Here is a 60,948-nt window from a genome sequence, read left to right as displayed (position 1 = left end):
TTAAATCCCCTTTCTTCCCCATTCTTATGCTCGGTTTGAACTGCAGCAGATTGTCTTGACCATGTCTACATGCATGAATGCATTGGGTTGCTGCCATATGATTGGCAGATTAGAAATTTGAGTTACAAATAGTTGGACCGGTGTACCTAATGAAGTGGCCAGTAAGTGCAAGTGCTTTCACAAAAAAAAAAAAAAAAAAAAACACTATACAAACAACACTAATAAAAATAAAATCAGGGTGGTCATGCATGAATTTGTAAGTTATTTGTAAAAGCAAAGTTATTTTGCATCATCCTGAAAGCGAATCATTAAAAAAAAAATAATAATAAATGCATTAAATTATTATGAAATTATACAAATATAAAAAACAACAACAGTGTTGTAAGAAATCATATATCCAATTACATGGTATACTAGTCATATCATAAATTAGCGATATTTAACAGAATGCTGCAACAAAAACAGAGTCAAGTATATAAAAAGCCATATAAACAAACATAAGCATTTCATTTACGTTTAATAAATGCGAGCGTTCCAAACTTCAAGTCCTAGAATCCATTTGACATTCAGAAGGAACGCATATTACAGCAAACTAGCACTAGCGAATCAGATTAAACAAATCAAAAGTGTATCCATTCCTGAAGGCTTTTCGAATGCTTCATTACAAACGAACAATGATATAAATACTCCACTGTCCATTAAAAAGCTGTTAGATGACAGAGAGAGCGAGAGAAAGAAAGAAACAGGGGAATCGCCATACAAGGATCGGAAACAGACTCAGGTTGATCTGAGTCATAACACACACACACACACACACACACACACACACACACACACACACAGGCACACACAATCTCTCACAGTAGTGCACAAAAGCAAGTCTTCAAGAAGTGTCTGTCAATAAATAAGGCTATTCACAAAATTCAAGTGTCATAAAACAGGGGCTAACACCACCTCTATGCTACGCAAACAATATATTACAACGGAATTTTAAAGCTAACTTATAAATGGCTTCACTACCCAAAAAAACATCAATAAGGCATAACCTTTCAGCCAATAACAACTAGCAAAACAATTAAAAATCATGAAACTTCAGTGTCTGTAAATTCTACATCACATAACATAGGACAGTGTCATGTGGTACGTTATGATTAAAGAGGCAGTGAAATTCCTTCAGCATGGAAACCTGAGAACAGACAGCACTGCTCTGAAGCTGAATTCGATTAGAATAACCAGTGGAAATGACTTTAAAAGTTCCTCTAAAAGTGTTGCAGAGCCCAGTAAACATACACAGGAGGTATCAGGAGTGTATTATGGCTCTATGTCGTCATCTTCCTCCAGGGGCGTGGCTTCTCCTCTGCGTGGGAGGGGCATTGCGTCAGTTCCCAGAAGCCCTCTGCGCAGGACATACGGACAGGCTGGCCCACTGGGAATGTCGGCAAATCCTTTTAGGAGATAAAAAGGTGAGAAATAAATGTGTCGACTGAAATAACAGCTCTTTTATTAATTCTACAACTACACACCACTATTATTGGTTTAAGCACCACCATTAAGGGTGTTTTGGGGTGCTTGAAACAGTGGTTCCCCAAACCTTTTTATTACTGAGAACCAGTTAACGCTTGACAATATTAACGTGACACAGCAACATACCTGCCAACATTCGGATCCCGGGGTGCGCGCAAAGTAAAAACCTGGGGTGGAGGCGAGTGGGTTTTGGTTGTGGTGGTGCGTGCAAATTTACGAGCGGGGGGGAAGGTACACATGTACCTTAAGAGTAGTGAGTGGGTATGAAGATGGTTGTGTGTTTGGCTCAGTGCGCATGGGGACTGAACCTAAAGGCTAGCCGGACTGTACCAAAAAGGTGAGTAGCGGGGGGTTGTAGGGTTGGTGTAATTCCGGGAGACAGAACAATATGGGAGATGGGTCCGAAATACAGGAAAAAAAAATGGAAGTGTTAGCAATCTACGTACAACCTGCTGGGCATACCTGCTAAGTATACGTTTTCTCAGAGGATGACAAGCTGACACAACATTACTGCAAATCTGATACAAGTTTTATTTATGGAGAACATTACAAAGCACTGAAGTTTGAGATTTGTGTATATTCCATACAAAATATGAAGCTGATTGGTCAGTTCTTGTCACATGACTCACAGTGTGCTCGTGGCATTCTGAAGATGTTTTCAACTGGATTCGCCTGGAAGGTGCAAGCATCAAGCTCAAGTGATTTACATGCCAAATCAATGCAAAGGCGCGAATAGACATCAGGGTTCAACGATAAGGAGTTTTTCTACTGGTTCGATCAGGCCAGTGGTTCAGATTTTTACTTGCCCTGCCAAAATTTTACTGGCTAATAGCTATTTTTTAAGCCACATATTTTAAACAATGTGTCAACAAAGTCTGTGACTCTAGAATTTCAATACCTAACAAATGTCAAAACTGTTTTGCAAACAAAAAGAGCAGAGGAAAATGAGGTGTTTTATTGCGGTTCGAAATTATTTAACAAAAGGTGGCTGACTTATCAAACTGATGGCAAACTGTGCAAAACATCACTTCATTTTTTAGTTGCGTTGTTCACATGTAAATGTCTGCTTCCAGGACGTCAGAAACAGACTTTTTCTTTTAGCCTTATAATTTGATGTTGCTGCCATGTTGCCGTTTCATCGCTGTACTGGTTGTCACCAGGTTACGGAAAAAAATAGGATGGTCGAAACATCAAATCAAATAAGAGGACCTGGAAAGCAATATGGTGATTACGACATCACAGAGAAGGTAGTGTTTAAAGACTTATAAGCACAAACTTAAAATGTACGCAATTGACAAATTGTCGCAGACAAATTAAATGTTAATGACAAGGCAGCACTGTCCCGATCGGGCCAGTAATGATCCTGTCTACTGTCCCAAACGTCTCTCACGCTAGCCCTGGGCCACCAGGCAGTCCTTATTGTTGAACCCTGGACATCCTGTGAATGACTTGATTCGCATAAATGAGGTAGGTGAATTGTTCAAGTTGAACTTTCTCTTGTAGGGGCGATTATGGCGTAGTGCCTGTTGTAGGTGTCCCGAGGGGAAATCCTCTTGCCGACACTAGACATCAGCTCATCAAACTGGGCTCTGCTCAGTCTGAAGCATCACTCCATCATCCAGGTATCGTTTCTGGAGGAGTTGATGGACTCACAGAGCTGGGTTCACCTCTGAAGGGATCTAGTGAACTCAGACACTGCATCTAAGCTGTTTTTCAGCCTTTCTAAAGCACAAAGCACAGCTACTCTCTCAGTAAAATCCTTGTTAGCCATTTAGTAACAAAGCTAGAGTCACCGAGCGGAGAGAAGCTCTGCCCATGGCGCAAATCCGTGTCTATTGTGAAGTGAATATGACGCACGAGTTAAACAAATTTAACGCACAAAAGAAGTAAAACTGCTCGTGCATCTATTTCCATACGAATAGCGTGATTTATCTGCGTGTGCCATGTCTAGTGTGAACACAGCATCAGGCTAAACAGTACATATCATTACCAATAATTTTAGGAACCATAAAAAGTTCCTCCAGTGTGAAAAACCCATGGGATATGCATTTATATGCAATTGACCCCACGTTATCAAAAATTTACTTGAAGAGGAAAAGGAAGTTTTTTTGATTGAAGATTACTAGGCCACATTATTAAAAAAATCCTAAAGGACACACTTATAATGGGTACTGCAATATTCAATTAACTTAAAGGTGCAGTAGGTGATTGTCTTCAGAAGCATTTTTTGTTGAGCTGGTTGAAAGTCTCTTCACAGTCTAATAATAATGATTAAAGTAAATGATCTAAATGTGTTTATATGTATTTTTATATTCTGGGTAAGGCATAAAACTAAAAAATGTTCATCCAATTAAATATTGTCCAGATAAGTACCTCAATCTGTCTGTCAACAAATGCAGATTTGGGCTTTTGCTCTTCTCTGTTCACGCATATCCGGCATTAGCGTGTGCACGTCTGCATGAGCATTACGTGTGCACGCCTAGATGAGTGTCGCGTGTCTACATGCACACGAGAGTAACAGTCGCGGCAAAATCAAATGCTGAATTGAAACTTTTTAAACTGCTTAATCAATATTGGAGTTACTTTTGCACGCTGGAGGAAAGATGACACCATGGCTGAAGTATTTCTGTTAGGTAATGCTCAGTTTTACAACTATTTTAGCTCCACGCAGAGCTGATGTGGAGTGTGTTGTGTTATGAATGGGTTATGTGGACAGAAGTGTTGTTCAGCCCCTGAAATCTCCCGTTGAAAGATTGATGTGACTATTTTCAGTTTCATGAGGGCCTTTTACCGCATTGATAATGGAGATTTTTATTTAGTTCAACAACAAAACATCAGTAAATAGCGCTATTCTGCCTAACCTGCTTCACTGAGCTGAAGTTGGTTTTATATTCACATTCGGTCATTTTTGAGCAATGACAGCCTGTGACGCACTCCCGATATTGTTTACTGCTACTCTACATATTCGCTATGACATATCATGTAAGTGTGACTTAGTAAGTATGTAATGTAATGTAATGTGTATTTATATAGCGCATTTATTGTGTATGGCCATACACCCAAAGCGCTTTACAATCATGAGGGGGGTCTCTCCACACCACCACCAGTGTGCAGCATCCACTTAGATGATGCGATGGCAGCCACAGGACAACGGCGCCAGTGCACTTACCACACACCAGCTATTAGTGGAGAGACAGTGATAGAGCCAATTCGGTGGAAGGGGATGATTGGGAGGCCATGATCGTAAGGGCCGATAGAGGGACTTTGGCCAGGACACCAGGGTTACACCCCTGCTCTTTCACGAGAAGTGCCATGGGATTTTTAATGACCACAGAGAGTCTGGACCTCGGTTTAACGTCTCATCCGAAAGACGGCGCCCACTGACAGTGTAGTGTCCCCTTCACTTTTACTGGGGCATTAGGACTCACACAGACCACAGGTTGAGCGCCCCCTGCTGGCCTCACTAACACCACTTCCAACAGCAACCTAGTGTTCCCTAGCGGTCTCCCATCCAGGTACTAACCAGGCTCAGCCCTGCTTAGCTTCAGTGAGTAACCGGTCTTGGGCTGCAGGGTGACATGGCTGTGGGTATATATTTCCTGCACGCCGCCGGCCAACCACAACATACACATCTAACTGGCGAATGACAACTAATGGGTTGTCTGCTGTCGTGTCGCAGTGCGCGCATTTGCAATTTCAGGAGGCGTGGCTTTGAAACACAGTCCCTCCCCTGCCATCTAAAGAATTTAGGTATGTGACCTTAAAAGGGTCGCACACCAGATGCGCCATGCCACGCAGCGCCATGCATTTTAAAATTGTAATCATAGATGTCTGTCAGATTATGCAAATTCCCACCACAAGTCAGTGGCGCTCAGCTACGACTTAGGACACTGTTCATATTTCTGCTGCGCCACAGAGCGCCATCTGAATAGTTTCATAATAAATAACATGCGAATGTGTCCGGTGTGCGTTACTTCCAATTGTGTTATGCGCTGCGTGGCGCTGCATGGTGCATGGGGTGTGCAACCCCTTTATAATAGTTCTCTTACCTTTCATTACAACCTCTGGCAGGCCGTATGGTTCATATTCGGTCTCATCATAAGCAGCAGACATGCGGTTGCGGTTTTGCCGGATGCGTTCAGCGAGGTGTGCTGGGTCACTCATAGGGAACACGCTGGATAGCAGCAGTTGGTTTGTAACAGTGTGTGGGGTCGGGGAGAGGGCCGGTGAGTCTACAGACGCTTTATCACCTTCATCTTGCTCCGTCTGCAGCTGTTCTCCATCTGTCTGAGTGCAGGCGTGGACGGGCGGCTGTTTGACTGCTAAATGCATCTCTCGACTCTCCTCCGTCTGCGTGGACACACTTATGACCCCTGTTCTCTTATAAACTCCACTGACCTCTGCTTTTTGACCCTGAGCTGATTCGTTTCTGATTGTGTTTTCCACAGCAGTGTAATGTTTGTTCTGTTTATCTGTTGCATCTCCACGATGTTTATCCAAAGCAACAGTTCCCATAGTTTCAGAATTGTGGAAATCAGCGTTCCCATAGGACTCAGTGATTGCATTTGTGTTGATTACCTCGGCCTGATATTTGGTTGAGATGGAAACACTGATTAAGGCATCTTCCTGGCTGTTAGCACTGGCATCTGTCACTTTGGGCTGACCCTCAGGAGACAATGAGGCAACCGGCTGAGACTCTGAATGACTGTAATCTGTTGGTTTGGTCAGTAGCGGTGACAGCTTGTCACGAGTGTTACTAGTCATTATATCTGAGATGCAGACAGGAGGACTTTTATGGCAGTAGTGGTTAGCAGAGCTGTTCTCACACTTGTGTTGAGCATTATCCTTGGTTAGCAGCTTCTTATTTCTAGCCATAATGTCCTGAAAACAATTAAAGAAACAAGTCTGTGAACATTTTGAAGTTTTTTTTATAATACACAAAAAAGAAAGATCTATCAATATTTACTCAGTGTTGTGTCCAAATACAACATTTTTCAGAAACCAAGTTTTGCACACATTTATTTTTATCTGTAATAAACTGGATAATGTACTTTATAGCAGGCTGTAATTAGAAAAAAATATATTTGTGTAGTGTATTTCCCTGCCCAGTTAGTTTTTTTGTATATTTTCCCAATACAAAAGTGTGACTGCTACTTGAAATGCAATTAGAAAAAGGTAACAACATCAATATTACATATCAACACAAACATCAAACACCAAAACTGATTATCATCAAAATGATTAGTACCAAATATAAAAATATACACATATACACAAGGTGGGCCATTTATATACATACACCTTGATAAAATGGGAATGGTTGGTGATATTAACGTCCTGTTTGTTGCACATTAGTATATGTGAGGGGGCAAACTTTTCAAGATGGGTGGTGACCATGGTGGCCATTTTGAAGTTGGCCAACTTGGATCCAACTTTAGTTTTTTCAAAAGGAAAAGGGTCATTTGACACATCGAACTTATTAGGAATTTCACAAGAAAAACAATGGTGTGCTTGGTTTAAACGTACCTTTATTCTTTCATGAGTTATTTATAAGTTTATGTCCACTTAAAAAATGTGTTTAATCTGCTGCCCATTGTGTTGGATTGTCAATGCAACCCTCTTCTCCCACTCTTCACACACTGATAGCAATACCGCGGTAGAAATGCCAGCACAGGCTTCCAGTATCCGTAGTTTCAGGTGCTGCACATCTTGTATCTTCACACCATAGACAATTGCCTTCAGATGACCCCAAAGATAGTAATCTAAGGGGGTCAGATCAGGAGACCTTGGAGGCCATTCAACTGGCCCACGACGACCAATCCACTTTTCAGGAAACTGTTCATCTAGGAATGCTCGGACCTTACACCCATAATGTGGTGGTGCACCATCTTGCTGGAAACACTCAGGGAACGTGCCAGCTTCAGTGCATAAAGAGGGAAACACATCATCATATAGCCATTTCAAATATCCAGTGGCCTTAAGCTTTCCATAGATGAAGAATGGCCCCACTATCTTTGCTGTCTATGGTGTGAAGATACAAGAAGTAACTACGGATACTGGAAGCCTGTGCTGGCATTTCTCCTGCGGTGTTGCTATCAGTGTGTGAAGAGTGGGAGAAGAAGGTTGCATTGACAATCCAACATAATAGACAGCACATTGAACACATTTTATAAATGGTCAGAAATTTGTAAATAACTCATGAAAGAATAAAGTTAAGTTAAAACCAAGCACACCATTGCTTTTCTTGTGAAATTCCCAATAAGTTCGATGTGTCCTATTGAAAAAAAAAGACTGGGCATCTGTGCCAGAGTGTGTCTTATTACGTCTTACAGTATGTTGCATTAATGCATGAGTAAGGCTTGGTTCAAACCAATCAGCGCGCTCTATTGTGCAACTTCATTAATATTCATTACTATCACCGTGTTTTCAGGACAGAGACGCCATGTTGTGTTGGCAAAACAAGCGTGAAGTGTTGCTTTTATAGTTTGCTGCCGTTAAGTTTCGTTTTCATTTTCTCTCTGTGAGAGCGCAGCTGGAGTCACGTGTGGATTAACAGTGTACGCGACGCTCGACAACAATAACTTACGTGTTTAAGGAGGATTATTGTTTACCTGAGAGCTGTTCTCATCTGCAAACACTGAGATCTGGAATCGCTTGTAGTATTCTCTTCATAAAGACGCGGCTCTAGTTGCTGGTGATTGTCCTGTCTCTACAGATTTGGTAAGTGAGCGACCAGTGCTCTTTGTTTATTCAGTTTGTTCGTATCGAACTAAGTTAACTATTGCACCGTAACATGTTAGGACCACAACCAAACTTTAACCTCGTGTAGGGTTTTTAACCGCATTTTGTGACCGGAATAACACACGCGGCTTTCTGACGCTACCTGCTGTGTGCATCTAAGTTTCCGGAAAATGCTGAGGTTATTTTTTCTCTCATTCGCCGTGCGGTATCAAACATTGCATGAAAAATACACGCTTAGAGCAGATCCTCGAATCAAATATCGCGTTTGTCGCGAGGGGCATGAATGAATTCACTGAATGAAAGAGCCAAACTGCAGTTAAAGTCCACCATTTAATAATTTGGCAAATAATTCCACTACAGATGTCCATGTAGGTTAAACACCATCACTTTCTCATGTGTGTGTATTTTGACTGAAACTCGCGCGTGCCCAAATAGACACTCCCACACCATCCCACTTTAGTTCCTCCGACACTCCCCCCTAAACAGAGCTGGACACGCCCACTTTTCTGACTTTTTTCAAAGTAGAGGTGTGAAAACACCCTGCTGAAACGAGGGGGTTTCATGGCCCTTTAAGGTGTATCCATATAAATGGCCCACCCTGTATATTATTCGAGATTCACTCCTCTACAAAATCCCCCAATCAATACAAATAATCCTGTTAAACCATCTGGTGAAATTGTATTCACACCGCAATATCCATCACAGAAATACAAAATATCGTATTGTCTGATTTTTCCAATACCGCACAGTCCTAATTCAGGTATACAGTTATTTGAAAACTAATTTGAAACTAATTGCCATGACTTTTCCAAAACTTTGTGGGTTTTTCTGTTTTTCCAAAACTTTTCCAGACCTGGAAAAAGGCATGCAAAAATTCCATGACTTTTCCAGGTTTTCCTGGTTTCCAGGTTCGGATTTGCAAATCTATTCTTTAAAAACCCAGTTAAACACTTTTCCAATAGTAAATTTTGACATTATTAAATTATCATTTACCTCTGCAGGTCCTTGCGAATTTTCCACATCAATTGTTATTTGGGTTTCAGACGACACTTTCTCGTCACTGTTGGTCAGATTTGAGTCATCTAATCCAGAGTGATAAGTCACATCTCTGACATCGCACTGGTGCATCATGGTCCTACAGCAGACAGAGCACAGACTGAAGGGTCTTGCATTAAAGGTCCTACATAAACATCGCTCATTCACTGAATCTGTGTTTACCTTCCCAACCTCAAGAACAACATTCCCATAATTCACATTAAGTACCTAACATGACCTTTCAAATTATTTCAAATAATCACAATTTACTTTACTATGTCGCTTATAGCAATGGATGTTAATGGATGATACCTGGTTTGGGAGTGTGTGTGCAGTTTTCTAGAACCGCAGGGAAGGAACAGCTCAAACTCTTTTAGCACAATAGAGGGTGAGTTGTTGCCCGCTGTTTCTTCCACAGTTGACAGCTTCCAGAGCTCCAGCTGTTCAGCCTGAGTCCTGTTTTGTTCAGAGAGGTCCCGGATTTGGTCCTGCAACTTTTGGATCTGAAGTAAATACAGAATATTCATCGAAAAAAAAAAAAAAGAATGAAATGAATATAAAAACAGAATGACAATTTCCCAATTAGTTACACTTTCAGTTTAATGCTAATAATGGCTTGTTTTTGTTTAATAGTAATTAATTATAAGAATTAATAGTGGTGCAGCATTACTAAATTCATATGAAGGTTTTTCCATCTAGTTACATTTATGCCATCCTTAAATATGAAGGATGCCAAAAAATAGAAGAATTGCCATCGCTTCATGGAAGTTTTATAGTTTCAGATATACATTGCGCAGCATATTTGTGCACACCTCTCACAAATCTATTTTTGAATCAACATTTATTATTGGGTGCTATACAATATTGTATTTGTGCACATACATTAGTTCAGTCGCTACTGAAGACAAATCTAGAGCTTCACAAAATAATACCAAAATAATTCACGATAATTGTCCAAAAATTAGTAAACCAAAATTTATGTTAAAAAATGTATTAAAAAATTAAAAGAAATTAAACAAAAATGTGTAGTTTCTGATCTCGCTTAAATTTAATAGTATTATCTTTCCATTTTAAAGATGTTCAGTGATTAAAATATTATTTGAATAAATTTATTGATTTAATAAATTTTATTTGTTTTAAAAATTTAATTAAAAAACTTCAGATAGGAAAGCAGCATATTCTGTGCCACGAAATAGCTCCAGTTTAAGAAAGTGAAAACAAAAACGAGGCCCAGACCCTTGCGTGTGCTCTAGTAGCTTAACTAGTTGTGGGCTGTATTACCAAAAAGATAATATTTTTAGTGTAAACAGAACGAAGCGAGTGCATCAATGCCCATTCTGGCCAATCACAGACATTTCCGTTGAGCTCCTGAACAGCCCATGCTGATATGCTCTCTCATTGGCTGCAGCTAGTCACTACATCTGACCGCAGATGGGGTCGAGTCAGCCGACTGGTCTGGAATATTTAGCATGCTAGATAATGGATTTTCATCTACGAGGTGTCAGCAACGCATCAGCAAGCTTTTATGATGCGTTGTTCAGTAGTTCACACAAAGCCTGCCAGCCACCTCAGATTTTTCCCTGATCACAGTCTGATCTGTTAGAAAGCTTGTTAACTTCCAAATCGGGCTCAAATCAGGCTTAAAATCCTGTATTGTGAACTGGGCTTTGGCTTAAATGAAATTAGCTTGAAGCGGAAAAACATCCCATAAGTAAACTAGAGTGAGTGATGTAGTGAACCCAGCATTAGACCCATTCAAAATGAACTGATTGGTTGAGACAAGTGATGACATCTATTTTTTAGTTCTCTAAAATGTACCTGCTCCTGAAGAGACTGAACCTCCGCTTCAGAGTTTCCATGCTGAACGACCAATTTCTCTTTCCCTAATGGGGAGATGCTTTGCAATCCTTCATTTGAACTCAACAACGATTTGTTTTTAGAGTTCGCTAAATTTAAGGCACCATCTTGTTTAGCACCAGTGTCTTCACACAAGTGTTTCAGAGTTGATTTCAACTCTTGATTCTCTTGCTGAACATTCAGTAGCTTATCTTTTATCATGTCTCTCTGTAGAGCTAGCTCTGAATTCTGAGCCTTCATCACATTTAGCTCGAGTTGAGCTGCTTGTAATTCCTTTGTAACTCGTTCGAGCTCCTTGATATCATGAATTGAATGTTCTGGAATGTCATTTTGGCAGTTAACAACATTCAACTGTTCATCCTGCAAGACAGAACTTGATTTCTCTTCAGTTACATCAGAAATTATTGGTGCATCTGAAGCTGTGCTAGAATTTGAAGTGTCTAGAGACTGTTGTTTAAAATTTTCAGTCGCTTGTAGCTTATCAGAAATCTCACTAGTGTTTGTTTGATCAATGTTCTGACTAACAGAGGCTTCAACAGGAAGCTGTACAGTAAGTTCTGAGACCTTCTCCTTCAAAACCGGTGGTGTATCATCACTAAACATTTCATGGTCACTTATACTCGTGTTGCTGAAGACTGAATCACAGCTCAGTTCTCTTGAGATCTCTGTAGATAGTTCAGGAGGTACAGAGAGATCATTCGTCCTAGTTTGTTTTTCTTCAAGAAAACAGATTTTCTCCTGGCATTTTTGCAGTTCCTCTGCCTGCTTCTGGAGAGCACACTCTTTATCCTCTAACTCGCTTAACAAGTTGTCAATGTGCTTGCTCTGGCTTTCGAAAGCTTGGGTGAGTTGCTTGGTCTGAGTGGTCACTTGCTTCTGTAGCTCCTCCAGCTTTCTTTGAGATACTTTTGCCTTCTCAGACTCTCTGTCTCGCGCAGCTCTCAAGCGTTCCACCTCCAAAACTAAAACCGTAGAGTTGTCCAAATCTGAAGCTTCTGTACTCAATGCTCGAGCCCTATTCATATCTGAAGGAGAGGTCTTCGGTTTAGTTTGTGCTTCAAGGTCCATAATCAGCTCAATTGTTTTAGCTTCATTGCGGACTATTGTGTTCTGAAGATTCACAGAAAACTCTTGAACTCCTGGAGAAGGAATCAAGTCTTTGTTTTCGGTAAGATCAGCTTTCTGATCAGTGTTTTGGTGGTGTTCTAGATGTAAATACGTGAGGGGAAGATTGTCTTTTGATATCTTCACCTCCAAACTCGTAGACTTTCGAAGAATGTCCAGCTCTTCCTGAAGCTGTGCAATCTTTAGTCCTTCCTCTCTTCTGATCAGCTTCCTTTCCTCCAATCTCTCCTGCTCCCTCTCCTCCCGTTCCTGTGCAAGCTTTAGTTGAAGGTCTTGCAGTTCCTTTTTGATTCCCATCATTTCTTCTTCCATGATGGTCTCCTTTTGCTCCATTTCAGCCAAGGCCTTCTTCAGCTGTGAATCTTCTTCCTGGTCATTCACCTTCCTGTTCTCAGCTTCACTTTGTAGAGCATGAAGTGTTTCCTTTAATTTTGAGCTCTCCTTCTTCTCTTGTTCCAGCTGAGTTTCCAATTTCACCAGGCTATCCTTGAGCTCCAGAGCTTTGGCACGTTGCTGCTCTGTCTGGGTTGAGTGTTTGCGACTCAATTGCTTCAATTTGGTCCTGGCCTCAGTTTCTGCTCTCCTCTGGGTTTCAAGATCCTCAAGTCGCTTCTGAAGGTCATATTTCACATCTCTAAGCTCATCTTGAAGCTCTGCATTCTGCTTCTTCAGATCTTTCAGAGTTGTAGAGTCATATTTTTCTGTTTTACCTGATGTATTGTCTAACTTTAGGCTGCGACTGATGTCTGATTCACTTTTAGGCATCGTGCCCCTGGTTGAGTCGGACGTGAAGGAGTCCGTATCCACATCTTCAATACCCGTGTCTTGTTCCATCACTGAGGTGTCTAAATCAAACTCAGTCAGTTTCAGAGAGCCAATTGGAAGTGTTTGGACTCCTTTACGCTTTTGGGATTTCTCCTCGGACTCAAATTTCTCAATGTGCTCTGAGTCGATGCCCTCTCCAGGCTCTCTACCGGAGGGATACTTCATTCTCTCCTCTTCCCTTGTTCTCCCTGTATTAGGGGCTCTTTTTCTCTGAGAGGAGTTGTTGAAAGGGGAAGAGCGGTCGTGATGGAGGGAAACACAGGGAGAGAAGGAGTCTCCAGCTGAGCTAAAGTTAGGGGCAGCAACAGGTGGAGGAGGAGCGGCCAGCTGAGCTGTAGAAAAGATATATAAAAAATATAAGAATAATATAAGAAAAAAGGGTAAATGCTATTATTTGGCAAGTACAGCGCCAATAAAAAAATCATCATACCCCTTTGAAATGATTACTTTATTTGTCATACAGCCTGAAATCAAATCACAATCCAAATAACTTTTCCAGCATTTAAAATGTTTTGTAGCCTTCTCCTAACCTGGGCCTTTTTAACTAATCTCGAAGGTCTTAAAAACAGAAGGGTGTAATGAGAGTAGAAGTATAGATTTTCACAGGTTATGATTATTTTCAATAGGATTTTCTTTAGGTAATTATAAGGCAAAAAGAAAAGTTCCTGTAACCCCTTTTAGTGGGGTAACAGCATTTGTAAAGCATACACTCAAAACTGCATTTTTTCATTATAGTAGCAATAAGAATACAATTAAAGTTTGCAATATGCAGACCCCCCAGTTTTTTGCGATTTTACAATCGCTGAATCCAATGCAAAAATCAACAAAAAGTCGCAAATGTTTACCCTTTTTGATTAATCGCAAATCAAATCATATGTTTTCAATGTAGCAGCGCGCTGATACAGCTGCTTTTATGCAGAGACTTATTCCGCCTTCGATTTTTAAAGACGGAGATTGATGAACTGGATGAGCCTTTCCGACTGTCAGTGAACGGCAAATGAAAACGTGCCTTACCTCAAAACTCTGTGCATTATAAGAAAAAGACAACACAATATGCAGTCAGAAGTGTAGCATGCATTCATAACGTGTTTTTGAGCATCAACGCTACTTTGAATGGGTCCGATTAACTATACAATAAACGGCAACTGTGTTTCACGAAAGAAAGAGTTAAGATGTCATTCTTTTAGCCCACGTGGAAGTATGGTCAGAATGAATGAATGAATGACAGCATCTAAAAATGTCTGAGAGACGTCCCTTTTTGCCCAGTAGGTCTACCTTGTGTTTTATTTGCTAATTTAAGCTATTTTTATAAGATAAATATAATGTATAAAACTATACATTTATATTAGCCTACTTCATTAAACCTATACATCTGATAAGCTTTTGGACAATGGACAATGCACAGATATTGATATTTCACAATGTTTTTACACTACATTATTTGCATCTACCAAGCTTGGTTTACAATGTGTGCAATGTTTACATTGTTCTACTTGAATAAAATCTAAATCCTAAACATCAGAAATGACAACGGATTGTTAAGATTTAATTAATGTCAGTTTTAATGTTATTGATTAGTGCACTTATTTTACAGATTTCATTCATTCCATTTTCTTCTGCTTTTTCCCTGGTTTACCACAGCGGAATGAACCACCACTTACTTAACCGATTAATCTATTTTAAATTTCAGGTGGTTTGTGTAATGTGTTTTATGTTTGGTAAAATAATTTCTAATGGAATCCTAATTTTTAACTAATTACACTATCTTGTTCCATTAGGTGGATTTAAAGGGTTTTGCATAAAAAGCAGACGTGGATTTAGCTGGTTTTGATGCAAAAGAAAATTTACAATGTTAAAAAACAAAAAATTGTCTAAAGTGACATTTTGGGGGAAAAAAAGGTATTTTATTTACAAGCTAATAACACCATCTTCACCTATAAAACGAAACTTCTGGACCTTATCAGAGGAGCATGATAGAAAATGCTCATTTACAAGACAAGAGGTCTGATGGATTGAGGTTTTTGCATCTGAACTCTTCATATGTAAAGTGCAAGTTAATGCATTCATCTATATTGAACATGTATGGTCTTACGACTTATGTTCTACTGCTTTGGCTTTAAATAAACTATTTTATGATGAAACACTGTCAAAGTCTGGACAGAAGAGGGAGGCAGACACATGAGATTGTGTGTAAAAGGGGAAGGCCAACATATCCAAACACCGTTCTCTTTGCAGATGATATTCTTTACTAGCGTACCTTGCAGTTCTTTAATAAGCTTGAGCGCCTCAGCAAGCTCTTCAGTCAAGCGCTTCACTTCCTCCTGTAGCACTTTCTCCTGTTTTTTCATCTGCCCCAGAGAAACAGTGAGACTCTCACACTCCCTCAGCGCCTCCTACAGGACAAGATGAGCAGTGCATGCAAGATCAATGAAACTCCCATCAAACACAAAAAGCCATAAAACTACTTTATAGAACGGTATTGTAGCAACAAATTATTTTTAAGAGCAAAAATGCAGTAAGAATCCACAAAAGTGTTTAGGGTGAGGTATGCAAGAGAAAGACACAGCTAAATACACTAAATAAAAGTGTTTAAGTAGCAATCGTGATCTGCACGTTACAATACACTACACTTTGATTGCTTTGAACGTGGGTGTCAAAGCCAGTTCCTGGAAGAGCTCTGCACAGTTTAGTTCCAGCCCTAATGAAACACACCTGATCAAACTAATTGAGTCCTTCAGGCTTGTTTGAAACCTACAGGTAAGTGTGTTGGAGCAGGGTTGGAATTAAACTGTGCAGAGCTGCGGCCCTCCAGGAACTGGCTTTGACAGCACAAGGTGACGTCAAACAATTTGTTGATCCATTTAGGTGGAAGTGACAAATTGCAAGCTTTGGATGTTTATATCTTCTCGATGCAAATTTTGTCACTGTTTTTTAGCTTAAAGAAAGATAAACATACTGATACGAATATCTAACATACTTTATTTTGATCTCACAGGAACTTTAAACACCATAAAAGCTTTGAGAGATTATAATGCATGACTCAAATATTACACGCACGCCGTTTAAAAATAGAGTGCTTAAACCCAAGCCCCGGTGCAAAACAGAAGTCATAAGGAGATAATGGTGCTATACCTGAGACAGCATTCAGCTGAGTCAGTAACGGTATTGTTGCACTGAGAGCTTCATCAGTGTGTGTGTGTGTGTGTGTGTGTGTGTGTGTGTGTGTGTGTGTGTGTGTGTGTGTGCGCGCGTTCCGACATTTCAATAAATTGTTTGGTTAGTGTGTGAGCTAGCTATACACTTCTGTTTGGAAGGTTTATGTTAGTAATAAATATCTTTAATGTAAAGAACTGTTTAAAAAAATTATAATTATTTAAAAATTTAATTTTATGGTTGAAAATGCATACAAGTTTTTAAAAAACAAATTCCGCATACTGGATTTATTTCTGAAGGATTATGTGACACTGAAGATAGGAGTAATGATGCTAAAAATCTACATTGAGTCACAGGAATAAACTGCTTTCTAAGATAGTCAAATATAAAAATTCATATATTTGTAAAAATATTTCACACTATCACCATTTTAACGTATTTTTGAATCAAATTGATGCAGCATTGGTGAGCATAAACACTTCTAGCAAAAAATTTTTAATGCTTGTGTATTTTCGGGGACACCCTCAATAAGGAAACGAATAAAATGGTTTATGCACCTTGTATATTGTAGGGTATATAGCCTATAGTAACCATGTAAAGTTTAATTTAGTCTTTCAAGTGAAAAACTCCATTTAAATCGTAAGTGAATGTTGCATGCTGTCACAAAGTGTGGCACCTGTTTGTTTCTCATTCTTTTGACTGGATTTTCTTTATTTCTTTGATCATTATGTGCTTTATGACAGGTTAAAAAGGCGGCAATAACAACATTTGGTTGGTGGTCAGTGCCAATCTGCCAGCCTCTCATAATTATAGGTAGCTCTGCCTTATCAAGCAGACACAGACAGCTGACCTGAATTGGACTTTGACAATGCCATTCAATAACAACACTCTTGTTAAAGTTACCCAAGCATTTTTATTATATTTTGAAGCACTGAGGCATGTCTCTGAATGAACCTTGGTGTGTTTAGTCACACATACAGACACACAAAATGTGTCTTTTTTTAACAATCATGGCGAAACAATTGAACAAGTGAATTTTTAACAATCATGGCGAATGGTTCTGACAACAGTCAGGAATGATTCCAGTTCCATTTCCATACAAGCTTTTTGTATTTCCATTTGTGTACGTGAAGCGTGATGTAACCAAACTCTTGCTAACTACACTAAGTGGAAATGTGCTATTAATTTATCATTTTTAGTTTTTGTTATTCAACAAAGTAAATATTCTCCATCAAAAAACAGACATATCGTCCATCGTCCATATCGCAATTCATACTACACCTGCATTAGAAAGACAACAAATGGCACATTTGTATTACATTCCAGAGAGCTTCGTGACAGGCACCACCATGAAAAATGAAACCACATTCACAATGACTTGGAAAAATAGAACGTTTAAGCAAATAGAAGAGGTCAGCCTGATAGAGAAAAAACAACCTAATTATTGCAGTAGTCAATGATGAACAATCATTTGAGCTCTAGCCCTCAGTGTCACACAATCCTTCCAAAATCCTTCTGATATTGTTCTCAAGAAAACATTATCATTAAATGTTAAAAATAAAATTAATGATAAAGGGTCACGAAACACCAAAACACATTTTGTGAGCTGTTGACAGTCGTATATGTGTCCCACACTGCTAAAAACACTATTAGGACACCTATATTTCACTAAAAAGTGTAAATTGGTTGTTTTTGCGTTATTTCAAGTAAATTCGTACTTCCGGTTTGAAACGAATTTTTGAAGCTGCGTCACGGTCATGACATAATAGCGTGTATTCCAGCGTGCAGACTGGACGTTTGTGCCAGAGTGAGTCTTATCACGTCTTACAGTGTGATGCATTAATGCATGAGTAAGGCTTGGTTCAAACCAATCAGCGCGCTCTATTGTGCAACTTCATTAATATTCAATAATGTCACAGTGAGACGACAGAGACGCCATGTTGTGTTGGCAAAACAAGCGTGAAGTGTTGCTTTTATAGTTTGTTGCCGTTAAGTTTTGTTTTCATTTTCTCTCTTTGAGAGCTCAGCTGGAGTCACGTGGATTAACAGTGTACGAGACGCGCGACAATAATAACTTACGTGTCTAAGGAGGCACATTGTTTACCTGAGAGCTGTTCTCATCTGCAAATGCTGAGATCTGGATTCGCTTGTAGTCTTCTATTCATAAAGACGCGGCTCTAGTTGCTGGTGATTGTCCTGTCTCTACAGATTTGGTAAGTGAGCGACCAGTGCTCTTTCTTTATTCAGTTTGTTCGTATCAAACTAACTATTGCACCGAGTGTAAAGATGTTAATACCACAACCAAACTTTTTTTGTGACCGGAATAACACACTCGGCTTTCTGACGCTACCTGCCGTGTGCATCTAAGTTTCCGGGAAATGCGGAGGTTTTTTTTCTCTCATTCGCCGTGCGGTATCAAACATTGAGTGAAAAATACACGCTTAGAGCAGTTCCTCGAATCAAATATCTCGTTTGTCACGAGGAGCATGAATGAATTCCCTCAATGAAAGAGCCAAACTGCAGTTAAAGTCCAACATTTAATAATTTGGCAAATAATTCGACTACAGATGTCCATGTAAACACAGTCACTTTCTCCCGTGTGTTTGTGTGTATTTTGACTCTGAAACTCGCGCGTGCCCAAATAGACACTCCCACACCCTCCCACTTTAGTTCCTCCGACACTCCCCCCTAAACAGAGCTGGACACGCCCACTTTTCTGACTTTTTCCAAAGTAGAGGTGTGAAAACACCCTGCTGAAACGAGGGGGTTTCATGGCCCTTTAAGGAATTATTGGATGAACGTTCAAAAGAACACCATTTATTTGAAATACAGATAAAGTTCTGAACTGATCTAAATGTGTTGACCGCAGTGCTGCACCAATATAATATCATTTTGGCATTTCGTCCACACAACACTAGCATTGTCAGTGTTTAAACAATTTTTTTGGATAACCGATTACAAAGTGGAAAAATGTCAAAATGCCACCCCTTGTGCAACTATGTAGATAGGCAAAATGCTACTTTTATTAGACTAGACTAGAAGAAGAACCATGCATATAACAGCCAGCAACAACAACAATGATGGATTACAGAGTTGCTAAGTTTATTAGCACTATTATAAAAAAAAATTAAAAAAACCTTGCTAATGCTGTATAAACTAGACCAGTGTTTTTTTTTATTTTAACCTGAGGGCCATGGCCGTATTGCAGGCGGGCCACCAGTTGTTAAAAATAATGTAATGTAATGTGTATTCATATAGCGCATTTATTGTGTATGGCCGTACACCCAAAGCGCTTCACAATCTTGAGGGGAGTCTCTTTACACCACCCCCAGTGTGTAGCATCCACTTAGATGATGCGACGGCAGCCACAGGTCAAGGGTGCCAATGCGCTCACCACACACCAGCTATTGGTGGAGTGGAGAGACAGTGATAGAGCCAATTCGGTGGAAGGGGATGATTGGAAGGCCATGATCGTAAGGGCCGATTAAGGGACTTTGGCCAGGACACCGGGGTTACACCCTTGCTCTTTACGAGAAGTGCTATGGGATTTTTAATGACCACAGAGATTAAGGACCTCGGTTTAACGTCTCATCAAAAAGATGGCGCCCACTGACAGTGTAGTGTCCCCTTCACTATACTGGGGCATTGACCTCACACAGACCACAGGTTGAGCGCCCCCTACTGGCCTCACTAATACCACTTTCAACAGCAACCTAGTGTTCCCTAGCGGTCTCCCATCCAGGTACTGACCAGGCTCAGCCCTGCTTAGCTTCAGTGAGTAACCGGTCTTGGGCTGCAGGGTGATATGGCTGTGGCATATCACTAGGGCCAGACGGAATCTGCGGACAATTTTTGCTATTTTTGCGGAGAATTTTGGTAAAAATCTGCGAATTTCTGCGGAATTATTTTGGGAGTATCCAGCGGAGTATCATAAGTTACATTTTAATATATTAAATAAAAAGTAATAAATTACTGAATAAAAACTAAATAAATTTAAACATTTACTCAAGTAAATAAACAGAATTTATAATGGGCTAAAAAACTGCAGAAATCTGTGGAATTCTGCGGAAAATCTGCGGAATTCTGTGCGCAGATTCCGTGTGGGCCTACATATCACCCATCAAATCATTGTAATATAAAAATATCCTTGTTAATATACAAAAATGTCTAATCATAATATGATGTATAATAAAAAACAGGAAATAAATAATAAACTGTTACTACACATGGACTATTTGAGTGTTGCTTATTGGTTACAAACTAAGCTGAATAGATGGCTATCAATAGGTCCAGTGCTCCTGTTTCTGTGCTCTGCCGGTTTTGACTGCTTGGCTCTGCTGAGATTTGAATTCCCAAAACTTGATGCAAGATTTGATGGGTGAATGCTGCAGCATATATGCACAATGGTGCAGGTTGTAAGAGACTCATGTTTGTGCAGGTTGCGGGTGCTTAGAATGAAGTGCGAGATTCCCACAAAATGGAGTATTTAAAAATAAAAATGACAAATAGTTGGCAAGTTTATCCAATAAAGACAGTAAACAGTGTTATGTCTGAATAGTTACCAAATTGTCACAAATTGTAGGTGAATTTGATAATGCAGAGAGCCGCAAGTTAGTAAAGTTTGGGAACTATAGAACTAGAGGATGGGATGGGACTGTGCTTTTGGAGGTGCATTTGAAATCTTTACACATTTACAATAGTGGACGGCTGCTTCTCACTCAGGGCTGTCTATGCTAATGAAGGACCAATGGGCAGGACTTTCCCCCTCTGATGACATGTACAAAGGGAGAATGTCTATAAAGTTAAATTTAAGACTTTTAGGACAATTATAAATAAAATTTTAGACCCATAAAGGGCTAAAAAGGCTAAGGACTTTTTCAAATGGCCCAGATGGAAAAGCTTTTTATTTGCCCTATCAAAAAAAAGTAATTTATTAAAACAACAATACATTATTAATTAAAAAAACTAAATATTTTAGATTTGACTTCGTAGCTAGATATTTTAAATATTGTGTAAAAACAAGCAAGCTCTACTTGTATTCAACATAAACTTTCTTTAAAATCATTTAAAAATGAACAAAAGTTTTTAAAACTATAATAAACTAAATCTATGCACAACAGCCTGTCTAAGTCGGTGTCCACAGCAGTAAACACATGGAGAACGTTCAAACAAATGTTGCTGTAAGGAAAATAATGAAACCATTGATAAATAGAGTTAAAATTGACCTTTTTAAATAAAAAGCTTAAAGATTTATTGAGATGATTGTTGGTGATTGTTTGGGTTTTGGCCAGATTTGATAGCAATACATGAACAAAGGAAATTTAAGACCAGTTTGAAAAAGATTTAAAACCAACAACACAATATTTCAGTAAATTAAAGACTTTTTAAGGCCTAAATTTTGGATTTTTAGATTTAAGACATGTTTCTGTAGACTGTTTTCATGAAGTGTGACTATAATTCATTTATTTTTTCCATTAGAGCCTGGATATATTCACACACAGTCGCCACACAACCGTTTAAACCCCTTATAAAAGTGATTTTTGCATAATAGGTCCCCTTTAAGTTTAAATCTATTTAAATTCTTGAAACAATACATGTATTGGATGTGAAACTTTTAGAATCACAAAAAAAAGCATTGTTTTTATCTGGACGTAGCCTCAGTTTAAGTGTCTCAGGTAATTGTGATTGTGCGTGCTGTTGTACCGTGAGTTTTGCCTCAGTTTGTGCCTCTCTCTTCTGACTTTCTTTCAGGTCAGCCTCAGTGTTCTTCAGTTTCCCTTTCACATCCTCCAGATCTCGCTCCAAACTCTGCTTCTGCAAACACACCTGAGAGACAAAGACAGCGAGCAGAGGATTACGGGCTGTTCAAAGGGAAATAGCCAGATCTTCATCATGTCCTGTTTGTGGAGGATGGAATCATGTCATTAGTTTCATGCAGGATGTCACACAAACCCATGTTATAAGAACTATGACAAACAAATGGAGAGATTTATTCATGGAATGTAAAAATGCAAATCTTCCTTCTCTTGTTTTGCAGTTCGACCAGATGATGTGCACACCATGCAACACTTGAAGATTTGAATCCAAAGGCTTACTCATGGAAATCAGACACTCATGCAAACCACACATTTGAAATGTGTCTGTGCACACTTAAACAGAGAAATAAAAACAGATTAAAAATTATGTCAAACATATTAACCCTCAAGCACATTACATTTTGAAGCCCTGTATATTCTTGCTATTCAAGTGTGATCATAACCTTTTTTAAATCAAATGTTATATCCAATGACATTTTCAGATTTTTAAACACTTTTTTTCACCCAAATATGTAAAATAGGCATATTTTATGCTTCTTTAATATTTATCTTTTAAGACAAAAATCATTCCAGCAAGTTCAGACATCTAAACACTACAAATTGGTTGACTGATGAAATCTTTTACTTATGATTGTATAAGAATCACAAAACATAAAAAATGACAATACAAAATAATTGGCAATAGTTTTTTGGGGGATCTGTGTGTTTGTTGGGGCTGTGTGTATGTAAGACAGAAAGTGTAAATGTTTGAGCTTTGAACATGTTGTTATTTTAGCATTCCCAATTCATTTCCTATAGGACAAATTATAAAGTTGGACTTATGACTGTGTGCACACTGTTGAGTGTTTTGAGCTCTAACCATAATTTAAACTGCAATTTTTTAAAAATGTTTTTCTGAAATAAGCAAAATTATGGCCAATGGTGTAAGCAAAATAATAATAATAATAATAATAATTCCTTGCATGTATATAGCGCTTTTCTAGACACTTTTGGGAGGAATCTCCACATCAACCACCAGTGTGCAGCATCCACTTGGATGACATGACAGCAGCCATATCGCACCAGACCGCACACCACACAGCAGCTGATTGGTGGAGAGCAGACAAGGTGATGAAGCCAATTGATATGGGGATGGTTAGTAGGCCAGTGGGCAAACTTGGCGGGGTTCTCTGCTTAGCTTTAGTAGGCGACCATGTGAGAGTCGCAGAGAGCTAGTTTATTTTGCTCATCACATTGGAAGATTATTTTTCTTGTTTTAAGGAAAAACTTTGCTTAATTTTGACTTATTATTTCTGAAAACAAAACTATATTTTTGCTTGTCTACAGAAGGCTTAGATTTTTACATATTTGGACTAGAAACAAGACAAAACCCCTTTAAGAAAATCATGTTTTTCAGTACAGATATACGTTTGATCTGCACTATGTTGGATTTATTGATTTTTATTAGACAAAAAATAATAATCTATTCATTTCTTATGGTTAAAAAATTTCCTTCCTATTTTGGGTGTGTTCAGAATAGGGCTGCACGATATTGGAAAAATCTGATATTGCAATATTTTATATTTCTACAATAAATAATGGGATGTGAATACAGCTTGGAAGATGTTTGAATAGCTTTATTTGACAGTTTTCTGGAAAGTCTAACAGTATCTAGGTAGAGAAATATATAATCACAATAAATAATCACAATGCAAAAAAATGCTTTATTACTTTGCTTTTTCTCAATTCTAGTCCAGATATCTAAAAAACTTCCCTGAAAACAAGCCAAATTTTCTGTCAATAGGAGTGTGTAAAACTCTTTCACTTTAAAAAATTAGATATTTAGACTAGGATAAAGAAATAAAAATTTAGGTAAAAAAAATGTACATTACATAAATCGTATAAATAATTAAATATAATTAATCTTTGTTACATCATCATTTGTGTCCAAATATTTTAAACTCTTGAAATGCTTGGTCACTGGCCTGAAAAACACTTAAAGCTAAATGGTAAACTTTCACTCTATTATGGTTAAACGTAGCAGTGAGGTCAACTATGATTCAGACTCAACATTGCAGATCCTGTGATGTGACTATTGTGAAGGCGCACGTTGTGATATCGATGCTAAAACGATATACTGAGTTCAGATGGCAAACTTAGAAAAAGTCTGCTAAGATTAAGAAAACTATTCAATAAATATATATTAAGGGCAGAAGGTGGCGCAGTGGGTAGTGCTGTCGCCTCACAGCAAGAAGGTTGCTGGTTCGACCCTCAGTTGTGGAGTTTGCATGTTCTCCCCGTGTTCCCGTGTTCCGCTCCGGCTTCCCCCACAAGTCCAAAGACATGTGCTGTGGGCAGGGCTCGAAATTGCGACCATTTTGGTCGCATATGCGACCGAAATTTTATCTATGCGACCTTAAAATATATTTGGGAGCATTTCTGCGAGTGCTTAAAATTGTTGTGTGCGACCAGTTTTTACTGCAAAATGTTCACCACATGCGCGGATTCGGGAGACATTCACGCGGAATGCATCTCTAAGCTTTTTGTCTGCACTTGGAATGGGAAACGCAGAGCTCAGGAATGGTTTAAAACTGTTGTCATGTCATCTTGCTGCAGTAAACAAAGCCAAGTCCGTAATGCTTGCCCCGGCTTTGCGCTCTTCTTATTGGCCCACTGCTCTAACACTGACATCTGATATTAACCAATCATTCGCGTTCAATCACTCAGTCAGCGCCTTCTGGCTTCGGATGACAGAGAGCTACTACCGCGGAAAACTAAAGCGCTAAAGATGAAATTGAAGATAACGCGGACAGATTTAGTTTTAGAAACCATCTAGTTACAAATAATGACACATCTTACTGGTGATCATGTGCTGAATGTTAATCCACCATCTACACTTTTCCAAGAGTAGAAGACTTCTGATGGCTTCAAGTCCGCTATAAAAAGTCCGTGGGATGGAGTTTTCAGGTAACTGTTTGCCACATCTAGCACGAGAGCAGCTATATGTCAAATTTAACATCACGTACACCATCGCAAACGGGCTTACACTGAGTAAATTAATATCGCTACTCATGAAAAGGCCGGTATGGCTATTAACATGAAGTATGCATATAATAAGGTACAATATGTGTCAAAAGCATCAGTGCAATATCCGACAGCACTTGTGAGAACAGCAGAGTTATACCGTTAACAGATTCATTCAAGCAGTGCGTGCAGGGCCGGTGAGCGCTCCGTGTATGCTTTGGTCACTCAGTTATTTTATAAAAATCAATTTTCTTGTGATCACGGGATTTCGTTGAGACATATTTTCCTCACGCGTGCATATTTATATTATTATTATTTTTTGCTTGTTAGTTTGATTAGTGTTGATTTCAAATACAATAAATCTGCTTGTATAAAACTTGTAGTAACGGTGCTCATAATTGGTGGTGCGACTACATTTTGGCTGATGCGCCTAAATTTTTAAAGTTAGGAGCACCGGTGCTACCAAGCAAAAAGGTTAATTTCGAGCCCTGTGTGGGTGAACTGAGTAAGCTAATATTGGCCGTAGTGTGTAAGTGTGTGAATGGGAATGTTTCCCAGTGATGGTTTCCAGCTGGAAAGACGTAAGTTGGCAGTTCAGTCCGATGTGGCAACCCCTGATTAATAAAGAAACTAAGCTGAAACGAAAATGAATGAATTAAATATATATTAAATATTTTTGCCCAAAAATGTCCTCTAGTATGCTTGAGGGTTAAACAGCACACTTTATTAACCTTAAAGGCATAGTTCACCCAAAACTGAAAAATCTGTCAACGTTTACTCCCCTACATTTGTCTTTGTATTATTATATTTTGTGTTCAACGGAAAAAGGCAACTCATAAAGGTTTGTAACCACTTGAGAGAGAGAGAGTAAATGGTGATTGAATTTGGATTTTTGGTGTGAACTATCCCTTTAAATGATCATGTAACATTAGTTTGTGTCCCCCCAGGATGGAGACCTCTAAGGATCTCAGTATTTACTTCACAACTCTTATTACAATACTCAGTATCTTATAAACACTATAAAATAATGACTAATTCTACACAAGCAGTAAAACAGAGCGTTTTCCTTCAACACTAAAACTGCATTAATCAGTGAACTATACATAAAAGTGACATGTAACTACCCCTGGTTCATCTACACATCTCCTAGTACTCACGTCTCCGGAGGACCAAGGCATTTCTGAAAAAACCATGCTATGAGTTTAAAACAGACATCACACAGAGATTGCGACACTGACCTTCGCTTTAGTGTCCTCTGATGAGGAAAAACAGAAAGAGAAAGAGGGAACAGCAGTGTGTGAGAAAACATGAGCAGTGGGAGCATGAGACACAGAGACAGAGGTGACATTAGTGCATTAACCAGCGGACAGCCGGCCTGGAGCTCCCATGAGACAAAGCACAAGAGTCAGAGAAAATAGAGAGAGAAAGAGACAGAGGAAAAGGACAGAAAGCAGAAGATAGTTTAAGGCTGTTTTTAGCCTTCTGGAAAAATGTTGTTTCCGCAAACTACAAATAAAAAGTAGCTACATTTAAGAAAACAGAGAAGTGAGTAGAGACAAGAGGTGGTTGTCTAAACACTAATCTAGTTGGTTACTCTGAAACTAGTGGGTATTTGAGTAGGGCTGGGCGATTTAGCCCTCAATATCTCGATTAATTGAACATTTTACCTCGGTTACGATTAATGAACAATTTTTTATTTGTTTACTTTTTTTGGCTTCAAGTTCACTGACAAGATTTTTTTTTTTGCCTTTTTGCCTTTATTATGGGAAATGTCCTTGAGCCGGGATTTAAACTCAGGATGCCCTGAAGTGCTACCGCACCATATGTCGGCGCGCTAACCACCAGCATGGTTACCGCTACATTCATTCTTATCTATATATATATATATATATATATATATATATATATATATATATATATATATATATATATATTTAGGGATGCAACAATACAGTTAGCTCATGGTTCAATACATACCTCGGTTTATTAACACGGTTTTTGGTTCGGTTCGGTTCTCATGGCATTTTTTTTGTTTTGTTTTGTTTTTTTATTCTATAGGCAATAGGAACCGTAAGAGGTTAAGGAGAAAACAAATAAAAACGATTTATTACAATAATCAATTTGTTTTACTTAAAAGCCAAGAAAAGTACACTAGTTCCTAGAGTATTGTATAAAAAATTGAAATCTCACAGCTGCTGGTAGCCCATGTACAAACTGGGGAACGCATAACATCTTGAAAAAAACATACATGTGAAGTTAATAAAGATAAATTGTCGATTTCAAATAAACATATTTGTACTTAAGGAAACATGAATAAACCATCTTAATTATCTTGGTGCTGAAAAAATGCGAGACTGTGGTCCAGGGCTATTCAATTGGCGGCCCGCTGACCAAACCCGGCCCCAAAGGCAATTAGTTCTGGCCCTCCAAATAGTGTGACCAAGACATAAAAATAAATTTAGTTCAGTCGAAAAACGACCGCTATAGTTATGAAGTGAAGGTCATCTGTTCAATTCAGTATGAGCTGCAGAGGCTGCGCAGAGCGAGAGGTAACATAAGCGAGTGGTGCGGATAGCCGAAGACATTTGGATATGTTTTGTAGAAAATGCCTTTAGTACAATGCACTGTAATCATTAATAGGGATGCAACGTTTAGCTGATTTCACTATTAACTGCGCTTTAATTCGTCACAGTTAATTAATCGTAAAGCCTTCCCTAAGCCGCATTTCTGTTGCATGGAAAAGTTATGACAAGTTGCCAACTGTGCACTAGTTTAAAGTTCCAAGTATGTACACCGAGGCTAATACGCACGCTCACCGTATTAACTATAGCAGCGGCCGTTCCCATATCACGTCTTTTCGGCTCATCTCAGCTCAGGGACTTGCAGGCACACACAGTCAGTTCGGGGAGATATAAAATGCACATAAATTATTTAAACGCAAAACCGAGAAAACCGCAATTCACAAGCGCGTATTGAACCGTGGAGGTCGTACCGAATGGTTCATTATTATATTGAGAACCGTGGAATCTCTAATATATATATATACATCCCTAATATATATATAGTACAATCTTTAAAATTTTATTAAAAAAAAAATAAATAAAAATCAAGGGGGAAAAAAAAAGACTAAGCTAACAAGCGAAAAGTGGATGAAGAAATCTCAGCAACTATTTTTTAAGAAGTACAAGGGCATTTTTATAATTTATAACTTTAAAGAAGTGAGTATGCTATCATAATTTTAGAATTATTTGAATGACTAAGAATTTGACTGTGTGCATACATTTTAAAAATAAAAAGCATACTTTGACTTTTTTGGGTGCCTAAAATTGTTGGACTAAGTAATAGCACAGTTTCTAAAAACAAAAAGCAAAAACACTGAGCAAAATCTGTAAATATTCATTTAGTCTTACTACAACTCCACACTGTTTACATGAAGACTGAGCATCAGTTCAATAGAATCACTTAATTTGGCAGTCATCAGTCCAGGTACCTTGTCATGCTGAGCCTGCAGTGTGTTGTGAAGAGTTCTGGCCTGCTGGATCTCCTGGTTTAGTCTGTTGTTCTCCTGCTGATGCTGTTTCTCTAGAGCCTGCCTCTCTCTCTGCTGCTCCACCAGCTCCTACACAACACGAAACACAATCATTGTAGGACTAAGACCACTGGTGTAATGTAACACAGTAATAACACTTTGTTACAGTTGCGAATATCTGTGGTTTATTTTTCGTGCAACTTTCACTTTTACCTTACTACATTTCTACAATAAATTTGATATTTTTACTCTGGTTTAATTTCATAGTAAGTAACAAACATGTACCACAGTAACAAAGACTGCACATCACAATGACAGAGCAGTGGTCCTGCTGCATTACTTAAATTAGTTTGCGTATTTGCAGTCAAGTGCTAACACTAGCTCCGCTCAGTTCATTTTATTTACCAAACAAGCTCATACATGCATGAAGCTAGCAATTGATTATAATTATTATATAGATAATACTCAGCAATAAGACTAACAGCGACACTTGTTACTCCTGTTGTAAACGGCTGCTGTGATGAAAACTGGAGAGTAGGGATGCACCGATCCCAATACTTGCATCGGATATCGGTTTGATATCGCATATTTTTGCTGGATCGGGTATCGGCCAGCTGGTACCGATCCAAATCCGATCCTGCGTGTGCGCTATATTCTGTGTAATTTATAAGCCAACAAAAGCCATGAAGATAGCCTATTATAAGGCACTGGAAAGTTGTCATGTAGGCCTACTATATCTCTAATGTTTTGAAGCCATTTTATAGTTTAATGTGAAGCACAGATGAATATTCAAGTGCTTAAATTTATGTTCAGTTTAGCGCTTCCCACCGCTGTGCCTGTCAATCATTCTCCATTCATTCACATTTCAAACCGAGTGTCGCGTTCATGACAACACGAAAAACTCTCCAAGACAATTTGTTCCTGTTAATATAAGTAATCAGTGGAGAAATGCATTTAATTTCATTTCTGCTTCTAAAGTTAAAACTGAACACAAACTTGCTGCTCAAACGGTGTATAGATTTTATTAGTTTATACCTGTTGACTTTTTGTTAAGTAGACCATATTTAAAAAAAAGATTAAGCTTTCATTTTAATTGCAGCATTTATTTGTACTTCTACTTTCATTACTTAAGCATTTTACTATGAATGTATTTAAGTACAATAAATATCAGATACTTTAAAATATTTACTCAAATAATATTCTAAATGGCAACTAACTGTTACTCAAGGCATAGTCTAGTGCAGTGGTTCTCAACTGGTTTGGCCATTGGACCCACATTTTTACATGGTCATCAAGCCGCGACCCAAAGTTTTAGGAACTATAATATAATTTTAGGAATTATAATTCATTTGGATTTATTTGTTAACATACACAACTACTGACAGATAAATTATGAGAAAATCACCAAGACTTACAAATAAACAATATTTTATTGCTGACATTTAACAAAATGAATCAAAATATAGAAATATTAAAAAGGAAAAACGACAAATAGTGTAAACAGTGGTTAGGGTAAGGAAAAGTTAAGTTACCATTAACCAAACTGAACTGTTTATAAGACATTAACAATGATCAGGTTGAACTGAACAGAAACCAGCAAATTAAAGTAAAATTATTAAAATAATTATAACCATTTTCATAATAATCACCAGTAATTTGCTCTTCTGCTATTGTGTGGGCTTTCTTGGCCTTTGCTACACGGTGAGCACAGTAAGATGCGCGGAGTGCCTGTACTTGTTTTGAACATGAAGATGTTCTGCACTTTTGTGATGCCCTCAGCTATTGGAGTCGTCTTTGAAAATAGTCCCCAGGTTTGTCCTTGCAACTGGGATGTTTGGTTTGTAAATGTCGTTTTAATTTAGAAGGTTTCATGCTCTCTTGTGAGAGGACCTCATTACATATGACACAATGAGGGTTTTAAGCCTTTTTTGTTGTCAATATATGTAAATCCACACTTTGCATATTCGGAGTCATACTCGCACTGAAATTTCACATGTCAAATACTACGGTTGTCGCACGCGCATTTCAAAATAAAAGTCCGATATAAGCAGAGTAAGTTAAAAATTAAACTTTTGTTGTTTTTTTTTTAATCACACACTCCGCGACCCACTAAAAATGTTCCCATGACCCACTTTTGGGTCGCGACCCACCAGTTGAGAAACACTGGTCTAGTGAGATATCAGTAGTTTTACTCAAGTATGCTTTTCAAGTACTTTATACACCACTGACTAACACATCATCTCCTGTGAAGTGCTTTAAAATAACTTGCAAGCGGCTAAAAAAAGCCATTTTGCTAAAACCAAGACATCTGATTGGCCACTGGTTGCCTCCAGATTCTCCTAAGGAAACCAGTGACCAATTAATCTACTGCGTTTCTTCCATTGCAGTGGGGCTGTAGGAAACACTGAATCACCGGCGTCTCACCCGTTGATGTTCTCTCTCCATGTCTTTCCTGCGCTGCTCTGCATTGCAGCGACTGCTTTCAGCATTCTGCCTTTGACATTTCAGCTCCTCCTGAAGGTGCTTGACTTTCTGCTCAGCTGTCTGGGCCTACAGACACACAATCAATGCACATTCAATGCAAACATTTTGCAAAAATTTCAATAAACCACCATAAAAATAAAAAGTAGCATTTTGAAGGAAAGAAATTGACATTAGCATGCACTAAATAGAATTTAATATTTAAATACAATTGAAAAAAAAAACATGAACTAAAAAGTAATGACTTTAATTTGAAGTTAAATTAATTTGAAAGTTTTTCAATGCAAATGCATTTAGATCCAGTTGTTTAGTAAACAAATCAAGTTTACCATATAATATATCTACTAAAAGACTATTAAAAATATTACTTTACAATTGTAAACATATCATATAAACATTTGCATTAATTGCAAAATACACCACATAAAGTTAACTTTTGGCAACTTTTCTGGTTCCATTATGTAATAGAAACCAAACAATTAATCCTTTTTATAGAATTCATTTAAAACATGTTAATTTATGAATGAACAACTAATCAAGATAACTATTTTCTTAAAGGAAAGAAATTAATTTTCTTTCAGCTAGCATGGATTAAATACAACTAAAACAATAGAAAAAGATTCCATTCCATTCACCAAAGCACGTGAGTTTTTGGGGAATAAATGATCATGGTTTGTCTAACCATTTCAGCACTGATAATAAAGGTTTCTTGACACTGGTAACTAGAGCAATGACTGGTTTACACTTTTGCCATTGTAGTAATAAAAGATTTAAGGTATGGGTTATCATGGTTCTCAATATTATCCTAGTTTTGTTAAAAGGACTTAAAAAGGCAAATAAAACAATACAAACATAAGTAAATAAGCACAAATTGCAGGGATCCATGTTTGTGTTTTGTTTTTTTATTGGTATCTTTTACTTCCTTATTCAAGATATTGTTTGATAAACATGCACATGGAAAACTACCTCACAGAGATCCATGTTTACATTGTAATTTCACAAAACTGCATAAAGCTGCTTTATTAAAAAAAAATGGTTGTGCAATTTGACTATGAAGAATCTAACCAAGTGTCTGAGAATCCTTCTAGCAAACTTTTGTGTGTGTTGCTTCAAGAAAGCAACCATTAATTTCTGTTGGCTTTTTTTATTGGTTTCAATTAATTTATTCTTCATTTAATTACTTTATTCAATCATATGATCATTAGTGATTTATAAAATTATCATTATATCATTGCATTGTTCATTAGTTAATGATTAACTTTGATTATTGTTTTCCTGTAATTATTGCTTTATTATTACTTATTTTTTCCATATTGTTATAATCGTATGACTGTGGATTCAAGCAACACTTGTTTTCAAGAGTAAGAGATAAGAGAATGTCTCCACTTCAAGGTCTGTATTGTCTCTGGACAATGTTGTCAAGCAGTAATTTTCCACTGCTGTTGCTTGTGGTATAATAAAACTTGTTGGATTAATCCTAGTCAGACGAAGTCTGAGCATTGAATCATACGCAGTGAAGATTATTCAATAAACTCTGCTCTTTCTTTATCATCATCTCCTGCTTCTGCTCCTCTCTGGCTTTCTCGGTCAACTCCTATATTGATAGGAGACTGTTATTCAGTTGAATACTGGTTAACAGGTTTGGGTATTGGGCAGCTCCGCTGGCTTGTTGTCTGGATACCCAGAGAAACAGACATTTTCTGACAAGATCTGGTGTCTGAGGCTAGATCTTATCTAGCATACAGAGTGTTTTCTAACAACTGAAATATTTTAATTGTGACTGATATTGGGATTTAATTTGCACTTTAAATGAAAGGAATACAGCATACTTTACCCATTTATCCATTATATAAACAATTTATTAGCTGTCCATATAAACACGCATTCACATTGTAACCTTTCACAACTAGCTAATCACTATTTCACAGAATTTACAGAAAGTTTTCAAAATCAGGATAATCAAACATTTTAATAATAATGTAAATATAAAATGATAATACTATGTTTACTATGGTTTACATTGAAACTGGTGATCATGATAACACTAAAATAAATGTAAAATGTAATAATTATTTGACTGCATTTTAATTTAATAAATGCAGCCTTGGTGAGGGTATTTAAGTGACTTCAAAAAATGAATAAATAATGAATTATATATAATAAATAATACATAAATAAATACCAACCTCAAACATTACAATGGCACTCTATACTATTGTTCATTAATGACCATAACATATTGATAAAATTATTTAATTATACCAAATAGGATAACTAATTGAACCTTATTTTAAACTGCCTATTATCATTATTATTACTATTATTATTAATATTATTATCATGAATATTAGAGTTGAGTCTGATGGTATGAGTGGGTGTTTTGGCCAAAATATCATTCAAACAGCGCTGCATGTTGAATTGTGTTCACTGTGTTTTCAAACGAATGCAACGGATATATAAACAGGGCTCGAAATTAAGCTTTTTGCTTGATAGCACCGGTGCTCCTAACTTTAAACATTTAGGCGCATCAGCCAAAATTTAGTCACACCCACCAATTATGAGCACCGTTACTACACGTTTTATACAAACAGATTTGTTGTATTTGAATTCAACACTTATCAAACTAACAAGCAAAAAAAATTATATATATATAAATGCAAGCGTGAGGAAAATATGTCTCAACGAAATCCCGTTATCACAAGAAAATAGATTTTTATAACAGAACTGAGTGAGCAAAAGATACACGGAGCGCTCACCTACCCTGCACGCACTTAAATTAATCTGTTAATGGTATAACTGTGCTGTTCTCACAAGTGCTGTCTGATATTGCACTAATGCTTTTGACACAGATTGTAGCTTATTATATGCATACATGTTAATAGCAATACCGGTTTATTTTTATGAGTAGCGATATTAGTTTACTCAATGCAAGCCCGTTCGCGATGGTGTACGTGGTGTTCAATTTGACATATAGCTGTCCCTTGCATGGCGGACAGCATCTGGCGATTATATAAGAGATTAAACAGAAGCTCTCGTGCTAGATGTGGCAAACAGTTACCTGAAAACTCCATCCCACAGACTTTACATAGCGGACTTGAAGCCAAAGGAAGTCTTCTACTCAAGGAAAAGTTTAGACAGTGGATTAACATTTAGCACATGATCACTACTAAGATGTTTCAGTATTTATAACTTTAGATGTCATGGTTTCTAAAACAAAATCTGTCAGTGTTATCTTCATTCTCCTCTTCAGCGCTTTACAATTTTTCGCGGTAGCAGCTCTCTCTCTGTCATCCCAAGCCAGAAGCGCTGACTGAGTGATTGACAGCTGATATTAACCAATCATTCGCGTTCACTGCTAGAGCAGTGGGCCAATAAGAAGAGCGTGAAGGCGGGGCACGCATTACGGACTTGGATTTGTTTACTGAAGCAAGTTGACATGACAACTGTTTTAAACCATTCCCGAGCGCTGCGTTTCGCGTTTCAAGTGCAGAGATGCATTCTGCGTGAATTTCTCCCGAATCCGCGCATGTGGTGAACATTTTACAGTAAAAACTGGTCGCACATAACAATTTTAAGCACTCGCAGAAATGCTCCCAAATATATTTTAAGGTCGCATAGATAAAATTTCGGGCGCATATGCGACCAAAATGGTCGCAATTTCGAGCCCTGTATAAATCTTGGACATTTTTAAAATCACTTTTATAAGGGGTTCGAACACAGTTGTGTGGTGACACTGTGCGAATATGGCCAGCCTCTAATGGTAAAAACTGATTAAAAAAATAATTAAAATTATGATCACACTTTATAATTCTCTGTAGAAACACTTGGAATGCCATTCTCCCTTTTCTACACGTCATCAGAAGAGGAAAGGCCCGTCCATCAGTGACGATTTCTCCCTCATTAGCATAATCAGCCCTAAGTGAGAAGCTTACTCTGTCAGTTTCCTGTGTGCTGCGGGTCTGTGCGCGGGTCAGCTGCTCTTGCGTGCGCGTCAGGCTCTGCTCTTTGCTGCTGATCTCTCTGTTAGCCTGAGCCAGACGAGACTCCACATCCTTCATGCGCTCAGTCTCCAGCTGTGCCTCGCGCTGTAGATCTGAAACACGCACACGCAGCTCTGAAAGAGGAAGACACACTCAATTATTCATGTGCCACTGTCAAATGTTATTTTTGGCTAGTTTGAAATAAAGGTTTGATGTATTATGTACCATATGAAAACATTTACAGGATAAAGCTTTCTACTCAATCCAACAAGTGCATTTATGGAAACTAAGCTATGCATAACCATAATATTTCTGAATGACATCATAACATAATTAACATATGAATAGTGATTTTCTGCTGAATGATTTTGGGATTATTGTAACTAAAAACTTCAAACACGACATAAAAAAATAATGACTACAATTTACTCATTTAACTTTAGAGTTTACAACACAAATCTATGAAAGACTACATAAAAATAAAGAAAATTACTTTACTAACTGTATTGTAAACATATCAAACAAACATTTGCATATTAGTTAGTAAAATTGTTGAAATTAATATAAAAACTTATATTCATACAAGTAAATTAATTTGACTCGATGGGCTAAAAAATCCATGGAAGTTGCAGATTCAGTTTAAGCCTACATACGAGTGATATTACAAGTAATAAACACTTCAAATATTTGTTATATATGATAATTATTGTATATAGGTTCAAAATGGGATGAAATTGCTTAATCTTAGCGTAATAGAGCTTTAAATTTAGCTCATACATTTTAATGCCATGTTTTTTACCCCAATAATTACAAGACAATAATCTAAGTCTAAGTGTACTTAATGCAAGAATTATTTGATGACATAATTACAAGTCTTTTTTTTCTCACATGGTCACCCACTAAAGCAAAGCAGGGCTGCAAATGGTCAGTACCTCCATGTGAGACCACATGAGAAAGCTAGGTTGCTATTGGAAGTGGTGTTAGTGAGGCAAGCGGGGGTCACTCAACCTGCGGTCTGTGGGTCCTAACGCCCCAGTATATTGAAGGGGACTCTATACTACTCAGTAAGCGCCGTCTTTCAGATGAGACGTTAAACCGAGGTCTTGACTCACTGAGGTCGTTAAAAATCCCAGGACGTCCTTGGAAAAAAGAAGTAGGGGTTAAAACTTGGCATCCTGGACTAATTTGCCCACTGGCCTCTGAAACATCCCCATAAGATAATGGTCTCATCTCCACCAATCAGCTGGTGTGTGGTGTGCAGTCTGGTGCAATATGGCTGTCGTTGCATCATCCAGGTGAATGTTCCACAATGGTGGTGGATGAGGAAACTCCAACCAAAAAAGTATAAAGCACTTTGAGTGTCTAGTATATAACGAATATAATGAATTATTTTAATTGTAATAAAGACACATAATAAAGAGATAGTTCATCCAAACACTCTGACCTTCATTTGGTTTTAAATCTTTAGTTTTTTTCTTTTGTTTAACACCATAAAAGGTATTTTAAAGAATGCTAGCTTACACCCATTGACTTCCATAGTCAGATTAAACATTACAATAGAAGTCAATGGGAGCCAGCTACTAGCATTCTTCAAAATATTTTCTTTTGTGTTCAACAGAAGAAAACAACAATAGATTTTGAAAAAGTGAAGGGAGAGTAAATGATGACAATTTTAATTTGTGGATGATAATAAGTACGGGTCTGATTATGTGTATGGAAAGGTTTTATAAAAACGTGTGTTACTAGCAATAAGTGCGTTGAACACCAATTTGAAGAATCGCACACCAGACGTGCACATTCACAAGTTATTTAAAAAGAAATTATTGAGATGGAGCTCTGTGGCATGGCAAAAATATGAGCAGTGTCATGAGTCGTGGCTGGGTGACGCGGACAGCCGTTGTGAATTTCACAGACAATAAAATTGGACATATTGGAGGGTCATATTTCATTTACTTTCAAAAATTATACAATTGTTGTTGTTTTTTTACTTTGTCATTAATTATGGTGCAATTCCCTTCAAATTCTGATTACCAGAAAATATATATATATATCAAGGCAGTTTTCTTGTTTAAATATTTCAGAATAATGGTTTCGCTTTTTTGTCTTCACATGGTATACATTCCACCATTTACACTATACACTGCATTGACTACATTACACTGTAATTCAATTACAGTATTCTGGTGCAAAAATCCTTTGCTAACTTTAAAAAAATGAAGATGCTTAAATGCAAGTGTTAAAAAGATCATTGTAAAAGCATTCTGATCTGTCAATCATTGTGAGTTTTTTTTATAGGTTCTGAAGAATTTGCATTTGGGAAATGTTTGTATTCCTGTTCCAGAAGCCAAGCGTTTACTGGTCAAAATCAGTAATACTGTGGTGCAGAGCTGTAGAGAGCTGTCTGTGGAAATGACAAACCCTGATGACCTCATTGATGACTCATCAACTCCACAAAAACAAAACAATGGAGAACATTCATACCATCCGCACTTGCTCTCTCTCTCACACACACACAGATCTCTCTTGCTTAACACACATACACACACCCAGTCTCTCGCTAAACCACCTTACAACAGTTGTGTCCGATTCTGGCCAAAGATAAGACCAGCATGTGTCAGTGAGTCTAATTCACTCTTCTTGTTTAGAAATTAGTATTTAGAAATACTTAATGCACTACAAATACTAAACATAGAAGTTTAGAACAGATCTAGTGAGGGGAAAAAAAAGTTAATACATTATATGAACAGAACACTTGGTAAAAATATATGCATTTAGTTGATTAAAAGTATATACTGTATAGTAATATATGAAATGTTTTTCATTAGAGCTGCAAAATAGATCACAAAATTAACAATATTACAATATTATTATGTGCAATATTCATATAATCAATATCGCAAACGTGTCAAATTGCATCTATTTTATGCATCTATTTATCTAAATTTAACTAATCAGCTAAGGCCTTAAACCCCACCTCCCCAGTAGTTGCTCTTCTGCTATTGGCTGGAGTGCCTTAAAAATGAACCCAGAGCTGAAGAAAACACTAATGTCAAGACAAAAAAAAAAAAAAAGGACAACAGCCAATCACAGTCAAAATATCTGCGGAGGTTTTAAAGACTAAATATTTTTAGTCTGAATTAGAATTTATTAGATCTGAAAAATACATTTTTACCTGCTTAAACATAGCATTTTTCAAGAGAAATGTACACTCACCAGCCACTTTATTAGGTACAATGCTAATAAAAGTTAATGCAAATTTCTAATCAGCGAATCACATGGCAGCAACTTATTGCATTTAGGCATGTAAACATGATCAAGACGATCTGCTGCAGTTCAAACCGAGCATCAGAACGGGGAAAAAGGTGATTAAGGTGACTTTAAACGTGGCATGGTTGTTGGTTCCAGACGGGCTGGTCTGAGTATTTCAGAAACTGCTGATCTACTGGGGTTTTCACGCACAACCATTTTAAGGGTTCACAGAGGATGGTCTGAAAAAGAGAAATTATCCAGTGAGCAGCACTTCTGGCATCAACAAGGCATTTGCGCCCACAGAGGGCAGAGGAGAATGGCCAAACTGGTTCCAGCTGACAGAAAGACAACAGTAACTCAAATAAGCACCTGTTACAACCGAGGTATGCAAAAGAGCATCTCTTAACGCACAACATGTCCAACCTTAAGGCGAATGGGCTACAGCAGCAGAAGACTACACCGGGTGCCACTACTGTCAGCTAAGAACAAAAAACTTAGGCTATAATTCGCACAGGCTCACCAAAATTGAATAGAAGATTGGAAAAACGGTGCCTGGTCTGATGAGTCTCGATGTCTGCTGCAACATTCAGATGGCCGACTCAGAATTTGGCGTCAACAAAATAAAAGCATGGATCCATCCTGCCTTGTATCAATGGTTCAGGCTGGTCGTGGTGTAATGGTCAGGGGGATGTTTTCTTGGCAGACTTTGGGCCCATTAGTACTATTCGAGTATCGTGTTAATGCCACAGCCTACCCAAGTATTGTTAATGTCCATCTCCATCCCTTTATGACCACAGTGTACCCATCCTCTGATGGCGACTACCAGCAGGATAACGCAATATGTCATAAAGCTGACCTCAGACTGTTTTTTTGAACATGACAATGAGTTTACTGTACTCAAATGGCCTCCACAGGCACCAGATCTCAATCCAATAGAACACCTTTGGAATGTGGTGGAATGGGAGATTCACATCATGGATGTGCAGCTGACAAATCTGCAGCAACTGTGTGATGCTATCATGTCAATACGGAGCAAAATCTCTGAGGAATAGTTCCAGTACCTTGTTGAATCTGTGTCACGAAGGAATAAGGCAGTTCGGAAGGCAAAATGGGATAACCCGGTACTAGTAAGGTGTACCTAATAAAGTGGCCAGTGAGTGTATATTGCAAGTAATATTTCCAGTCTTGTTTCCAAAATTACATACTCAAATAATTTAGATCACTGTCTATTTATTTTGTAAAAATTGCAATCGATTGTGTTACTTTACTTTTGATTGATCAACTGCAGCTTTAGTGAGCACAATACTTTTTTTTTTTTTTTTACTGAGCCCTAACTTTTGAACTTTCCTTCTCAGTGCATTCCTGCTTTTCAATGCATGTATTGTGTCTCATGTACTGGAATATCATTATTGGAAATCTGACACTAGCATTTCCCAATAAGCAGGCTGACTGTATAAATAAACCTGACATTCTGTGAACAAATACAAAGCTTTACCTCAGCTAATGGGCAAACACAGCTGCAAGAAATATAAAGCCTCACTTTAGTCTTACTTTAACCTTATTATTATTATACACATTCATTTAACAAATATAGCATCTAGTGTACTTTCAGCACTATGTGAAGCTATGACAAATCTCCTCCTTCCTTAACATGCAAATACTACACAAATCCGCTCATACCACTGATGAGGTCAATCAACTTGCTCTTAGTGGTTGCCATGCCAACACTGTGTAAACAGCGACTTTGGACTGTTTTAATTTTTTATGATTATTATATAGCAGGCAAGCAAATGTCTTGGATTCCAACAAGCCTGGAAAGAGAGATGTAACTCAACCCAGAGAACATGACACAGCAGATTAGCATTTAAAGGGACAGTTCACCCAGAATTGAAAGCTGTCATCATTTATTCACTCTCCACTTGTTGCAAACCAGAGTTTGCTTCCTCTGAAGAACACAAAAGATGATCTACTGAAGTATGGCTGGGTTGTTAACCAGAATATTCATGACAAGGCAGTTGATGGTACATATAAGGAAAAAACTAAAGATCCTTCAAATATCTTCTATCATGTTCAACAGAAGAAACTAACTGACCCAGATTTAAAACTAATTAGGGGGGCGAGTTCATTTATGGTTGACCTATTCCTTTAAGTAAAGAGAGCATTTTCAACCCTCATATTTTGGGGTTTATTTTTGAGCAAGAAGAGAAAATTAAAAATAAATACAAAAACAGTTTTTAGTAAAGGAATGAAAGATATTCAACCAGGATTAAAAGATCTGTTCAGTTCACTGTGATCATAATCAACATCAAATGTGAATAAGAATGAGTTTTACAAGTTTAAAACGCTTTTAAAACAGTGCAAGTTTCCAATAAATTGCAGCGATTTTATCATCTTTACTTTATCACCACAACCGCATGTACAATTATAGAAGAACAATACAGTACAATTATAAAAGAAGATGCTTTAATGACGGTTTGTGGACATTAAATCAGGTTTATTTTGTACATTAAGATAACTGATATCCATACAGCAGTGGATATTAACGTGTACCCTGTCACACTTGCAATGCAAAAACAGTGCAAAGCTGAATGTGCATGCTGTGTGTGTGCATGAACTTTGTAAAGACATTGTGTGTGACTCATCGTTGCAGAAAGGCTTGAATTAACTCCACAACAAATACATCAAATAATCATTGGGAAAGTTCTTACTGTAGTATTTCTCACAAACGTTACGTGAGATCTGCTTCCTTCATGTCTTTTACTGTGCTATTTATCTGACGCACCCAGCCGGAAATTGAGGCACACTCTGACGGGCACGTAGGAACGGTGGGCGGTGAGAACTAGCATTAAAAGCACAGGTAACAAAAACAGCTACATTGCGTTAAGAGCGGAGGATTCTAATGTTCTAAAAGGTATAATAAATAATCTGAATGGAGATTTGAGCTGAAACTTTACAGACACATTCTGGAAACACAGAGATCTGAAATCTTGAAAAGGGGTCAAATAGGTGCCCTTTAAGTAGGGCTGTTCAATTAATCGAAAATTCGGTTTCGATTTCGGCGTCTAACGATTATAAAAAACCATTCATCAAAATAAACAATTATTCCCTCATATACCGTCCCCCTTTCCAGTTGTACACATTTGTTGCTCTGCAAAGCTCAGTTCTATGTGAAAATGACTAAAAGCATGTACTGTATGGTAACTTTTGCAGCACTGGTTGCGCATCATTCATTGATTTATATTCAAATCATATTTTTAAAACACAGCCAAAATAAAACAAATAAGCTTTTCTATAGAAGAAAAAATATTATGGGAAATACTGTAAAAAATTCCTCTGTTAAACATAATTTGGGAAACATTCATATATGGAAAAATTCACAGAAAGGCGAATAATTTTGACTTTAACTGATAATCGTTTTCAATAATCGTGACTACAATTATGACCGAAATAATCGTGATAATGACTTTTTTCCATAATCGAGCAGCTCTACCTTTAAAGCACCTATTCTGTAAAACTTAGGGATGAAGTTATAATTGTTATTTAAAATAATCAAAGTAAAAGTGGAAATATAAAATCTGGATATTAGGGGAAACTGTACTAGATACAGCTTATCATAAAAAATACTTTACACTTCTGGCTGGAACGGGCGGGAAAAAAAGCATTTAATTTAATTGGAAATCGTTTCACTCTCCATCTACACAACATTGGCACATTGGATTTCCTAGTGCAATCACAATAAAATAGTATTCAGTGTTAAGATAAAACTGGGGACCTTGTGTATCTACCTTCCAATTATTAATAGCATGCTTTAAGTTTAAATTTTTTATTTATATATTTTTTTACATTTATTTATTTATTTTTTTGTTATTTATTTAATCTCTCTGATGTTGAGGGGGTTTTTTATCGTTGTTTGCTTTTGGTAAAGTAAAAAAGTCAGTTTTTGTTTGTAAAATATGATTTGTTTAAAATATATTTGAAAACAAAACTAGAAAAAAAAAATGTAACAGGAACATCAAAACAATATATACAAATATAAAGATTCTGTGATTTTAATACAGATGGTTAATGGTTTAATTTTACTCAGGGATGTCTAAATAACCTATTAAACTGTATTTTTTTCCTGAAACTCCAGTGGTTAAGCTCACCATCGATCTCGTTCCTCAGGGCGTCCTCCATCCCACAATTACTGCTCTTGATCATGACCTCACTGGATGAAACCAAGGAAGTCGGTCGTCCTTTGGGAGTGGACCACAAGACATCACGTTCCCATGGAAACACAGAGGAGGGGGTGGATGGCTCTGATTGGCGGACGTGGCGCCGGAGGGGCGGGGATTTATATGGTTGCTGTGGAAACGGGGAGGAGGCCCCGCCTGCTGAGGGCTTGGGGACGTCTCCAAACTGCAGCTGCTGCTACAGCAGACAGAACACAAACACGTGATTCAGGAAGCAGAGGGACAAACAAAACATTTCTTATTAAGAAGCTACTCTTAAAAGTGTTTATGCATACGTGACGTACTCTGGCATGCTGTGCTTTGCTTTCGCTCTCCGCTCTGAAACCACCTGCAGTGAAAAACAGGTTGTAAAAGAATAACAGTGATGAATAGATTGTTCTGAATGCATCCCACACATGATACAAGCCAGGAAAAAAGAGCCTGGATACAAAGTTGAAATCAGAGATAGACAAAGCAATCGCACTCTGTACCATGCAATCAGTCTTTAGGGACCTTCAGTGAGGAAAAAAAAACACTCTTTACCCTACTTTATGAAGGGATACAATATGAAATCTTTGAAGAATCGCAAACAGCCAGAAAGTGAGAAAAACAAATGGGCTAAGCGTGACGGATGGTACCGTTGTTGTCCCAGGGAGAGCTCGTGTTCCAACAAGGTGTGGAAAACAACGTGGATTCCCCAGAGCCGTTCCCCTTCTGCAGCTTTTCCAGCTCTGCCTCAAGCCTGCATGCACAGTAAGAGAGATGGTGTTAGGTCAATACAGCAATGGGGCTTACAGGCTAATGTCAATACTCAGGCCTAGAGTGGTGTATTGGGTCATTTTGAAACCTCATCATCAGTGTCACAGCAATGTTATTTTAGTATTTTTTATAAATAACATTTACCAAAACAAGGTGTTTTGATTAAGTCTTAAACAATGATTACGATTATATTGGATAATGAAAGCATTTTCAAAAAAGCACTTTAATCCAAAAAGATTGAACAAAAGGTCACTCCACTTTAAGTAAAAGTTTCCCAGAAACAGCAAGGTACATCAATGTCACTTTTGAAATAACATTCATATGTTATTCATATGTTTATAGCATAAACAGCTGGAAAAAAAAACTATATTTTATAATCATATAAATTTCATAATTATTTAATAAAAGTTATTTAACTTAATTTGCTAAGAAACATTTAGGATGGCAGGATTAATGATGATAATTATTTTATTTATTTATTTATTATTATTTATTTTATTTTATTAAAGTCTGTAAGACTTATGAGTTAATATTTAGGTTATTTGCTAAAATATATTATTTAAATCGTTCATGGAGCTGAATGCAGTAAATAGTCTATAAAAAAGGTCAAAAATAAACCTGTACAAACAATCTAGCCTTAATAACCAAATTATTTAACAAAAGATGATACTGCAGTAAAATATTTGTAGTCTTTTAATAAGCGTGATATATATATAGAAGGGCTATGAAAAGTTAATTGTTTGATTTGAAATTTTTTAGACGGAATTTGTCCAATAATAAACGTGAAACGCGTGGTTGTTGTCTTGCGGTGAACTCGGCCAATCGTGTAATATCAGTACCGTCATCGCAGTTCCAGCAGACGCTCTTCAGACACTGCACCGGCTGAATCAGTCAACTGATCTCAGAGCGCTGTCGCAGTACTTTGATGCCACGTGACAATCAGTGGCGCCCGCGCAGCGTCAATCTGGGCAACATTTCTTAACAGCATACACCACTTTAAAACAGATTTCGATTGATCTGCGCAGCGCTGTATGAAGTCGAACGCACCTATTGACTGGAGACTCGCTCTTAACAGATCGTTTGAATCAGTGAGTTGTCAATTGGAGACTCGCTGTAAACGGATCATTTGAATCAATGAGTTTTCAACTGGGAACTTGCTTTGAACAGATCAAATCAGTGAGTTGTCAACTTGAAACTCGCTCTGAAGGGATCATTTAATCAGTAAATTGTTAACTGGATACTTGCTCTGAACGGATCATTTGAATCAGTGAGTTGTCAACTGGAGACTCGCTTTGAAGAGATCATTTAAATCAGCAAGTTGTTAATTGGAGACTCATTCTCAATGAATCATTTCAATCAGTGAGTTGTTAACTGGGGACTTGCCCTAAACAAATAATTTTAATTAGTAAGTTGTTAACTGGAGACTCGCTCTGAAAAGATCTTTTGAATCAGTGAGATGTCAACTGGAGACTCATTCTCATTCTCAATGAATCATTTGAATCAGTGAGTTGTTAACTGGAGACTTGCTCTAAACAAATAATTTTAATTAGTAAGTTGTTAACTGGAGACTCGCTCTAAAAGGATCATTTGATTCAGCGAGTTGTCAACTGGAGACTTACTCTGAACGGATCATTTGAATCAGTGATCTGAGTCTGAGATCATTTGAATGAGATGTATCAGTTTAGTCCAACTATAAATAAATTGATCAGCCCAATTTGTAAACCAGTTAACTGACAGAATTTAACTCACTCCCGACTAAAACACGACTATAGTGTCTCCGAGCGGGTGATTATTTCTTCACTTCAAAATCACTCTACTCAGCTTCATTGATGAATTTAAGAACATTTTATTTTTTAATCGTAATAAGCAAAAGAAAAAGTTTTGATAACACATTATAATAACTACACACAATAAATCATTTATTAAGCATTAGTGACCAGCGAATTCATTATTTGTTAAGCGTTAACTTTCCATTTATAGACGTTAGTAAGCAGTTTATAACTGCAAATACAAATGCTCTATTCTTGACTTATAAGCACATTTATAATGAAAAGTAAGAAAAAAATTTCTTTCATGCCTTGTGACTGGTTGATTTTTCATGACTAAATTAAGTATTGCATTATTTACAAATCAATTAAGATTATTCAGATTGAGTTAGTAAATGGTTAATAAACTATTGAAATCAACGTTTATAGATCTTATTATTCAGGCATATAGTTATAGTTCATTTGTATGTAGTAAATGCTTTATTAACTCAACTTCATGCAGTTTTGTGAAATAATCTAAAGCGAGGACTATTAATGCTTTTTAAATCCCTTATAAAGGACAGTTAAAGGCTCAGTATCAAATGAACAATTGGATGCAATGTTTAAACTGTAAGATAAGGTTGCAAAATTAATTTTTTATTTGATAGTTTAATTTATGTATCTTCAAATGAATAAAAATCAACAAATGAATCCTTAATATTATTTTCCTATTTAGACTATAAATGAGCCTTTAATTGTCATTTATAAGACATTTATAAATGATTAATAGTCCTCACTTTAGATTAGATCACAAAACTGGTTGAGTTGAGTTAATAAAGCATTTATTAACATACAAATTAACTAGTAGTATATGCCAGAATAATAAGATATTTACATGTTAATTTGAATAGTTAATTAATCATTTACTAACTCATTCTGAATAGTCTTAAAAAACCTCCAACTATGCTTAAGTAACTGGTTTGTAAATAATTCAATACTTAATATAGTAATGAAAAATAATAATTAAAGTATGAAAGTACAATAAGGCACATTATACATGTGCTTAGTCAAGAATACAGCATTTGTAGCTGCAGTTACAAACTGCTTAATAACTTTTATTAACAAAGTTAATGCTTAACAAATAACGAATTCATTGCTATTTGCTAATGCTTAATAAATAATTCAGAGTGTGTGGTTATCATCAATTTTCTGAAATAATATTACTGAGATAATGTATACATACCTAAGTTACTTAAGCACAATAGTGAAGTAAAAAATGAGTGTTTGATTGTATACTACTTTAATTAGCACTTACTTTAATTACTTTATGTTACTTTAATTTACTTTAATTACTTTAATGTTTTTTTAAAAGGTGCAGTAGGTGCTCTGCCAAACTGCTAACAGGTTAGCATAATATCTCTGAAACAGTAACTCCCCTGCTGTTCAAAGGCATGCCTCCTGAAATCACAAACACCCACATTAAAGGCCTGTGCACACAGAGACGTTTTTTGCTCGCGTTTTCTGATGATGTTTAATGCCTCGCGACTAAATCACGGGTGTCAATGTGATTGTGCACACCAACACGCAAAACGGCAAGCGCAAAAGTGTCATTTTAAAAAAAACGCCTCATGCTCGTTTTTTTTGTTTTGACACACTCAGATTGGCACTTTTGCTCACGTGCACAGAGCTGCTGAAGTTACAGTAAACAGCACTTGGAGGCACTCAAGCGCTAAACTGTCAGTGCGAGCACAAATTGAAGAGGATGCCCAGAGGCGATATGAACGTGGAGCTGCTAATTGCACTGGTGAACAATCATTTCTTCAACGCTAGAGCTGAAGCTGCTGCTTCAACTATCCTTGCTTGTTCGAGTCACCAGTAACTTTAACAACAAACGTGTGAACTTCCTCTCCTCCTATTCTTCTGTGTTATAAGCGGGTGTCAAAAGCTTAAAGTTGTGTAGCGCCACCTAATGTCAAAAGAGTGATTTTGCATACTCTTCAGCTTGACGCCTGGGAAAAGCGCTTTGGTTTGAATACTGAAAAACGTCTCGTAAAACGCTGATGATAAACGCAAACAAAAAGCGTCCCTGTTGTGTAGGAGCCTTAAAAATTCACAAAACCCTTGAGTGTTTTTTTTTGAGATTTGAACAGATTTGTGTGTGTTGAGCATCAGTTAAGAGAATGTTAGCACCTGTTAGCTTTAATTGTGGGGAAAACTGGATAATTTTGAGCTTTTGTCAGCTAATTTCAGCTTCTGGGTTTAAAACGATTTTTTTGGGGCAGGATCAAAATCAGTGATGTAGCGCAAAACTCCAAGTGCAAAAATGACGCATCGGTTTCTCATTATTATTCATAGCGGAGTTTTCTTATCCTATGAGAAGAGCCGGCTTCTTAATTATTCATGACTGCACCTGCTTTCTCAAGGACAGTCAGACCTGTCAGTGCCAAGCAGTCAGATCCTACCTTGATGACTGGGTGAAACCGTGTCCACGGACCCACGGCACACAGTATTTAGCCGTTCATGAAGGCTCCTATGTGTTTTTTTTGATGATCCACAGAGTTTGTTGCATGCTTTTCCCCGCGATGCTGTCAGGGCCGATACAGCAAAGCTGTTTGTGTGCTGTAAGCATTTTTGTCTGGAGAGCAGTACGAGAATTGGAGAATGGCGGACGTTGTCTTTTATCAGGAGTTCGTTCACATTTACACACATCGCCGTGCTGCTGTGTTTGCCTAAATCCTCTAGATTACCAGCAGGGCTAATGGTTAAAATAGACAGGGCAAGAGACCTGCTGCACTGAGTTTGCATTCAGACCCAGGGATTGAGGGAAAAGTCCTGATTTATAGTGTTTATATGAACACGATTATCTTTACAATTGTATAAATTGTGGTTTTGAGTAAGAAATTACAAATAACAAATGTAACGGGGAATTAAATTACTATTTATTTATTTGCATTTTAACTTTGTAAACTATAAAATCATGCGTGTCCTCACGATTTGTGTCTCATTTTGTTGTTCGCTCCCCTCCTTCTCTCCTGTTCTGCTGGCCACGCCCACTCCTGCCCTTTGTTCGCGGAGCTCCACGCCCATTATGATGCATCTTTTGAAAAAATTCTGAGGTAGACCTGAACCGAAAGTGGGGGGTTTCAAGACCCTTTAAAGATGACCGTCCACAACCCACTAGATCACATCAATTGCCTGTTAGAAAACTTTACAGTACTTTATAATAGTACAATTTTGAATGAAAAACTGTATCATATGTAGCTCGTTTCAAGAAAAACTTGTCATAATGTTAAATATATTATGCATGTGGATTGCTGGTTTCATTCTCTCACGTCCTAAAGCGACACTGCTTAGTGGTTGGCCAGCAGGGTGCAGGAATTACATTTATTACAAAGCCATACTTGCATGTTATTTCAGGCGGATTATTCAGAGTAGCATGATAAACAATGTGGGGAGCGCGTCATTGTTCAGAAATGAACCAATGTGAATATACAACCAACTTGACCTCAGAAAAGCAGGCTAGGCAGAACAGCGCTATTTACTCATGTTGAGTTGTTAAACTAAATAAAAATATACATTATTAATGCTGTAAAAGGACCATAATGAAACTGATAATAGTCAAATCAATCTTTTACCGGAAGATTTCAGTGGCTCAGAATATAAAAACCCATATAAACACATTTAGATCATTTACTTTAATCATTACTATTGGATTGTGAAGAGACTTTCAACCAGCACAACAAAAAATGTTTCTGAAGACAAACACCAACTGCACCTTTAATGACATGGAGTTGAGTTGACAATGACATTGAGTTGTAAATAACCTATACAGTAGTATACATTGATAAAATCCTGTCAGTACAGAGTAAAAAATAAAATATAGTAATTATGCAATAATAAAAAGTACAGGCAGAACAGAGTGAGAACTGAAATGACATGATTTGCTAATTAATGTTGATGATCTGGTTTAGTTTGGTATGTAAACAGACAGGAATGTTTGCAGGAGCGCGTCTCACCGTTTGATCTCCTGCGTGAGGCTTTGTGTCAGCTTTTTGGCAGACTCCAGCTGTCCCTCCAGCGAGTGCACTTGACCCGTTTTGACCTGCAGGTCATGAGACAGACGTTCTCTGGTCCGCACTTCGGCCTGTGCCGCCTCTCGTACTCCTCCCAGCTCCCTCTGAACTGCGGCCAGCTCCACACGCACCTCCTCATGCTGACAGACAGGAAGACGTACATAACATCCCGCACTGTTTGTGCTACAGCTGTGCTCAAACTCGCAGCCAACTTTCCATTTGGTGTCCTTCCAAGCAGTTATTTCTGCATTGCTTAAGTGCCTTTGTTAACCATTGAAAGTCTAATTGGTCATATTTGTTTTGCACACTTCTAAGGCTGATCAAACCTTTGCTGATAAAACGGTCTACTACACGACTTCTCTATGTGTCTTTTTAATCAAACCCCTCTTCTGCACATGTCTGTTGTTTATAACGAAGTAAAACTAAATAACTCTGCAAACAGAGATAAACCAACTCTGCCTTCACAGTTCAGTCTGCGGCTGCTCATTAACCCTTTATTTTAAGTTTACTACACCGGTGGTCAGAGCGCCACGCACCCCAGTTGTCATAAATCACAAATGATCAGTGTTTTCAATCACAAGAGACTTGATGTAGGTCTCAAATGCAGAAATACACATTAGTAGTAGCAGAACAACCCTTTACAGTTCATGAAATAAACTACGGTTGTCTGAAAAGGGTAATAATCATGCAAGCATGAATTGACAACGTGCTTACTCGTGCAGTATATACATTGTGTGCATAATTAGACATTTTGTGCTCTTCGTAATGTACATTTGCGCATGCGGGTCCAGTGTTTCCTCTAGGATTTTCCAGCTGTGGCGGCAGGCCTTTTTTTTACACAGATCTGCCATCTACCTGTGGCGTTATTTCAATGACAAATGCAGTCGTGAGCGCAGTATTAGAAGTCGAGATCGCATTTATGCATGTATTTATGCCGATTTCCTCTGCTCATCCACAAAACTTCCTGCACGCCCCCTTAAATGTAAGCCGCTTCAAGAGCGTGCAGATCTTCTTGTGCGCTCTCAAATAAACGCTGCCGAGTGCAGATCTGAGAAAAAATCAGATTTGAGCACTAAAACCTTGCAGTGTGAACAAAACCTAAGTAACTTCAATGCTCTAAACAACCGAAACTAAAGTCAAAAAAAAAAAAAAAAACAATTCAGGAAAATAATGTTCCTAGTCAGTCATTTAGCATAACAGATTCTAACCTCTTTTTCAGACCTTGTTTGTAACAATAAAAAAATGAATATTTATTGTTACAAATATTGCATATATTTAATATTTATTATTTTAAACTTCTTTAATTGCAATACTAATGCCTTTTAAAATATCATACATTTATTGTTGTTATAAATATGTCTGAAAATATTTCTTTTGACACATAAATTAGTCTCAAATTACATATAAATAAACTGAATGCCTTTTTAGTGGGGGGTTTCCATTAATCATTGTCTTGACATATGTGTCCTTTTAGCATAAATTACATTAAAATAATTAAATACATTTTTGCTTAAATTATTAAATTATTTTAGCTCAGAAAAAAAAACATTCTGATATTGTTTTAATTCCCCCTTTTTGCATTTTGCTTCCATATCTGTATATTTATTACAGGGTCATATCCAGGGGCAGACAGAATCTGCAGACTATTTCTGCTTGTCTGATTTTCAGACTACAGCAACTAAAAACTTAACTTATAATAAATTTAAAAACCTTTTAAGGTATACAACGCAAATCTAATTAGAACCACCTGTTCAGTAAACAAAGCTACAGTAATTCTCATATGAATCATCAACTAGAAGACAAGAAATATTACAAAACGTATTGCACATAAATCACCTGAACATTTGCAGATTATCTAAAAACATTACCAAAATGAATATATAAAACTGAAGAAATATACATTTCCACAAATTTATCTAAATCATTATATAAACAGAATGAAAAAACAAAACTGAAAAAAAAGTGCGGATATGTGGGTGCACAATTCATTATCATCATCATCATCTTTATCCTAAACTGACCTTCTGCTTCTGTTTGTGCAGAGCGACCTCAGAGTTATCCAGCTGCAGCTGCCTCTGCTGTTTCTCTTTGTTCAGCTTCTCGTTCTGAGCCAGGAGCTGTTTAACCTTCTGCAGGACGTGACCCGTCAGACCCACAGTCCAGTCATCTCCAGCCCAGCTCATCGCGGCAGAAGATTACAGACCCGTCAGAGAGTTCACAGATCCTTCAGCTGCTCATCATCTTCTAGCACTGGACAGAAAAAAAAAAAAAAAAAGTTCATATTAACATTTTCGTTCATTCATTTTCCTTCTGCTCTTATTTATCCGTGGTCACCATTGCAGAATAACCCGCCACCTATTCCAGCATATGCTTTACACAGTGAATGCCCTTCCAGCCACAACCCAGTACTGGGAACCACCCACACACTCATGGATTCACACACACTCAAACACTAAGGGCAATTTTAGTTCATCCAATTCACCTATACCACATGTGTTTGGACTGTGGGGGAAACGGGAGCACCCGGAGGAAACCCATGCCAACACCAGGAGAACATGCAAACTCCACACAGAAACGCCAACTGGTTCAGCCGGGACTGGAACCAGCAACCTTCTTGCTATAAGACGACAGTGAAAACCACTGAGCCACCAAGTCAAATGACATGCAGGCAGTATTTGTTCTCGTGTGGAGCAGTGGTTGCATTTTTTAAATGGAGATTGAGAGTTTTGTCAGTTCAGCAAATTTTATTTAATCTTATTTTATGCAGTTGTAACTGAAATTATAATAGACTTTGTTTTACCAGTATGCTTTTGGAAGCATTACAGTTTATTCTAAAGCCAAGCTTGAACGTTTGGTAAAGACAGCCATGGGAGTCATATCAATTTTTACAATCTTTAGCAATAATCAGTTCTTATTGAAGCTACTAAAATAACATCTGATGCCCCACATCATTTATTTTAGACTCATTCGACTTTTAAGTATGCAATTTTCTTCTTTGAATGTCATTTTTGTGTTGATTTGTTGTTGTATTTTTTGTTTAGTGTATGCAAATGCAGGTCTAAGATCCAAGACAAGTTTCTCCACTGCGGACAAAATATAAACTAAATTAAACTAAACTGTATGGAAACATCTGGCTTCAGCTGTTTTTCATAAGGATCTGTGCTCTGCCTCAGGGGAGATTCTCCCAGATGTCTGTACTTGTTTCAGACTAGAAATATCAGTTCACAACCTCATATTTATAACGTGACAAAAAGCTAAAATTAATCAGTGTGACTGCATCTTCATATAAAGAATATCAAAGCAATTGTGTGTGGGTGTTTGTCAGAGTGTTCATGGAAACACTCTTCAGGGACTTCTGCTGCCAAAACACCAAGCTAAACTGAAAACAGAAGATTTAGTCGTTATAGAAGTAGGTGTTAGTCTAAACCAGTATAACATCATATTTTCTTCTTAACACAGACAAAGAAATACTGTGCACTGGTTGTTTTTGTCAAGCAATTTCAAAGAATGGAGACTGACAGTTCAACTCAAAAACAAAATATGTCATCCGGTGCATCAATAAGTCATTCAGTCCGCTCATTTGTAAATTGGATTAACAAATTCAAATACATTATTTGTCTGAAAAGAACAATTCATTTACCGTTGGGACATTTACTTCTTTTGTGAACAACACAACGCCGAGACAGGGCAAGGAACATTTCTGAATGACTTATTATTTAGGATTAATAAGCACAAGCTATATCAATATATATATATATATATATATATATATATATATATATATATATATATATATATATATATATATATATATATATTTATTTATTTATTTATTAAAAAAAAAAAAAATATATATATATATATATATATATATATATTCAATATACTAATATACTGATATACTAATATTTTAATTCCATTCTAGTGAACTGAAACTGTGTCAGTCCAGTTTTCAGAGTTGAAGTTCAGAGTTCAGTTTAGTTCAGTGTGGTTTAATTTTCCCTGCTGAAAGTTTAAACACTGAAGAACAAATCCATCGATCCAGCTCCAAAAGTCCCAAACCAAACAAGCCAGTGGCGACAGTGCGAGGAAGAAAACTTCACCAATTGACAAAAGTGAAGGAAAAAATAAAATAAAATAAAACCTGAGAGAAACCTGGCTCAGTTTAGCACAACTATTTCTCTTCCAGTATGCACAAATGTATGTCTGCAGGACTTGAAATTGCGACCTCAAAATATATTTGGGAGCATTTGTGCGACTGCATGTAAAGGGTGTAGTGCAACCCGTTTTGTTTTTTTTTCTGTCTTCCCTGCCGCTATTTATTTGTTCATATTAGCTGTCAATCACTCAAGACGTTCCACTGTCAGATGACTAATTTGTTTTCTGATCAAAGATTGGAACAATTGATTATTCATATCATTGTCTTATTGATTCCTTATTTGATACTGTAACTCTGACTGATATGCATCAATAAAAAACAGTTGAACAAAATTGTAAACTTCTTGTATTTCAATCAAACTACAAATACAAGACTTTTTTCCGGAAGAAAAAAATATTACAGAAAAACTGAAAATGTACTTGCTCTTTAGAGAATTTAGGGAAATATTGTGTTTAATAATGTTTTTTGGGTAAACCACTTTTTCAAGAAAACAGAAATGGACTGAGAAATTGAAACTAAAATGAACAGTCCAGCACATTTGCTATTCTTGTGGGGACTTCCCATACACTCAAAAAAAGAAAGATTTTTGCTGTTTGCTCAAACTACTTATTTAAAATAAGCCGAAACAATAATTCTTGAGATACTTTGTGGGACAACCTAACTGTTTTCGGTTCAATCCACTTAATTTGTTAAGTTAACTTAATCGATTTGTGTTGGTACAACATGAATGAATTGTGTGGATGGAACCCAAGTGGCAACATCCCGCTCTCCCTCTGAAAATAAATACAGAAGTAACTGAATTCATTGAAATTCCGCTAGTCCTGGCTCCATAATAGAGCAAATTTAGAGCCCACTTTTAAAATAGGCAAGTTTACAGCAGGAAAAAAGGTGTTTACAGCCTGGTACAAAGAATGATTTTGGTTCATAAAAGCTAATATTACCCTTCATGACAACTGTAAGGGGGTGATTTTTTATTATAACTCATTCGTTTCGTTTATATTAACCTCCAAAGACTTAGTGTCCACATATGTGGGCAGCACATTTAAGCTCTTATGTCTTATGTTTATTTATTTTGTTACAGACATACAGTGTCATTCTGCAATTGTTTTGAGGCATATGAAATGTCCCAAACACCATTTTAACTGTCCAAAAAGTCTTTTTACTGATAGTCAAAACATGTTAAAAAATGTGTGTGTATGTGTTATTAATGCATTAAAAACAGTCAGGTAAAAAATGGCTGTGTTCAGGACGGAAATAAAGAGTTTTTCATTCTATTACACAAAAATACTTTATTATGTAAATTCGGACGAGTCCACATATATAGACATCACTTTTCTCTAAAAGTACATCATTTCAAAAGATGACACTTAGGTTTTATTCTAATTAGGTTTCAATAAGCCTAAATAGCAAAGAAAATTTAAAAAGTGCATGTAAAAAACAGCTTGGGCCTTAAGAGGTTACGTCTGCATAATTAAGGGCGTGGCCACTTGAGTGACAGCTAGGTCTTGTGGTCAGAGTCACTTCACCTGAGCCGATTAGCCGCTGAACTCTCCATATCCATTGTATTTTTGATTTGTTTTATGTGGTTTTACTCAGTCAGTTGCTTTTTGGAATTATTTCTTACAATAATCTGATGATATGGCATGCTGTGCGCACTTAATTGTGCTCACAAACTATTCAAGTTGCCTCCATTTCCCAGGTGAGTGAAATTATATGCTTGTATACCATCTTTATAAATGTATTTGTTTTAAGATAGTTTATTATTTATAGACCTGTAATGCACAACAGAAAGATTGATTAGCTGTACGCTATTGAACAGTCATCTGAAACATTGTCTTACAGTGTTACGCCTGGATTTCATTAATAGTCTTGCATTTACTAACACAGACTATATTTTAATTATTTGGAAGTAATTAGCATTTTCCTCCTGTAAAAAAACGTCATAAGAACAATGCTTAGTGGCTCAATGTATTACAACAGTGTTAATACAAGTCTAAACATTTTATTGATATAGTATACAACCAAGCCCATGTGGTCAGAACACAAACGAGTCGCAGGTAACAAACTATTAAGCGTTTCTCCCAAAGAAAAGCCTGTCTTAACAATTGTTAGCAGGCGTCTGTAGCTCCGCCTCTTTGCCCTTGTTTGGTATCCACCGGTCCATGCAATGATGCGCAAACAAAATGACAATGGTTGGCCACGCCTACTTGTAGCTTCTTTTGCATTGTTCGGAAACTGATTTGACCAAGTAGGTAAAAATGTGTTTGACTCTCATGTTACAAATAGGGATGCAATGTTTACATTTTGGTTATACGATTATAGTCTAAGAAATAATCACAGTTATCTCGATTATTTGCATTAATTGATCTCAAAACCCCACTAGTTAAACACTGTTTTAAATTTAATTTTGTAGTTCAGGCCCAGCTAAATATTTGTTGCCGTTCTAATTGTTTGAGTTCATTTAAATGAATATATAAAAATCAGTGGATGTTATTGATGCATTTATTGGGTAAAATTGCTCATTCAATGTGTTTTTGGTCATTACCAATGCAAAAATAGACCCAGTGGCGAAACTAATCCCGCCATGACTGCTTCAATGACGCTCGAGCCTTGTGCTGACGCACTACTTCTGCGTGCAGTATGAAACCTCTAATCTGTTAACATGGACTCCAAAAAAAATACACTCTGCTCACACTAGCAGTGTGAAACAGGCTTGAGTCTTTCAGCACTCTCTCCGAAAACACAGTTGATCTCGGCTGGCATTCACCACATGATCGCTCTCATTAATGCCATTATTTATAACTTTAGGTGGGTTTGCAAATCTGTGTACTTTCCATTGCGTCTTCCTCAAACTTTAGCCCCTTGCAATTCCCGCGTTCAAAAAAGCCCCTTGTCATCTCAACTAGGTGCGCCTGAAAATCATGAGCGTGTTGCATCGCGTGTGTGTCCTTCCAATGGAAACAACAAACTTGCATGAGGTTGCCTTAGGTAATAGTCTTAGTCATAGTTAGTCCAGTGTGCGTGGTTATTAGTCTTGGTGTACAAACTAGTGCACAGTTGGCATAACTTTGTTTAGTTGCTGCTGATTTGTTCCGTGCAGAAACGCGGTGTTGAGAAGCCTTTACGATTAATTAACTGTGACAAATTAAATCACGGTTAATAGTGAAACTGGTTAATCGTCGCATCCTTAGTTACAAAATGACAGATAACAATGTTATATATAATTTATAGGTGTATTTTACACTTCTAGCTATTTATTGGGGCCCCCCAGATTTCAGCGGGCCATAAGCAGCTGTTTACCTAGCTTATTGGTTAAATCCACAACTGTACATACAGCATAATACCCAAACACTACCCTTGAACATTCAGCAGTTTTACCTTTTCAAAATACTTCATTCTGGATAATTTATTAGCTTTTTTTACGATGGTGACTCTATAGTGACAATTACCCATGAATCTGTGTGGATACAGGGTTGAGTCCACAATATATTTAAAAACAAGACCTCTCTCTCTCACACACACACACACACACAGTAAACATTCTGCAGTTTTACATTTTCAAATACTTTATTTTGAATGATTTATTAGCTTGTTTACCATAGTGGCTCTACAGTGACAAGTCCCCATGAGTCTGTTTGGATATAGGGTTGCGTCCACAAAAGATATAAAAACAACACCTCACACACACATCACGACAAAATACTTCATTCTGGATGATTTATTAGCTTGCTTACTATGGTGACCACACAGTGATACAAGTCCCCATGACTCTGTGTGGATTCAGGTTTAAGTCCCCAAGGGATATAAAAACAAGACCTTACAAACACATTGGAAAAGTACATTTACACTATCACCCAACCTACCGTGTTTTGTTTCTCTTGTCAGGCAATAACAGAAGAGGACTACACTGCTGAGAGAGGAATGAGGAAAATCCGGCCCACGAGCTGTGAAACTGTGAACACCCTGATCAGATCTCCAAGCACCTTCATTTCCATGACAAAGCACCAAAGATGTGCTTTCAAACACAGCTGACGCCAGCCTGAGGTAATAACAACCATGTTTCCTACTGAGATGATTATACACGTTCTTGCCTCAAGTTTAGTCTCCACTCTAAGCTACATTCACGAAAATAAACCTTAGCGAATTTAGAAATCCTACTATGGTACGGTATTGGCTCATGAATATTTATTAGGCAGAATGAACGGAAGCTGTTCCTAATTAATATTCATGAGATGAACCTTCTCCTTAGTAGGATTGGGAAATTCGGCTGGAGTGTTTACAGTAAACTAAAAGTCAGGGGCCTGTTTCAGTAAGGAGGTTCAAACAACTCAGAGTTTAAACTTGAACTCTGAGTTGATTTACCGAGAGATTAAAAACTCTGAGTTTTCGGTTTCAGAACAGCTGATCTGAGTTGGGTCAATCAACTTTGAGTAGACCAACTCAGAGTTAAGCGCGCACACCGTGACTATAAAAAGGCATTATCAATGGAGCGCAGACATTACGAGTGACTATGGCAATATCTTATAAAAGAGATCAGCATTTCTTTCTCCAGCTGAACTTGATGTTCTCATGCAAAGTTATAGCAAATATGAGCGTATATATTTGAAAAGAAGCAACCATCAGTGAAGAAGAGACAGTTAGCGTGGGAAAACAGCTGCTCAAGTTAATGCCTAATTTCACTTTTTAAGTATTTAAATATTTAAGTATAATAAAATAAGTAATGTAATTTGTGACGTTTATATTTTTTTTCTAAACTTTTTTTTATACATTTATTAGTTTTAAATGATTTAACAGTGCACTTGCGTGTCTGCCTTTTTATTGATCAAGTGATAGAGGTTAATATAACATTTAGAAGGTAAGCAGTACTAAAAATAATTTTTAGAAAGAATAATAATCCCATTAATCTAGTTACAGTGCATGTCGAAGGTGAATTCAATTTAATTATTTATTAAAAAAGGATAAGCCATTCTAGTACAGTTCTTCTGTGTGTGACTAAAATGTAGGCAATAGCTATGTTTCCATCCAAATATATTACATAAATTTATGTGCAAAACTTGAATATTGCATACAATTTGCGAAAAAAAATTCCATCCAACGAGTCATAGAGAAAAAAATTGTCACTTCCTGATTAAACTGGCACCAAATATCAACAGTAAAAACAGAATTTTCTGTGGTAGAAGAAGCTGCGTCAATTAATTCTTTATTTAGCCTAATTAATGTACTTGCGCCTCGATGTCAGAAGACAATGCTGAAGCACAATGAACACGTGGGGGCGTCTGAAGCCATGAGATGCGGAGACTCTTGACATGCATCAGACGTTCGGAGGTAATTAATAATATACACTAATACTGAAACAGTTAAGGCATTTTAGAATGACTAAAACAATATTTAAGACATGTTAAAGTGTGCCCGTCTGCTGGTTTGTCCATTTACACACTTTTTCATTATCATATGATCATGATCTTTTTTTTAATGTACATACTGTAATTTGTTCAGTAAAAGTGTTTCCATCGTAGTTTATGCGCAGATTTTCTATCGAATAAAAGTTTATCCTACTCAGTTATGCGCGTTTTTTATGCATATTTTTAAAAGTTATGTGCATCATGACGTTTCTATCAATCGTTTTTATGCACGTATCCAAAATGAGCATTAAAATAGGTGGTTGGAAACATAAGGCTAAGACAAGAAATACCGCTTCATCTTTAAAAAAGGGGAGGAGACAGACAGAAACTCAGAGTTTAGAGAATAAAACCTGCTTCTGACCAGGTTAGATTCACAGAGTAAGTTACCACAGTAACTGACTCTGATTTAAAGTTACTTTTCTTTCAGAAACAGGCTTGACTTACCCTGCTTTCTCGAGTTTAACAAACCTGCCATTTTGAAACGGAAAACCCAGAGTTTCTCTCATTTCAGGGTTAAAATACTCTGAGTTTTCAGTTAACCTCCTTTCTGAAACAGGCCCCAGGAGTGTGCTGAGGGTGCATTTTCAATTGGTTCTCTACTAGGAAAAGCGAATTAAAAACAATATTCGCACAGTTTGAATAAAACATCAACAATCAAACAACGTGGCATCACTTACCGGTTGTTGATCTCTCTGAAGCGCGGTGATTCTGATGTGTTAATCCGCGTCTGCGAGTGTTTTACTGAAATAAAAGCGATAAGTATTTGAATTGAAGATGAAAAGCTTAGTCGTTGAAAGGTTCCAGATTGTCGTTATTTTTCCCCAGTCAAACTGAAGCACACGCGGTCGCTGAACCTCCTGCCCCTCACAACTGGCGAAGTTGATTTGACGCTGGGCGCGAGGGTCCGTGACGTGACGGAGTAGGCGGGGATTTGAGCGGTGAGCTAAAGCGCAGTGGCGCCCACAGTCTTTTGTTTACATTTTATTTTAATATCTTTAAATAAAGTGACACAGCACTGAAATATATATACATCAGATATTGAACAAGGTATATTATAATTGCATGTTGCTTACGAAGTTTTCATTATATTTCATTACATTTAAACATAACATTTCTTTATGTTTATTTAAAATTAACCAGCATTGGAGGCAGAGTATAATTGCATTTATTTATTAATTACAAATTTTCTCTACGTGTACTTTGTTTATTTATGTCGTAAGACAATTTGAACAAATGAACAAGGAAACAAATACACGAACCAATAAATAAACAAATATGTAAAGAATTAATAAATAAGTAAATAAAAAGAAAGAAATGAACGACTGAATAATATGCGATGAAGGAAAAGTGAAAAAAATCAACGAAGTAATTAATACACAAACGAATTAATAAATAAATTGGCAACAAACAAATTAAGTAAGTTTAAAAAGTCATGAACATTTCTAAGGTGAATTGTAATAATTAAATGTTTTTATTTTTTTACTATGGCCAATTAAGGTCAAGAAACAAATGTGTGTGTGTCTGTATGTATATGTATCTAGGCCCTATATATATATATATGAAGAGTTCAGATGCAAAAACCTCTAAATGTCATCAGAAATGTTCTCCTAAAATGAGCGTTTTTCTCAGCCTCCTTTGTTTATGCTTAGGTATTTCACTTAAAAGGCAATGAAAAGGACTTATTCGTCACTATGAAAGTAAAATTACTGAGCCTACAAATTATAATTTTAGAAAAAAATATATAATGGCTTTTGGAGGTTTTTGCATCTAAACTCCTGATATATTAAAGTAGTTGAACTTGTCAGTCAACCAGTTGAAGTCAGAATTATTAGCCCCCCTTTGATTTTTTTTTCTTTTTAATTATTTCCCAAATTGTTTAACAGAGCAAGGAAATTTTCACAGTATGTCTGATAATATTTTTTCTTCTGGAGAAAGTCGTATTTGTTTTATTTTGGCTAGAATGAAAGCAGTTTTTATTTTTTATTAACCATTTTAAGAACAAAGTTATTCGCCCCTTTAAGCTATATTTCTATTCGACAGTCTACAGAACAAACCATCGTTATACAATAACTTGCCTAATTACCCTAACCTGCCTAGTTAGCCTAATTAACCTTGTTAAGCCTTTAAATGTCAATTTAAGCTGTATAGAAGTGTCTTGCAAAATATCTAGTCAAATATTATTTACTGTCATCATGGTAAAGATAAAATAAATCCTTTATTAGAAATGAGTCATTAAAACTATTATGTTTAAAATGTGTTGATAAAAATCTTCCCTCTATTA

The 60,948-nt window shown here is 37.1% G+C and overlaps 1 protein-coding gene across 4 annotated transcripts; it reads right to left on the bottom strand.

The window, feature by feature from the left end:
* Positions 1–500: 500 nt before the first annotated feature.
* si:dkeyp-115e12.6 lies at positions 501–59,539 on the bottom strand. Of its 4 annotated transcripts, none has more exons than XM_073922525.1 (16): positions 59,345–59,539; positions 51,128–51,356; positions 49,050–49,246; positions 43,168–43,271; positions 42,835–42,878; positions 42,464–42,728; positions 35,022–35,203; positions 31,033–31,158; positions 28,570–28,698; positions 21,964–22,086; positions 15,365–15,500; positions 11,119–13,439; positions 9,613–9,803; positions 9,259–9,400; positions 5,574–6,405; positions 501–1,445 (listed from the first exon to the last, which is right to left on the bottom strand). In XM_073922525.1, the coding sequence occupies exons 2-16, from the start codon at positions 51,287–51,289 to the stop codon at positions 1,312–1,314; spliced, it is 5,088 nt and encodes a 1,695-aa protein (XP_073778626.1). In that variant the 5' UTR covers positions 51,290–51,356; positions 59,345–59,539; the 3' UTR covers positions 501–1,311. The 4 variants fall into 4 exon arrangements, with proteins under 4 accessions (XP_073778626.1, XP_073778628.1, XP_001344603.5 ...); XM_073922527.1 differs by having other exon boundaries at positions 42,464–42,725; XM_001344567.10 differs by lacking the exon at positions 59,345–59,539 and adding an exon at positions 57,129–57,500.
* Positions 59,540–60,948: the final 1,409 nt, after the last annotated feature.

The sequence above is a fragment of the Danio rerio genome, chromosome 14 (genome assembly GCF_049306965.1).
Source record: "Danio rerio strain Tuebingen ecotype United States chromosome 14, GRCz12tu, whole genome shotgun sequence".
Taxonomy (NCBI): Eukaryota; Metazoa; Chordata; class Actinopteri; order Cypriniformes; family Danionidae; genus Danio; species Danio rerio.
This window is presented reverse-complemented; position numbering and strand designations above follow the sequence as displayed.

What these genes read in the sequence shown, in the direction of transcription:
- si:dkeyp-115e12.6 (XM_073922525.1), bottom strand. Translation starts at nt 51,289, where the DNA reads ATGAGCTGGGCTGGAGATGACTGGACTGTGGGTCTGACGGGTCACGTC. An exon ending in GCAAAGCACAGCATGCCAGA is followed by an intron (nt 42,729 to 42,834) that starts GTACGTCACGTA and finishes TGTCTGCTGTAG; the next exon opens with CAGCAGCTGCAGTTTGGAGA. An exon ending in CCTGAGGAACGAGATCGATG is followed by an intron (nt 35,204 to 42,463) that starts GTGAGCTTAACC and finishes TTCCTCTTTCAG; the next exon opens with AGCTGCGTGTGCGTGTTTCA.